The sequence below is a fragment of the Mirounga leonina genome, unplaced genomic scaffold (genome assembly GCF_011800145.1).
Source record: "Mirounga leonina isolate KUSES-001 unplaced genomic scaffold, KU_Mleo_1.0 Mir_200, whole genome shotgun sequence".
In the NCBI taxonomy this organism is placed as follows: Eukaryota; Metazoa; Chordata; class Mammalia; order Carnivora; family Phocidae; genus Mirounga; species Mirounga leonina.
In genome coordinates this window covers 5767581-5838804 of record NW_023270503.1, presented here as the reverse complement: position 1 = coordinate 5838804, position 71224 = coordinate 5767581, and the positions used below count along the sequence as shown (strand labels likewise).

Below are 71224 nucleotides of genomic sequence, written 5' to 3'. Positions count from 1 at the left end.
TCCCATGGCAGGCAGCTTTTCCCTTATACAGGGTCATTAAATCATATATTAAACAGCTGCAGGTAATAAAGGTTTAACTTAAAAAAATTTTTTTCAGGGGCGCCTGAGTGGCTAAGTTGGTTAAGCGACTACTTTTGGCTCAGGTCATGATCCTGGGGTCCTGGGATCGAGCCCTGTTCTGCGGGGAGCCTGCTTCTCCCTCTGCCTGCCACTCCCCCTGCTTGTGTTCCCTCTCTCACTGTCTCTCTCTGTCAAATAAATAAAAATCTTAAAAAAAAAAAATCATTCTGTAGGCATATGAGGGTCACTGGTTTGTGGATTTTATATTAAGAAAGTCATGTAACTGCTGATGAAAGTAATGTCATCTTAATTGGGGTGGGAATTGGTGGGGGCTCTGCTGCTTTAATCAAACCACACCTGAGGTATTGTGTTTAGTTCTGGGTGCCACTTTTATGAAGACCATTACCAACTGGAGTTTCTCCAGAAAAGTGATGAAGGCGAAGTTGGAGAATGGACTTGAAACCATGTAATCTAAGGAATGATTGAAAGGCCTATGGAGTTTATCCTGATGAAAAGATTTAGTTGCTGATGTCATGGCTGTCTTCAATATATGACTATCATGTGAGAGCAGGATTAAGCCTACTCTCTTAGGTCAGAATCAGGACTGAGTGGGTGGAGTGGCAAGGAGGAAGATTTTTGATAATGTCAGCTGCACAAAAATAGAATAAGCCTTATTAGGTATTCATATTTGTGAATATCAGAAATACGGGTCTCAATTTTTCTTACCTTTTTTTTTTTTTAGATTTTTAAGTAATCTGTACACCCAATGTGGGGTTCAGACCTACAGCCCCAAGATCAGCAGTCACATGTTTTACCAACTGAGTCAGCCAGGCACCCCTCTTTTGCTTTTCAAACCATAGCTCATTTGTTAATGTACCAAAAACTTGGACAAGGAAATGTTGAAATCATTTAAGAATGGGAACTTACACATGTGCTTCTATGTTTATTCAATAAATATTTACTGATCACCCGTCATATGCTGGGTGTTCCACTGGCTATTGTCAGAGCACACATTGAGACTTGAAGTGTCACCTCAATGAGTACATGGTGGGGGGGGGGGTTGTATGTATATGGTCTAGCAGTAAGAGTATAAGTGGTTCTTATTTGAACTGCAGTACGTGGGGTATATGTAGTTTAGTTGTTGGGAAGTTTAAGCCAAAAACCTAAAAATACACTGTAAGAGTTAGCCAGACAACTAATCACAAAATAGATAGTAGGGAAACTAAAGTGATACTAATTTATACCTAAGGAAGAGTAGCAAAATTTGAAATCAAGACCAACCCAAGAAAGCAATGGTGATACACTGATAAAGGTTCTTTCTCCAGGAGCACCTGGGTGGCTCAGTTGGTTAAGTGACTGACTTCGGCTCAGGTCATGATCTCAGGGTCCTGGGATTGAGCCCCGCATCGGACTCCCTGCTCGGCAGGAAGCCTGCTTCTCCCTTTCCCACTCCCCGTGCTTGTGTTCCCTGTCTCGCTCGCTCGCTCGCTCTCTGTCAAATAAATAAATAATCTTTAAAAAAAAAAAAAAAAGATTCCCCAAATTGAGGAAATTCTGGCCAAGTTTGCATGCACACATCTACAGTAGGAGCTTGTTGATCATACTTCATGTTAAATGCAGAACAAAAAGTCTCTGTATACTCCGGTAATAACGCCAGTTTTTGTTATGAATGATAAATTTAAGTACTCTTTTTTTTTTTTAAGATTTTATTTATTTGAGAGGGCGCGTGAGCGAGAGAGTACAAGCAGGGGGAGCAGCAGAAGGAGAGGGAGAAGCAGACTTCCCATTGAGCAGGGAGCCCAACGTTGGGGCTTGGTCCCAGGACCGTGAGATCATGACCCACACTGGAGGCAGATGCTTAACCGACTGAACCACCCAGGTGCCCCTAAATTTAAGTACTCTTAACTAAATTAAAAATCTATGAGATTGTTTATTCTCTGTCCTTAAAAACCAAAAGAATCACTTCCATTTTGGGGTTTATGGCCCACCATTAAGACACTTGAGGACCACTATTTGAGGATCACAAATGTGTAATGCATTTTAAAGCACTGGTTGGGAGATTGTACTAAATAACGTTTAAGTCCCTTCTAGTTCTAGGAGTTTTGTGGGTTTTTTTTTTTTTTTTTTTTTTTTTTTTTGGTGACCTGGGCCTCAAAAAATACTCATGTGGGGGCGCCTGGCTGGCTCACTTAGTGGAGCATGTGACTGTTGGTGTCAGGATTGTGAGTTGAAGCCCCACGTTGGGTGTGGAGATAACTTAAAAAATAAAATCTTAAAAAAAAAAATATTCATGTTTAAAGAGACCATTTAATAGTGCTTTCCTTTGAATAATGATACAATGTATTTTATAGTGGTTTGTGGTTTTTGAAAACTACAAACTTACTGGAAGTTACTTTTCTTACAAAGTTAGCCTGTTGCACTTTAAATGTTAGTAATTGGATGAAAACATAAGATAATGCAAAAGTCAGGACTTTAGTAATTGCTAACCCTGATATATCATTACATTATTATCACTTAACCAGTTTTTTTATTGAAGCCTTCTAAACAAGCTCTTGGGTGGGAGATGTTAAAAATCACTTTATCAAAACTTGAAGTTAGTTATATCATTAAAGGGTCTGCACAGCACATTATTTCCCTTCAGAGGGTAGAAATCAGAACTCCTTATTATTCCTTGTCTGCATGGAAACTCAATGGAGTTGAGAGTCCCAAATTAATATGGAGGCAGTCTCAAATTCATTATTGGTTATATGTGACATATATATATATTTTTTCTTTTAGTGAGATCACGTACTATAGGTGAACTTTTAGCTCCAGTAGCTCCTTTTGACAAGAAATGTGGTCGTGAAAATTGGACTGTTGCTTTTGCTCCAGATGGTTCGTACTTTGCTTGGTCACAAGGACATCGTACAGTAAAGCTTGTTCCGTGGTCCCAGTGCCTTAAGAACTTGTAAGATTCTCTTCTTTTTCTGTGTTTTGTATCTCTTTGTAGAATTTACTATTTTCTGTGTGGAGTAATAAAAAGATTTTGATATTTAAGTTTTTCCTTTGTAGGCTGTTGTAAATAAGTATTTTAATCATAAGCTGAATATATTGGAAATTTTGTAGGAAGAATTATTTGGCCTTATACATTATAGAATACTTTCTCAGATGCTTTTGTGTCTTTGTATTAAAAAGCAGATTACTGGTTCCTTGGTAGTGTATATATGGCGTTGTGCCAGGGCAGGTGACCTTTGTTATGTGATGCTTTTTGGATTTCACAACATTTTATTAGATAACAGTGTTATGATGATTGTGTAATTATTTTTTATGTACCTAAAGTTCCTCTGGTGGATTTGTTGAAAGTTTTTATAAAATATATATTAAATCTAATCTCTCCCTCCTTTTTGTGTCTAGTTGACCTTTACATAAATATCTTATCCGGTTTTTTGTTTTGTTTTTTGCTTGTTTATACTTACTTTAGGTTAGCTAAAGAAGTCCTAATTGATATAGTGGTTTTGAGGAAAATTTTGACACAAAGAAATTATACATTGCTTTATTGTTGAACTTAATCTCTTTCTTAGCAACTGAAAATGTCTTTTGATTTGAGTTTATTTGGTCATATGCTCATAGCTAATAGCAACTTTTCGCCTTCCCATCCATAGAATTTGGTTGTTATTCAGTATCACTATGATAATATTGCGGTTATTTTAACAAACATTTATCATTTAGTATCTGTAGGAGTCCAGAGTAAATAGTAACTAGATATGACCTTTTTTCCCTTCAGTCTCTTGCATGGCACCAAAAATATCACCAATTCAAGCAGTTTGAGATTGTCAAGACAAAACAGTGATGGTGGTCAGAAAAATAAGCCTCGTGAACATATTATAGACTGTGGTGACATAGTCTGGAGTCTTGCTTTTGGATCTTCAGTTCCAGAAAAACAGAGTCGCTGTGTCAACATAGAATGGCATCAATTCAGATTTGGACAGGATCAGCTGCTCCTTGCCACAGGGTTAAACAATGGACGTATCAAAATATGGGATGTATATACAGGTATGGGGTTGAAAAGCAAACCTGATTATTTTATGATGCAGGGCATCTCTCCTAGGCACTACGTGATTTAAGGATTTTAACTCACTGAAAAGCAAGAATTGGTTCTATGGATGTGTCTTTATGATTGGCCTGCATAGCATCTTCAGCTCATGGTTTTATTTTAAGAAAATAGAGTTCTCACTGCTTGGTCACTCTTCAGAGAATGTTACAGCAAGAAGGACATGCCTAAGGAATGTTTAGTTAATTATCATTTATAAATTAGTAACTTAGTTTATGGCTCAAATGGCAAGGTGTTGTCTTACATACTTTTTCAGTGATAGCTTGGAGGCTTTCAAGGCAAATCTGGTTTTCAACAATCATTGTCTAACCTTTGGAAGTTTTAGTGACATTGTATCTAAAGTTTAACTAGATAGGTTGAGAAGTTAAATTCTTTGGGCAATTAAAAGTGAACGTGTTATTCACTGACTAAAACAGTTTCTGGCTGATAGTATGTGCCAAAAATGTGAAGGCCTTTTTTTTTTTTAATGAGCATTAAAACTATGTAGAGTAGAATACAGCAGGTGATATTAATATTGAATGAGGATAAAGAGTCAGTAAATTTGATTGGATTCTTAAAAAAAAATTTAAGGAAAGCACATAGATTTTCATAGAAAACAGAACTCTCACAATATTAGATGAATAAAGTATATTTTTTCACTGATTATTTTTGAAAATTTAGGTGGTTGTGAGATAACATGAATTTTTTGGGGGAGTTTGACAGTCTGTTAGTAATCCAAGAAAAAGAAAAGGGAAAATTGGATTTTATATTTAAATTCATACTATACAAAGATTAAAAAGTGATAAGGTAGGTTTTCCTGATGGTAAATTAACTTGTTTACATTTCAGGAATTCTCTTTAAGCTGATCTAATAAATTTAGGCTTTGTTATCCTGGAAATAATACATTTTACAACTGTGTAAATAGAGAATCTTTAAAGGCGATAGTAAAAGCACTATTAAGTCACTTTACACTTGGGAAACTAAGGAGGTGACAAGTATTTCTATATAATGTGTTTTATGGTGAAGAACCCTATTTTAAAGAAAGAAGCTGATAAAAATTAACAACATTGTCTTTTTTCCCCTCTTCCATTGCATTTAGGAAAACTCCTCCTTAACTTGGTAGATCATACTGAAGTGGTCAGAGATTTAACTTTTGCTCCAGATGGGAGCTTGATCCTAGTATCAGCTTCAAGAGACAAAACTCTGAGAGTGTGGGACCTGAAAGATGATGGTATGTCTTTTTTCCAGGCTGTGAAACAGAATGGGTTTCATAACATTACTACTGAGAGATGTCAAGAAGTGTTGATCATTTGGGGCATTTGACTTTAAAAGTGGCCTATGATCAAAGTTTCCTGTTCTCTGCTTAATCGTTTGGTCCCTTTCCTTGTGCAGATCAAACGGAACCATAAATGTGACCCAGAACAGGAACCAGCAGTTACTCTAAACAATCTGATATTATTTAGAAACTAACCACACAGATCTGTATCAACTATATGAGGACAAAATCTGGGTCAATTTTAGCGTTTTATAAATGTGTTAGTTTATTTTCTTCATCTTAGGGAAGGTTATTAACTTCATTTGCTTAGCAAAAATTTAAGTAGATCTCGAAGTAACACAATTTAGTAATCTAATAAAACTTAAATTAAGACATTTATATATCAGGATTTATAGCTCCTAAAAGTTAATAAGTATAATAATAAGTTGGATAGGTTAAGTAAGAAATTATCAAAAGACTTGCTATCCAGTATAATAAAAGGTATGTTAGGGATGCCTGGGTGGCTCAGTCAGTCAGGCCGCTGCCTTTGGCTCAGGTCGTGATCCCAGGGTCCTGGGATCGAGCCCCACATCGGGCTCCCTGCTCAGCGGGGAGCCTGCTTCTCCCTCTGTCCGCTGCTCCCCCTGCTTGTGCACTCTCTCTCTCTGTCTGACAAATAAATAAATAAATAAATAAATAAATAACTTTAATAAAAGAATAAAGGTATGTTAGTGTTAAGTACTCAGGTTTTTCTGAAACTTCGTTAATCGCAGTGCATAGAAAGTTTCGGAAAGTCTACCTCATTTGAGAGGACCAGAGATGAGCATCTCTTTCCGCTTCTTAGCCACTAATAAGAAAGTTTACAGTTTTGGCTAACACCTTACATTTAAATAAGATCTGCTGGTCCTCTAACAGCCTCAGGCTCAAGGTTGAGGGTTTGCTTTGGAAGTATTGTGACTTAAATTGAATGTAGTAGGAAACAAAACTCTGAGGTTTGGAGACTTGTTCCAGCTGATGGGTAATAACAATTGCCTACTAAAATAATACGCTCATCTTACCAAACCACGATGGACCTCTGCATCTTAGCATTCTCTGAATGCTCGGCTTTGAGGGGTGGAGATATCCCAACAATTATAACAGTTTGGTTATTAAATTTTTATTTTCTTTTGCATATCGAAAGCTGCTTGCTTTCTCAACACATTTTCAGTTGTGTGCATATGTTTTAAGAATATAGACTCAAGGGCACCTGGGGCTCATTTGGTTAAGCGTCTCTTGGTTTGAGCTCAGGTCATGATCTCAGGGTCGTGAGATCAAGCCACTCGTCGGGCTCCATCCTGAGCATAGAGCCTGCTTGGGATTCTCTCTCTCCCTCTTCTCCTCCCCACCCCTCAAAACAAAAAAAATGTGGCCTCATTAAAATGTAAGCTCAGGAGAGTTGGGACTTAGTCTTACTCATAGCTGTCTCCTCAGTGCCTGACATACAGTCGACATTCAGTAAGTATTTATAAAATTAAGAGTTAAAATATACAGACATAATCGCTATAATGCACAGGGGCTTTGGAGTGGAATATAGGTGATCAGAAAGGAAAAAGGATGAAAGGCATTTTGAAGGTGTTCTCAGATTTCAGCCTTGAAGTGTTACAGGTCCTTCATTTGTAGAGTAAGTGGATTAGACTAAAAGAATTCTATCTTCTATATGTGAATGGTCAGCAGGTTTTTCCTGAAGGGCCACATGGTAAATATTTTAGGCTCGTGGACCATGCTGTCTCTGCCTTAGTTACCTCTGCCATTGTAACAACAAACAAAGGGGCATGATTGTGTTCCAGTAGAACTTTATGAAATAATCAACTAGTTTATAGCTAACCCTTGTTACAGATAAATCACTGCTGCTCTAGAAGTGTGTGATTCTCTGATCCTGCCATTTTTGAAATGCTGCTCATTGGAAGTGAACTCTAGGGTTAATACAGGTTATTTCTTTTTGTTCAGGAAACATGATGAAAGTACTGAGGGGCCATCAGAACTGGGTGTATAGCTGTGCATTCTCTCCTGACTCTTCTATGCTGTGTTCAGTGGGAGCCAGTAAAGCAGTATGTATCAAAGTTCTTGTACATTCCTTGTGAACTGGATTATAATAATGTGTGCATAATCATTTTAAATCTAAGTAACTTACAAGTCTGTGCTCGGTGTCATGAATATCTTAAATATTTTATTTCACGATGGGGGAGAATTTGCATGAGGGAAATACAGTTATTGATTGTGGAGTGAGAAATTGGATTGCTTTTAGTCAGAGATAATATTCATAAAGTAAGGGGTATGTCAAATTTACTCTTTCTAAGATCTAGGAAAGTTTATGTGCTACAGGAAAGTTTATGTGCTATAGAAGAGATCTAGTCCAAATGTTAAGACATTCCCGCTAATTATTTTCTTCTCTGTTGTTCTATTTTTTTTGTCCAGTTTGCTGTTTAAAAAGTTTTGATTCCCAGCTGGTCCTGGACATTTAACTGAAAAAAAGTAACTTGAAAATCTAATAATAAAAACAGCACTCATGTATGTCTAGAGTGAATTATAGACGAAATTGACATGGTCTGTCTTGCATAGCATACCTGTGGACAGATTAAGTATAAAGTGACTCTTGAGAGGGTTATGCTTATTAATGAACTCTCTTTTAGTTGTCTACCAGCTCTGACTTAGTAGAAAGAGATCTTATTAGCTTCAGATGTTTATGAAAAATGTTGAAGTCCAAATACATGGGATATTCAGAATACACTCTGACTTACTGGGGGTGGGAGGCTGGTTTTAAATGCATTTTATTTAGCCAAGAAGTATGTTAAGATAATAGTTGCAAATGTTAGAAGTTTAGAAAAAAAGTATTCAGTTCTTTAAAAATCATAAGAAGAACAAAGCTAGATATTGACATTGCTATTTTAGGCTGTGTGTTTTCCATATGCTTCTTGCTTTCCCTGTCACAGGTGGTGGCAGCAATATTGGTGTGATTGAGGTTATGCTGGCACCACTCGCACACAGGCGCACAATGGTGTTAGCTGGGCAGAAAGAGTGGCATCTCTGGCTACCGGGCTGGGGGCGACCTTTACCATAGGATGAAGTAACCTTGCATTCCGCTGCAAGGTGTACTGTACGTACACAGGTGCTGGTCGATGTCCACTTTCTGCTTTTCTTTCTTTCTTTTTTTCTTTTTTAAAGTAATTTCAGCCCGCAGTGAAACCCACTGACTCCTCCAAGTAAATTAGTCTTCCAGTCTCATGGAATTGGGAGTCTGACATGTGAAACCAATTTAATGTAATGTAATTGGCTTTCAAATGGTTTCTCTGTGCTCTTTTTTTTGGAATTCTTTGAGATGTTAGAGATACCTTAAGACTTTGATCCAACTTAAAATTTGTATTTATTTTTCTTTGGAAGTAATAATATTGTGTCTGTGCAGAAAAAAAGTAGTAAAAAGGATTGCTTTACTCCAAGAGGAGAGATTGTCTTATTAGGATTGTTGTAAACCTCCAAGCTCGTATTTCCTATAACTAGACTGAAGTAAACATCTGAATCCTATTCAGAACTATTCTGCACAGTCTAAGTACTGATCTTACAGAGTTGAAAACTATGTAAACTTGTACTAAAGTAATTTAAATGTTTTATACTTAAAATGACTAATGATTGTGGTTGGTTTGGGAAGATTAAGATGGGCAAATCTTGATTCACAGACGTTGTTAATTGTAATATTTTCATAAATTAGTCTTTTCGTTTTGTAATGTGGTTTAACGTCCTTGTTGTTTGCCAAAGAAATTTCATTTGGCTGTGAAAATTCTCTTTGCTTGCAGTATCTGTTTCTCTTCCTAGGCTCACGTTGGTGACCCAAGCCTATTGTAAACAAGTGATTATCTCAAAGGGAGATGCCAATGGAGTAACAATTTGTTAACATTACATTTTCTGTCTGTATATTTTTTAAAAATTTGGTAGTTTCTGGAAAAAAAAAAAAGAAGGGGGTTTGTAGTACTTAACCCTATTTATTTTTGTATATATTTTAGTTATTTAGTTTTTGGAATAAATGGATTTCAGTATAACTTTGTGGTTAAATTGCATTGCCTTTTTTATGTTTAGGCTTATTTTTAAATTAACATTTAACAGAAACATTTGAAATAGAATTTGCATGTCTAATTAACTTAAAGACTGATTTTAATCTGACTATGACACTGAGCATACATATTCTTTTAATTATTCATAATTTATAATGTTTAATGTTAATTAAATTTAGCAGTTTTAGATTAAGTTGTGCCATTTTGTCCTCTGTGTGTCTGAATGAAGCTATAACATTTGCCTTTTTATTGCAGGTTTTCCTTTGGAATATGGATAAATATACCATGATACGGAAACTAGAAGGACACCACCATGATGTTGTAGCTTGTGACTTTTCTCCTGATGGAGCATTACTGGCTACTGCATCTTATGATACTCGAGTATATATCTGGGATCCACATACTGGAGACATTCTGATGGAATTTGGGTGGGTACAGCATGAATTAATTGTAGTCTGTGGTTCATCTCTGGCTATTAGTATAGCTTTTAAGAAACTACATGAAAAGAATCACTAACATGTAGGATTAAAATTGTAGTCTATCATTGGCTCTCTTGATAACAGATCATGTTGTTGTCATTCGACAGTATACGACTCTGTAGAAGTGGTTAATTATATTTAGAGTTTCGTGTCAAGGTTTTTGAAGAACGGTTGAAACTAACATTGGAGTTAATCTTAGTGTCTTGAACCACGTTGTAAAAAGGAGATTAGTAATTCTTTTAAGGTTCCTTTCATTTAATTTGGATCAGCTCTACTCCGTCTCCTCAATTGTGGTCATTAAGGCCAGTTTAAACATAATTCAAAGACAGATGTACTTTGTATCTGGGTAGTTTCGCTTCTTGAAGTGACTCTCATTTTCACTGAAAACGTGTATTTGTCCTCAGGCACCTGTTTCCCCCACCTACTCCAATATTTGCTGGAGGAGCAAATGACCGATGGGTACGATCTGTGTCTTTTAGTCATGATGGACTGCATGTTGCAAGCCTTGCTGATGATAAGTAAGTGTGTGAATTATAGTTTGACCTATTATTATCTTTTATTTTTTTATTTTTTATTTTATTTTTTTTTAAAGATTTTATTTATTTATTCATGAGAGACAGAGAGAGAGAGAGAGAGAGGCAGAGGGAGAAGCAGGCTCCCAAGGAGCAGAGAGCCCGATGCAGGACTCGATCCCAGGACCCTGGGATCATGACCTGAGCCGAAGGCAGACGCTTAACCATCTGAGCCACCCAGGCGCCCTATTATTATCTTTTAAAGATTTCCTTTCATCTTTCTACTTGAAACATTTTCTAGGCTTAAAAAAGCCTTTCTGCTGTGTGGGTTTTAATGTCTCTTTCTTTAGACAAGACTTTGGGAGATATGTGTCGTAAAGAATATTGGCCTGAAGAAGAGTATCCATGCAAACTAAAGATAATCTATGCCTTTCCCTGTGTTTCTTGTGTGTTAACTAGTGTAGGCAGACTGGGTAGATTTTTAATTAGCTTTTAGCTCACAGGTTTATTTTTCAGTAATAGCTTGTAAAGATTGAAGCAGAAGGGCATTTTCAAAGTGAAATAAATGGTAAAAGCTGAGTCACTGTGTCCACTGCATTTGCGGCTACAAGATGAAATGTCACACAAGTAAGATACACTGGTACGATTATTGGTACGAAGCAGAACCTAGGTATCGCCATTCCTTTTGCTCATGCTTTTATTATACCATGTGCATGGTATACAGTATTAAGTAGTTTGGTCACATTAATTCAGAAGGTGAGTCACTATCGTTTTTCCAGAACAGAGAAAGTTTTGTTTTTTGTTTTTTTGCCAGCAGTCACTGTTCTCTGTTTGTTCAGATTTTGCATATCCAGTCTCTGCTGTTTCTAGACACATTCTGCCTATGTGAAAAGGCTTTTTAAATGTGTCGGAAAGAGTAAAACCTTTTTGCCTTTTGGGAAAATAAGATGGCAAATCTTGATTCGCAGACATGTTGTTAATTGTAATATTTTCATAAATTAGTCTTTTCATTTTGTAATGTTGTTACATTACATAATGTTAATGTTAACATCCTTGTTGTTTGCCAGAGAAATTTCATTTGGCTGTGAAAATTCTCAGAGCAGATATTAATTGAGCATAAGGAGAAAGATTCTGGTTGTGACCATTATGGATCCATCCGAACACTGGGAAGGGAAGGCAGCCATACATTATAGTCTCTTAAGTGTGAGCTGATCCAAATTACTGATTGGTATAGGCTAGAAAATATTTTATAAAGCAAGTTAGAGTAATTGAGTTAGCGTAATTGCTTGCTGCATTGATATGTGTGTGTATTTATGTGTGGTTGTGACTCAGAACAGAGTGGCGTTTTTTATCTGAAGTATAGACGTTGCTTTTACCTTAAATATTCTGATACTCACTGGATAACTTACTTCCTTTCTAGAATGGTGAGGTTCTGGAGAATTGATGAGGATTATCCAGTTCAAGTTGCACCTTTGAGCAATGGTCTTTGCTGTGCCTTTTCTACTGATGGCAGTGTTTTAGCTGCTGGGTAAATTGATTTTTCTGTTTTCTTTTAGAGGCAATTTAAGGTGGCTTTTATTTATTTATTGACAGAGAGAGAGAGAGAGAGAGGAAGAGCACAAGCAGGGGGAGTGGCAGGCAGAGGGAGGAGAAGCAGCAGGCCGCGGGGAGCCCAATGGGAGACTCAGTCCCAGGACCCTGGGATCGTGACCTGAGCCAAAGGCAGATGCTTAACCGACTGAGCCACCCAGGCACCCTAAGGTGGCTTTTAATCAAAGCAGCCAGTATTTTATTGTCACTAAATCTTCCATAAGGGCTCTTTATAATACTGTTACTTTGTCATAGAGGAGATCATTGGTTAGGCCTCCTTAATTAGGTTTTAATGTGTAGTTTGTGACTCTCATACACAGCCTTGGATGTTAGTTGTTTGAGCGGTAGGATGTTGAAATACATGTAATGTAGGTGACTGAGCTTGTGGGGTTTTTTTGTTGTTGTTTCTGTTTAGGACACACGATGGAAGTGTATATTTCTGGGCCACTCCGAGGCAAGTCCCTAGCCTTCAACATTTGTGTCGCATGTCGATCCGGAGAGTGATGCCCATCCAGGAGGTCCAGGAGCTGCCGATTCCTTCCAAAGTTTTGGAGTTTCTCTCCTATCGTATCTAGAGGGCTCAGTCTTCCCTGGTTCTAGGGTCTGACGGAGCTCACTTGACACAAACCTCAAGCTTGACTGACTTCAAGTATCTGTTTGTCAAGGTTTAGAAAATTTATTTAATTTGATACATTCTTGTAGTGCATTTTGATCATTTGAGCATATTAAAATATTATTTATAGACTACAGGAGAAATATTTCTGGACATATCAAATGTAAATTTTTTAAAAATTTAACTGTGAAACCATATACATACATGTATATATTTAGATATAAGCTGCTATGTGTTGAATGGACCCTTTTGCTTTTTTCACTTTTAGTTCCAACATGTATATATTGCTTCAGTAGAGCTGCGATATCTAGCTTGCTGCAAAGTGGAAGGAATTTATTTCCCCCCTGCCCCAGGCCACTGCGTTAGATGGTAATACTGGCTGAAGAAAGCAGTTGGGGGTGGGGGTCAGGCATCTGACCTGCAAGTGAAACCCAAGGGGAAAGGATTTTGTTTTCTTTAGGAATGGCATCCAAGACATAGAATTAGTGAAATTACTAAATACAAACAGAGCCAGGGTATAACTAGGAAAAGAGTGTGTCTGTCTGTCTGTCTGTCTGTCCTGCGTCATTCCCCGCCGCCCCCCTCCCCCCCCGGCCTCAAGCTTGGAAAGCAGCTTGCTACTTTAACCCAGTGGTATAAAGTATTATCAATTTCAGTCAGTTTGAAAAATCCCATCTACTGTATTATTGCTAAATATTTTGTTTATACTAAGGGACAATTTTAAGACCATGGTTTTGCTTGTTTTTTTTATGTTTTTTTTTTTTTTTACATGTATCATACATTTCTGCAGGGGGTAATACTGGTGATTTGCCAGAGAGAAGCAATACAGTGTATCTGCTTTTGCCTTCTGTTATTTATCTTAGCTGCAGATGTTAAGAATGTATGCATTATGTACAATGCTTGATTATATATTTTTGAGTTTTTTAATTAAAGACTTGTAAAAAACCACTATCACAAATGTTTCTTAAGTATGTTGGGAAGTTGAGTGCTCGTTTTGTGTGCCCAGGGTAAGACGGATGCAGTACCACAGCACATTACGCAAGAAGGATGACGAATAGCACAGGTACTACTACTGTGGAGTTAGTGCTTCATGAAGGCGGCCAATTTTGGTGGTTTGTTCTAGGAGAACTGTTGTAGTAATTGTTACTTACTTTAAAAGCACAGAAAAGCTCTGGAATGGGAAAATAACTATTGAGCAAAAGGAAAATCTTTAAAGGGAACCAACAGGCTTATAGTAAGTCTATCTGGTTAAAGTAACCAAAGGAAGGTCTAGTGATGTGGGCCTTTTGAGGAGGCAGAATAAGCAAAACTTATTCAGTCATGTGTGCTCTTTTTTTAAAAGATTTTATTTATTTATTTGACCGAGAGAGAGACACACAGCGAGAGAGGGAACACAAGCAGGGGGAGCGGGAGAGGAAGCAGGCTTCCCGTGGAGCAGGGAGCCCGATGCGGGGCTCGATCCCGGGAGCCTGGGACCATGACCTGAGCTGAAGGCAGACACTTAACAACTGAGCCACCCAGGTGCCCCCAGTCATGTGTGCTCTTGAAGACTTGGTTGTTGCCACTGAGATTATCTGGAAGTTCTTAACAGTTGGCTCTGTGAACAGTGCAAGTTACAAATTTGAAAACCAATACAAAATGTGCCTAAGTTACTTCTTGAGAATCCTGTTTTACAAAAACCACAAAAGCATCTTATCTTTAAACCTGTTGTGATTTTTTTTTTTTTGCATTTTACTTTGTAATACATCTGCTTTATAATTTGAAAATGATAAGATACCATTACTTATTCTTCACACCATGATATTATTTACTCTCCAACCAACATATGTGATCAGGTAAAAATTGCATTTCTGGAAGATGCATTCTCTGAGAAGGCCAGATTGCTTGCTACATTTTCATGTGAAAATCATAGTGCCAAGGTGAAAGGAAGATTGCAGGATATAGTAAGTAGAAATACGCTTAAATTTCCCATTTGTGGAGAAGATAATAACAGGATGATACTAACATAGAGTTGAGTGACCAAGGGAAGGTAGGAGAGATGTGGTCGGGTCAGATTCTAGCTATAGGATTTTATCAAAATGATACTGCTTTCTCTGATTGCCAAAAGCATGCCATTTGGAGAACTGGCAAGAGATCATTTATGTTCAGACCCGATTTCCTATTTTAGTGCTGCACAGGGCGCCTCACACTCAGCAGTCACGCTGTCCTTCACAATTTCAGTTGATTGAAATAACTTCAAATGACATTAAGACCTGTAATTTGACCTTAGGTTGGCAAACCTTAACTTTATGATCCTTGAAGTCCCCTGCCTACTTGTGACAGAGTAAAGTTGGATTCAGCCGGTTTGTACTGCCCTCAGGGCAAGACCAAAAAAGGCTGGACTGCGCTGTAGCATGCTTGTGGGTTGGGGCAGTGGCTGATGGGTGCAGAGGACTTGGCTATCAGCCAGCCCGCACAGGGAGGAGAAAGTCCCAAGTATGAGAAGCCAGCGTCGTCTCCCAAGCCAGAGACTGGGGCGTGAATCCAACCGTCAGGTGAACCAAGTGAAGGTTTGTGGGTGAAATTTTTATCCAAGTAATTCTGACCGGGTTTGGGCCTAAGAATGCATTTTAACTATAGAATGTATGGATTATAAAACACAAGTAATTCCTACAGTAGAGTTAAATACCAGTTCTTCTATGTCAGTTTCAAAATCTGGCCAAGCATCAATTTGGAGTATACTGGTTTTTTGTTTTTAAATCCCCTTGGAAGTAAGAGCTGTTTAAAAGCAACCTGGAGAAATGGCCATCATAACCTTGGCTTACATTTATGGTAAGATGTTTGGGAGGAGTAAAGATTAGTAGACAATTTCACCCTGCCCTTTTCTTTGTAAAGCTTGCTTTTAGCCAAGGCAAAATACCTGGTTTGAATAAGATGTAAATTGATTTATTTATATTATGGGTGGTTGGGTAGCTTTGTGTGGTGATTTGGCATTTATTATATAGGTTTAACAGTTGAGTCAGGATAAAAGATTGAGGCTGGGATTGGGAAAGGAAGAGCAATTTCATTCAATTTTTATTAACTGGCATTTTCCCTACTGGAGACGACAACTATGATTATCCTTGTGGTTTCTCTTTCAGAGGTGATAGAAATCTAGGAACTTTCTCTACCTGTAATACCGCAGGGAATCACTCTTCTGGTCTGAAAATAAACCCTAGACTTTGTTTAGGAAAATGTATAATACAGTGATGATGGTGATCATTTTTTTGTTTTGCATTAAATGAGGTTGAAGCACTAATAACTCTCCTATTCCAAAAATAAAGTGTGAACCATAGAAATGAACCTCTAGTATAGGTCAGGAAATAGAGTTAAAATGAGTTGGTAGGGGCACTTGGGTGGCTCAGTTGTTGGGTGCCTGCTTTCGGCTCAGGTCATGATCCCGGGGTCCTGGGATCGAGCCCCGCATTGAGTTCCCTGCTCTGCGGGAAGCCTGCTTCTCCCTCTCCCACTCCCCCTGCTTCTGTTCCCTCTCTCGCTGTGTCTGTCTCTGTCAAATAAAAAATCTTTAAAAAAATAAAATGAGTTGGTAATGAAGACAGATGAAGTGGTGACTCCAATAAGTGGTTTTGTGTATGTTTCCCAATTGCTGTTTAATAATTAAATGTTCTTGCAGGAAAAAAAGACGAATATTAAAAGCAAGTTGAGAAAGCTAGTGAGAATGGTAATAAAACAGGCTGGGATGAGGCTGATAGAAAACGGAAACCAGGGCACCTGGAAGGCTCAGTCAGTTAAGCGTCTGCCTTCCGCTCAGCTCATGATCCCAGGGTCCTGGGATCAAGACCCTCATCGGGCTCCTTATTGGGGAGTCTGCTTCTCCCTCTGCTTCTGCCCCTTCCCTCTGCTCATACTCTCTCTCTCGCCAAATAAATGAATAAAATCTTAAAAAAAAAATGGAAACCACAAAGACCCAAGTTTGCACTCAGCCTAATCAGCTCTAAGGCAAAATGGGAAGCTCCCCCAGTAAGTCACATGATTCACTGGGTCTGTCTCATACCATCCTTCGATCCTGAACTGTGGAGGAGAGCACAGTTAAAGCGTCTGTAGGACCAGCAGGGATACCTCCTTAGCCCTTCCATGGGTGGCAACTCTGCTAGAGTGCACAGGTATCCATCTCTGTATTCCCGAACTGTCTCCCCGCCTCTAAGGCCCCTGAGATCATTTGGCAGGAATGGCAGGTTTCAAGCTTGAGCTTAGGAGAGGAGAAGCGAACATTCCTGTGGGCCTGCGGTCCAAGGGGCTGGAGCCCCGGGTCGGGTTGTGTCCGCCATCACTTCCTGCAGCGTAAGCCTGTTTTCACTTCTACTGAATTTCACGGCATTCCAGTTCTTGCAGATACTTGAGTTTATGACCCATGACATAGATGGCCTCTCTTCGGTGGTGGCAGATGTGCTGCCCCAGCCCAAACCACTCTTGCCCCTTTTCCTCGATTCCATCAGTCGTAATTTCTACACCACTTCCTTGGCCTTTTCAAATATGCCCTGTTACTTCTTACTGCTCCTTAGGTATTGGTGCCTCAGTGAGAAGACAAATGTCTTCAGCCCTGAGGGGTCCTGTGGCCTCCTGAGGGCTCTGCTGCCCATGGCTGGCCTTTGGGTCCCAGTGAGAGACAAAGACTAGCCCCGGACCGCAGGCATGGAAGTACCCCGGTGTTGGGGCATTTGGATGAGAGGCCCCGAGCCAACCCACCCAGCTGCTGCTAGGTGGAAAGAGCAGCTCCCACGGGATGTCTGGGTCACGTTGCTCGGCACCTGGCAAAGACGCAGTCTTCTCGGCTTGGCCCCCTCAGTCAGGAGGGTGTTCATACAGCAGGTTGGCCCAGTCCCTCAACCCCAGGGCCTGCTGCCCAGAGGACTTTGCAGAACTGCCGGCTGAGGCTGCCGGCCCAAGGTTGATTGCAGCCTTGGCTGCTTAACAGCGTGTAACTTCGGGAGCTTTGTAATAAGTAATAATGCCTCCCTACACGAGCAGTGTTCAGCTCTTATTTTGTATCTGCACGATGTCAGGTATGTGGTAGGCATTCAACGTCTGTCACTACCATTTGTTGAGCATTGGCCAAGTGTTCGTTACTATTGTGGCCTGGTGCTTTCCAGCAACTCAAGTATCACTATTCCCGTTTTACAGCTATGGAGGGCCAGGGAGACCAACTTACTTGTCAGGGTCCTACAACTGAGAAATGACACCCAGGATTTGAATTCCTGTCTCCAGGGCCCCGTTTCTCTCCATGATGGCCACGGATGGGCACAATGCTTTAGGTAAGGCATTCAGTCAATACAGATCCTAGGCTAGTCCCTGCCTGTGTCTGCCAAACCCCTGGGGTCAGCATGCTGTCAGACGTAACCTTTCCCCCAACACAGCCAGCTTTTCACTGAATCATGGAAAAAATGAGCATAGAAGGAGTGGCTCCAAATTTAATTCGGAGATGGAAACGCACACAGACGAGAAAATGACTGTTGAGCTCTGTCCTTTGCCCACGGCACTGGGTGTGGGTCAGTTTCATCCTCCCACTGTTCCTCTTAGGAACCTATCTCGGGCGCCTGGGTGGCTCGGTCGTTGAGCGTCTGCCTTCGGCTCGGGTCGTGGTCCCAGGGTCCTGGGATCGAGCCCCACATAGGGCTCTCTGCTCAGTGGACAGCCTGCTTCTCCCTCTCCCACTCCCCCTGCTTGTGTTCCTGCTCTCACTGTGTCTCTCTCTCTCTCTGTCAAATAAATAAAATCTTAAAAAAAAAAAAAAAGGAACTTCTCGCAAACAAATCGTTTTTATTACCCACGTGAACAATCAAACACAGGCTGAAACAGGAAGCAGCAGAGCAGTCACTGGAGATGAGAAAGTCAGCTGACCTCAGAGCCCCTGGCTTGAAAGATCAACACCAGGGCTGGTTACAAGCTGCCGAGTCCAGGGGAAACCCGAGCCCCTTGCACCAGCTGCGCCCACAAGGTTAGACTCCCTTGCCTGGAGCTGACCCAACGGGAATGCCAGCCACTACAGTGGCAATGCGCCAGGTGGGAGACTCATGCAGGTCAATGCTACAGATGCCATCAAGGCGCGGGGACAGTTCGTAGCCAGGAAGGGCCCAAGTCAGAAATAAAGGATCAGAACATCCTTAACATGTTCATGGATTAAAAGCTACACTTTTATCCCTATGCATTTGAACAACTCTGAAATTGGGATATATTTTAGAATCGATGGTGTCTTTAAATTTCCTTCTTTCTGTCTTTTTTTTTTTTTTTAAGATTTTATTTATTTGTCAGGGAGACAGAGAGAGCACAAGCAGGGGGAGCAGCAGGCAGAGGGAGAAGCAGGCTTCCCGCTGAGCAGGGAGCCCGATGTGGGACTTGATCCCGGAACCCTGAGATCATGACCCGAGCCGAAGGCAGACACTCAACCGATGGAGTCACCCAGGTGCCCCCCAATTTTTTTCTTTCTTAAGTGGTACACCCTTGTGGTACAGATTATAATCAGTGGCATCTAGGATTTGATGAGCTACAAAGTGGAATTTATACAGAATTAAAAGGTCAATGGGATGTTATAGATAATGTCAAGAGTAGAAGACACCAGGGACAGATCGGGGACAGATGATGCATGAAGGGTGAAGTAAGACGGTGCAAGTGAAAGGGGAGAACGTCTGTGAGCCCTTCCTGAAAACCGGTTTGACAATGAAAATCCAGCCAATGAAAATCTATCAAAATTGAAAAACGGCTAACACAAACACTAGGATGGAGCCCCTGCCCTAAGCGTTTCACCTGTATAATCTCCTCCTCCCAGCAACCCAATGAAGCAGGTATTGTTATCCCCATTTTATAAATGAGGAAACGGAGGCCTAGAGCCTTAACTAACTTGCCAAAAAGCCGATCCCGTCCCCGCCCCCCTTGCTAAAGGGTGGAGTCAGAAGTCAGGATGACAAAACAGTTACTCCATCTGCCGCTGTGCACAGAGTTCAACCTGGAGCTTCCTGGCAGGCAGAGCAAATTGGATCTAAACGTAAATACATGCTCAAGAAATGCAAATCTTCACATGGATGTTTAAAGTACTGTCTTCATGATTATTGTTTTTAAATGTAAATGCTGATGACTTTTTAAAGTCAAGTTACATGGAGAAGTACCAAGAACGGCATACTATTCCTCCTCCCAGAGGCAACATAGGGGATCTCTGGTATCTTCCTCTGCAAATGAGAGGGAGGGAGAGAGAGGAAGAGAATGGGAGAGAGAGATAGAGTGCCTAGCTGGAACTTTTCTGGGGAAAGTGGGTCCCTTTGGCCTGTTTTCTCGGCACTAAATAAATACTGAGAGGCCATCAACACAACCTCAGACAAGGCCAAGACAGAGTCTGGTTATACACTTCTAAGACCATTGGCTTCAGAATCAAGAAACACTTGGTTTAAAATCTCTGCTCTAATTTGTAGCTGCGTGACCTTGAACGAGCCCCTTCACCTCCAGAACCTCCTCTTCCTCACTTGTGAAATTAGACATCAACCTAATACCTGAACTCCAGGGTTATCAGGATGAAAGGAGATCAAGCCCTAGAAGTACTTAGCACTTAGCACTTTGGGCCTAGCCTAAAGTAGGGAGCCGTTATGATGACGCCTACGGGAGCACATCTCCATAGCAACAGGGGCCTTGGGTGTTTATCGTTATCCCCTTCCCCAAACAAATTTGAGTCAAACCAGAGACTTTTTTTTTTAGCATATCAGTCATTGTTTAAAATGTTTTGTTGTTTTGGAAATATATGCCAAAGGCCTGAAAAACAGCCACACCCCACTCTGGGCCTCCCGTGAGCAGGCAGATGATCGTGAGCAGGCAGATGATCGGGGAGTGGTGGACAGGGAGGTAGAGAACCGGATGGAATTGAGCACAGCTTCATTCATTCATTCATTCATTCATTCATTCATTCATTCATTCCTGCCTGCCTTTCTGCATGCATTGTGTTAGCCAGGAGGCCAGGGGAAGTTACTCCAATCAGAGGGCTGAAAGCTGTCAGTAGAAGGGAGGAGGGGAAAAGGACACACCAGGGCAGGACCAGCAGTTTCCATCAAGGACACAACACTCAGCTAGGGGTTGTGTTGGTGTTTCACCTGATAGCCCCTTATGGGAGCCAGTTTCAGGCGGGTTGGAGCTGAGGACCCAAGCAGAGCCGTCCTGAAGTTACCTTAAACTCATCTGAATACGAAGATCACCTCCCATGGGTGGGGTTTGCTGCCATTTTTTGAACATACCATGTATGCACTAGCATGTTGACACACTGGGCATGCGCAATGGAACCACAGAGCCTAAGTAATAGAGTATGTGTAAGTCCCTTAATGTATATGCAAGCTCCCTGCCCCTCCCCCTACTGCGCTGCATCAAAGCTTCCTGCACTCACCCCGCAGGGAGACAGTGCTCTGCGAGCTCCTTCCCTGTCTCCTTCCTTATAGCAGGTAATAAAAGTCTTTGCTTTCAACACTTCCTTGGGTTGTGTTCAGTTGAATGCACCCCATGCAGGGAGCCCCTTGAGTTCAGTTACAGTTCGTCCACTCAGCAGCACACGAGCACTTGCCACATGCTAGACCATACCCAGGGCCGGGGACACTTTGAGGACTCCTGCCCTCAAAGAACCCCAGTCTAGGAAGCAGATGGAAGCAAACCCGCAAACCACTAAAAAGCTAAGGAAAAGCCACCCTCCTGATCACTATAATGGGCTCCGTGCAGGATCTCTCTTCACCCCCGGTTTGCTGGGCTAACACAGGAGCAACCGAAAAAGTGGGTTGATGGCAGCCAAACCGCCAGATGGGCACCCCGGCTCTGTGCGAACTAGCTGTGGGACCTCAGGCAAGTTGGGAGCTTATCTAGGCCTCTGTTTGCCTGGCTGTAAAATGGGGGTAATTATTAGCTACAACCTCACAGGGTTGTTATCGGGATTAAAGGATTTGCTAGACCGGAGTAGGACCTGGCCTACAGCACAATATGAGTGGTTAAGTTGTTTTTCTTTACGAAGCTGCCAGTTCTTGGGATAGCACTGGGGTTCTATACTGACCCCACCAAAGCTCCCAGCGAGTATGCCCCATGGCCCTTGCCAGAGAACAGATAAGTTAAGGCCAGTGAGGACCGTAAGAGTTACTTGTGGAATTTCTGAAAACATACCTGCCAGGCTCTGTCCTTGGAGATTCTGAGTCTGAACACAACCCAGGCCACACACAACAGGTTCGCTGTTGAAAACCACTGATCTGGTTCAAACTCCTTCATGTTCCTGAAGTCAATCAACTGGATCAAGACGAGGTAAAATTCACAGCGGAGCCCAGATTGGGAAACCGAGGTGCTGTTTCCTTTCAGTCATCTTGTTGGTACCAATGCTCCCCAGTCTGCACAGCAATGGGACCTTCAAAGGGAGGGGCCGTAGGGGAGAGCACCGGAAACCAGGGAGAACCCTGGGGGAACTTCCAGTGGCCTCCCTACCTGGCTGTCTGTGCCATTTCAAAGCATCCTTATGCACCCCCCCTCACCTCCCCCACCCCCCACCCCCGCAGCTCATGCCTCCCCAGCTCATTCCTTAGATAACAGTGGTGCCTGCCCTTGTGCAGAGCAAGGCCTCAGAGATCAGGAGCTGCACACTCTTCCGACTGAGCCAGCCAGGCGCCCCTAGTTACCATTTTTTTTTTAAATTTTTTTCCTAGTTACCATTTATAATTGCCACATGACATTTCAGAATGTTTTGTTCAGTGGTAACGATAGCTCATATTTTTATATACGTCTGCTTCACATATTTCACCTTCTTTATACTTACAACAATCCCATGAGATTGGTCCTGCTCTAATCACCATCCTCGTTTTACGGAAGAAGAAACTGAGGCACAGAGAGGTGACAGAACTTTTTAGGCCACACAGCTACTGAGTGGGACTCAAATCAGGCAGGCTGGCTCTTGGAGCTGCACCTCTGACCCCCACACCACACTGCAGCTCTCGGCACCCTGGCTCGTGAGCATTTGCGGACAGCCTGCTCTTGCTGCCCCAGCCTCTGGCAACCCTATGCACAAAAAAAAGGCCCTGGATCCAAGGAGCTTTCCATCTACAAGCTGCCTCCGGTTAGACATTGAAAGTTGCTCCTGGGCCACCTGGGTGGCTCAGTCGTTAAGCGTCTGCCTTTGGCTCAGGTCATGATCCCAGGGTCCTGGGATCGAGGCCCGCATCGGGTTCCCCGCTCAGCAGGACGCCTGCTTCTCCCTCTCCCACTCCCCCTGCTTGTGTTCCCTCTCTTGCTGTGTCTCTCTCTGTCAAATAAATAAATAAAATCTTAAAAAAAAAAAAAAAGAAAGTTGCTCCTTCTTAGGTTCCTCAACAAGTTGAAAATAGAGCTACCCTACAATTCAGCAATTGCACTACTGGGTATTTACCCCAAAGATACAAATGTAGTGATCTGAAGGGGTACATGCACCCCAATGTGTATAGCAGCAATGTCTGCGATAGCCAAATTGTGGAAAGAGCTTAGATGTCCATCAACAGATGAATGGATAAAGAAGACGTGGTATACATATACAATGGAATATTATGCAACCATCAGAAAAGGAAATCTTGGAACCCTCCTACACTGTTGGTGGGAATGTAAGCTGGTGCAACCCCTCTGGAAAACAGTATGGAGGTTCCTCAAAAAGTTGAAAATAGAGCTACCATACAATCCAGCAATTGCACTACTGGGTATTTACCCCAAAGATACAAATGTAGGGATCCGAAGGGGTACATGCACCCCGATGTTTATAGCAGCAATGTCCACAATAGCCGAACTGTGGAAAGAGCCAAGATGTCCTTCGACAGATGAATGGATAAAGAAGATGTGGTATAGGGGCGCCTGGGTGGCTCAGTCGTTAAGCGTCTGCCTTCGGCTCAGGTTATGATCCCGGGGTCCTGGGATCGAACCCCGCATCGGGCTCCCTGCTCTGCGGGAAGCCTGCTTCTCCCTCTTCTACTCCCCCTGCTTGTGTTCCCTCTCTCGCTGTGTCTCTCTCTGTCAAATAAATAAATAAAATCTTAAAAACAAAAAAAAGATGTGGTATATACATATATATATAATGGAATATTATGCAGCCATCAAAAGGAATGAGATCTTGCCATTTGCAATGACGTGGATGGAACTGGAGGGTGTTATGCTGAGCGAAATAAGTCAATCAGAGAAAGACATGTATCATATGACCTCACTGATATGAGGAATTCTTAATCTCACGAAACAAACTGAGGGTTGTTGGAGTGGGGGGTGGAGTGGGAGGGATGGGGTGGCTGGGTGATAGACATTGGGGAGGGTATGTGCTATGGTGAGCGCTGTGAATTGTGCAAGACTGTTGAATCACAGATCTGTACCTCTGAAACAAATAATGCAATATATGTTAAGAAAAAAAAAAAGAAGATAGCAGGAGGGGAAGAATGAAGAGGGGGAAATTGGAGCGGGAGACGAACCATGAGAGACGATGGACTCTGAAAAACAAACTGAGGGTTCTAAAGGGGAGGGGGGTGGGAGGATGGGTTAGCCTGGTGATGGGTATTAAAGAGGGCACGTTCTGCATGGAGCACTGGGTGTTATGCACAAACAATGAATCATGGAACACTACATCTAAAACTAATGATGTAATGTATGGGGATTAACATAACTAAAAATTTTTAAAAAAAGAAAAGGAAATCTTGCCATTTGCAACAACGTGGGAACTAGAGGGTATTGTGCTAAGTGAAATAAGTCAATCAAAGAAAGACAATTATCATATGCTCTCACTGATATGTGGAATTTGAGAAACAAGACAGAGGATCATAGGGGAAGGGAGGGAAAAATGAAACAAGACGAAACCAGAGAGGGAGACAAACCATGAGATTCGTAATCTCAGGAAACAAACTGAGGGTTGCTGGAGTGGAGGGGGTGGGAGGGATGGGGTGGCTGGGTGATAGACATTGGGGAGGGTATGTGCTATGGTGAGCGCTGTGAATTGTGTAAGACTGATGAGTCACACACCTGTACCCCTGAAACATATAATACATTATATATTAATTAAATAAAAATAAAAATATGGGGAAAAAAAGTTGCTCCCTCTTTTCTCCTATTAAAAATAGCTCCCCAGGGGCACCTGGGTGACTCAGTTTGTTAAGCGTCTGTCTTGGGATCAGGTCATGATCTCCAGGTCCTGGGATCGAGCCCCGTGTCAGGCTCCCTGCTCAGAGGGGAGTCTGCTTCTCCCTCTTCCTCTGGCCCCCCACTTGTGCTCTCTCTGTCTCTCAAATAAATATATAAAATCTTAAAGAATAAATAAATAAAAAATAAAAATAGCTCCCCAAAGAAGGAAGCTTTTGTAATGCCAAAGATGGGCTAGTGGGTCAAAGGTCCAGCTTGTATGAGCACCCTGCCTGATGGCTTTCATGACATGCAGTCTGTCTAAACCACAGGCGGCAGCACGGGCGGGTGTAACCATTTCCCCACAGCCTCGCCAGCACCAGGTATTATCTTAACCAAAAGAGGTTCGGCACCCAGCTTGTAAAACAGGCAGCTGCTTCTTCTTTCGGGGTTCACAGCCCCAACCCAGTGCATGAATGAAGGAAAAGCTCATGAAAGGTGGATGAAATATGAGGGTATGGAAAGGACAGAGGACTCATGCAGGCGTGTAAAGCGGGCTGGAGTCGCGGGGTTTTTACATTTACACGGGGACGGTTACTGTCTTTCTGCTGCCCGATATAAAAATGTTTCCTTGAAGGAAAGGAGGTCGGCTGGGCACTCCCAGTGCCTGGCTTGATGCTGAGCATGTAGAGTAGTTCCATGAAACCCTCCTGCTCGACTGGCCCACACCACTCACCCGACATCCCCGGAGTGGACCCCAGACCCCCTATCAAGACAATAAGCAGACCCACTACAAGCAGATCTAGGCCCAGCACTGCGGCAGTGGAGATGGCCTGATTCGCTTTTGGAGACAAACAGTTTCTCTGTCTTTGTCACTGCCTTAAAAGGAGGGGAAAGGGGGTTTGTTACCAAAGATAGCAGGCTGCAAAGGAAAGGCTTTGGGAGTCCATGGCTGAATGGTGGCACCCCTGATGGGGCCGTTGTGGGTGCTGACAGCCCTAGGGTTGTGGAGGTGTTAGATGGCAAATAAGGAGGTTGTGCGGGGCGGTGGGGTCAGGGGTGACAGAAGGACCCCAGGGACTGGTGCACAAAGGCAGAAGCTTTAGACTGAGCTGCTTCCTGGCCAGAGAGGGAGGAAGCAGGTGGTGAGGGAGGGATCCCTGGAGGCTGACATCTGGAACCGCTCGGCTCCATACAGCAACCCTGCACCTGTCAGCCCCTTGCAACCACAAGCTTTTAAAGAGACTAACAGGGGCGCCTGGGTGGCTCAGTCGTTAAGCGTCTGCCTTCGGCTCAGGTCATGATCCCAGGGTCCTGGGATGGAGCCCCGCATCGGGTTCCCTGCTCGGCGGGGAGCCTGCTTCTCCCTCTCCCACTCCCCCTGCTTGTGTTCCCTCTCTCGCTGTGTCTCTCTCTGTCAAAATAAATGAATAAAATCTTTAAAAAAAAAAAAAAAAAGAAAGAAATTGAAAGTTTTGGGCGCCTGGGTGGCTCAGTTGGTTAAGCGACTGCCTTCGGCTCAGGTCATGATCCTGGAGTCCCGGGATCGAGTCCCGCATCGGGCTCCCTGCTCGGCAGGGAGTCTGCTTCTCCCTCTGACCCTCCTCCTTCTCATTCTGTCTCAAATAAATAAATAAAATCTTTAAAAAAAATAAAATAAAATAAAAAAAATAAAGAGACTAACAGACACATGAATTTCCTTTGTCTCACAAGTCCGCTTTTAGAAAGTTTCTCCCCAGAGCTGTTCCCACAGCGCACCAAGTGTATGTACCTGTAAAGATACAACCAAGAAACTACCTGATTGTCCGTCGGAGAGGGCCGGCTTAACCCCAGAGGGGTTTTTAGGAGCCTTTATAAGAAAGAGAAAGCTACAAGAAGAGAACAGTGCAAGTTCTAGACTGCTATGCTCATTAGATTTATTTGTTTGCCTGCTTGTTTGTTTATTATTGGAAAAGCTTGGAAGGATTTATATACCAAGACATTAACAGTGAGATGTGAATTGGCTGCGGGGGGAGAATTAGACTTTCGTTGGGATTCTATTTTTAGACACTTCTGTATTGCTGGGAAATTCTACAGCAAACATTAAAAAAGTAATTTTAAAAAAAGCTAGAGACCAATGGACACCTTCAAACCTATGAACACATCATCAGCAAAGGCACAGTGCACCTGCTGCCTACTTGTTCTGGTCTCTGGATTGGGGAGCTTGGGGCCCGGAGGTAACCCTATCCCACCTCACAGTGTTTCCTGGCAAGTCATTTAGCCTTTCTGAGCCTCAGTGTGTCCACCCACGACGCAGGCAGAGCCATCTCTGATGCTCAGGAGCTGCCGGGAAGCTGGGTTGGGGCTGGAGGGAGCTGATGAGCGGGCACCGTCAGCACAATTCAGCGACCGAGAGACCCAGCCGAAGTGGTGTCCCACCCAATCTCGAGTGGGGGCTGGGGGTTGCAGGAAAGAGGAAGGAAAAAAGAGGAGAGGAACAGCTAGTTTCTTCTGGACTCAGCCCCTCCTCCATTTGACTCTCGCTGACCTCCCTCCTGGCACAGAAGGTCTTTGTGCTAGTCCGGCCCACGGCTTCTTCCTTTCTGGGTCTCCCCAGCCATCTCCAGCGGCAACCACCCCCTCCCCGCCCCGCAGCCTCCCACTGAACAGACCTGGTCTGTATAGGTTGCTTCTAGCTTCACTGAGGTCCAGCAGCTCACATTTTAGGACCAGGTAACCAAAGTGTCCTCTTTATGAGCAAAAAGTGAAAATTTTGGAGTGTTAAAAAAAAAAAAAAGCCACAGGCCCAAAACGGTGTCACTTAGGCTGAGTCCCCAAACAGGCTTAGTACGGAATCTAATTGCAGTTTCAACCTCCCTGAGAAATGCAGTCATAACCAGTCAGCCAGGAATTTTCCTACCAGCCAAGGAGTCTGCCACAGGGGTGCCCGTCCTCTAAAGGAAGTGAGGTCAGCGGCTGGTAAGACCCCCTGCGCTTCCGCCTAAGGGAAAGAGACCTTGCCTGGACAATCTTTTTTTTTTTTTTGGCTGATGACTTTCTTGCTCCACCCTCCTTCTTATAAAAACCTTCCATTCTGTACAACTGCTCAGAGCTCCCCTCTACTTGCTAGATGGGGTGCTGCCCAATTCATGAATCATTTAATAAGGCCAATTGGATTTTCAAATTTACTCAGTTGAATGTTTTTTTTAAGATTTTATTTATTTATTTGAGACAGAGAGAGAGAGAGAGAGGACAAGCAGGGGGAGGGGTAGAGGGCGAAGCCGACTCCTAGCAGAGCAGGGAGCCCCAGTCTGGGCTGGATCCCAGGACCCTGGATCATGACCTCAGCAGAAGGCTTAACTGACTGAGCTCCCAGGCACCCACCCCTGAATTTTGTTTTTTAACAAGAGAAAAGGAAATGCAGTCCTGGGACATCCCAGGGCAGGATCAGAAACAGAGGGAAGACAGGGTGGGCTTGGGTAGGCGTGGGAGGCAGAAGGCCACCTAGGGCTGGAATACAAGCAGAGGCCCCGGGGCCCAAATGAGCAGAAATGGGCGGGGGGGGGGGGGGTTCGGGACACGAGTGAGGACATCCTGTGGAGCCAGTCAGAGAGGTAGCGGGGTAGATCCCAGGGGAATCCAATGCCAGGATGAGCCATTCCAATTTGAGCAGCTGAACTTGCTATGGGACAGGGAGCCCAGGGATCTGGGGACCTGCCCAGGCAAGCCCAGCCTCCAGGGTCCTGAGATGACCCACTGTGAACTCACACGGCCCGGCTTCAGAAGTTCACTAGCAACTGGCCGTCAGCGTGGCTCCTGCCCTGCCTGGCACTTAGTAGGGACTCTTCAGATATCTGTCCCATGAATGAGCCAGGGAGGCAATCGAGATGCCTGCCCACTCACCTCCTGCCAACACAAACCAACACAAACTAGGCCACGGGCCTGACCCAGTTTCGCGGCGCCGCGCCCCCAGCCCCGGGGAGCGGCGGATGCGCCGGGAGCCGCAGAGCAGGGGACTCAGGCGCCGGCCGCCGCCGCCCCGCGCCCGGCATCTGCCAGAAGCTCCGGATCCGAGGCCGTTTCGGACATTTGCCTGGGCAGTGACTCACCTCCCCGCGGAGAAGAAAGGGGCCTTTGCGGGCTCCCCGTGTCCTGGGCAGCACTGCCCCCCGGTGGCCGGGAGCGCGGTGGAGGGCGCAGGAGGCGGCCCTGGGGGCCCGCGCCCGACCCCCGAGTGCAGGCCCCAGGCCTGGGGCGCCAGGCCGTCCGGGGACGCACGGAGAGGACTCACCACCTCCCCGAGGGCCCGTGGGCTTCACCCCGGGGGGAAGCTTCCACAAAGGAGGGAATTGGTTCTCCCGCCCCTGGGAAGGGCGAGCTCAGGCATCCCAGACGCCGGCTCCCCGGAGGCCCGGCCCACATGGGCCCTCCCCGCCGGCGCTGGAAAGAGGGCGTGCCTTCTCTGCCCAAAAGCCTGGGCTTTGTTCCTCCTCAGCGGCTGCTCAACCACGTGCCGGCCGCATTTTAAAAATAGATGCAGACGTCTACCCCTCCCCTTTTGTGAGTTGCCTATTCCTATCTTTTGTCCATTTTCCTATTTTTAATTTTTTGTCCTCTTGTTGATTTTTAGAAGCACTTCAAAATGTCAAGTCTCTCACATGTGTTGCAAGTGTTATCCCAAGCTTAGAAGTTACCTCTTGGTTTTGTTTTTGGTGATTTTGAACACATATGCTTTACATTTTTATGTGGTCCGACCTTTTGATGTTTTCTTGTATTCTTTTTCCCTCTGCTTTTTGCTTGTAGGACTGTTCCCATCTGAGTACCAGACAAAGATTTCCCTAATTTTCTTCCACCCCCGCTTCTTCCTCATCCCCCTCCTCCTCCTTCCTCTACTTCTTCATGTTTTTAATCCCCTTTGGAATTTATTTTGATGTAAGGTATGAGGTAGGGGCTCCTGGGTGGCTCAGTCGGTTAAGCGTCTGCCTTCGGCTCAGGTCATGATCCCAGGGTCCTGGGATCGAGGCCCTGGTTCTGGCTCCTTGCTGGGTGGGGAGTCTGCTGGTCCCTCTGTCCCTCTCACCCACTTGTGCTCTCTCTCTTTTGCTCTGTCTCTCTCTCCCAAATAAATAAATAAAATCTTTAAAAAAAAAAAAAAGGTATGAGATAAAGATCTAAACTTACTTTTTTCCAAAGCGTTAGCCAACTGCCCAAATGCCATTATTCAGCCTTTCTCTTTTATGAGAATATTCCCTCACTGATTTGAAATACCACCTCAGTTACAGACTAAGTGCTTGGGCCTGTTTCTGGCCAGGACCCTGACATTATACACGAAGTCAAAGGGTATAGACTTTTCCTTAAAAAAAAAAAAAATTTAGGGACTTCTGGGTGGCTAAGTTGGTTAGGTGTCTGCCTTCAGCTCAGGTCATGATCCCCGGGTCCTGGGGTGGAGCCCCACATCGAACTCCCTGCTCAGCGTAGAGCCTGCTTCTCTCTCTCCCTTTGCTGCTCCCCCTGCTTGTGTGCTCACTAGCTCTCTCTCTGTGTGTGTCAAATAAATAAATAAATAAATCTTAAAAAGATTAAAAAGACCTGAACAATTTAAACTCTTAGAATACAAAATGGCAAACCTACCTCCAGTATGGCTAGGCTCATTTTTATCCCACCAGTGTATGAGAATGCCCTTTTTACCATTCTCATGCCAAATTGGAGTACTATTTGGGAAAACATGTCCCAGTTTGAAAGACAAAAAAATACCACTTCATTGTTCTCTCTTAGTTTGCGGTTGAGCCTGAGGATCCCTTCGGCAGGACTTCCTGGGCAGGGGAGGTCACTTTCCTGCTTCCTGTGCGGCTCACCTGACACCTTCATTTCCCTTCTCTCTACTTCTTATGGACAATGCGAACATGAGATCATTTTTTAAATTTGAGTGAAATTCACATAACATACAATTAACCATTTAAAGCAAAAAATTCATTGGCACTTAGTATCTTCACAATGTGGTGATACCGTCACCTCTGTCTGGTTTCAAAGCATTTTCATCACCTCCAAAGGAGACCCATACCCACGAGGCAATCACTCTCCATTCCTTTCTCCCCAGAGCCTGGCACCCACGAATCTGCTTTCTGTGATTTAACTGTTCAGGGCATTTCATAGAAATGGAATCATATGTTATGTGGCCTTTTGTGTCTGGCTTCGAAAGGATAGCATAATGTTTTGAGGTTCATCCATGTTGCAGCCTGTATCAATACTTCAATCCTTTTTATGACTGAATAATATTCCACTGTATGGATATAGCACAATGTTTAACCCATCGATCCATTGACGGACATTTGGGTTGCTTCCACCTTCTGGCTCTCGTGAGTGGTGCTGCTATGAACAGTCATGGAGACGATGATTTTTGTGAAGGAATAATTGGGTAGTGATCTGATAAAGCAAGTTTTCTAACCTGTGAATATTTTTAATATAGAAATTTCATGATGTTGCAAAGGCAAATCCCATGTTGACAGACACTTAATGAAATAGATTTTATTGATTTTCAGGAATGTCTGGGTAAACATATATACACACACACCAAAAAAGGTACCTATAGCGAGTAGGGAAGAATGAGCATTTGTTGAGCACCTATATGTTAGGTCTAATTCCAGGTAGGGGGTGCTGCCATGCCTGTGACCCCTGGGCCACCTGGAGTCAACTGCTGAGAGTACCTTATGAAGGTGACTTCTTGCATCTCTGCCTCAGGACATTCCCTGGATGTTAAGCCCACACAGGGGCAACTCAGAAGTGCCAAGGATTTGCCAGGACCCCGGGTGAGACCCTCAACCAGTGAGGAGTGTTCTCACTCCTCTGCTGAATCCTGATGTGTGTCCTCTGGAGCCTGTGAGCCGGTCCCTGCGGGGGGATGAACCCCAGCTGCCCACCGTGCTAACCCTGCTCCCCTCCCTTCCCTGTCTCACTTCTCCCTCCCTCACTGAGTGTTGGATTTCTGACTCCTCTCCTTACTTTTTTTTTGTTTTTTTAAATCTTAGTGAATTACTTAAATCCCGTGCCTTAGAGACCTCGTTTATAACATGCTAATCAAAGTACGTCCGCCACTAGGACAAAATGAGCTAATGCGTGTGCAGTGTTTAGAACAGTGTCTGGCCCACAGCGTGTGCTCAGAAATGTCAGTCATGTCTCATAAATAGAATGAGCATTGGCCGTGGGAAGTAAAACACATCTGGGTCCAGTTTCCTCATCTGTGAAGTACAGATTAAAATGCCCCTTTGAGGGCACCTGGGTGGCTCAGTCGGTTAAACAAGGATCTGACTCTTGGATTCCACTCAGGTCCTGATCTCGGGGTCGTGGGACTGAGCCGCACATCAGGCTCCATGCTCAGTGCACGGTCTGTTTGAGATCCTCTCTCTCCCTCTGCCCTTCCCCCCTCCCCACCGCTCTGAAGCATGCTCTCTCTCCCTAATAAATAAGTAAATCTTAAAAAAAAAAAGAAGAAGAAAAGAAAATGCCCCCTTGAAAGATGATTGTGAGGAGTAAATGGAATGACATAATCTGGGGAAACTACAGAGCATGGGGCCTGCCTGAGGTGAGGGCCACTGCTGGGCATGCCAACTGGGCCATCATCATCCAGCGGCTGTGACCTCCACCAAGCAAGAGGGGCCAGTGCCGGGGTGCAGGTGAGACCACTTCAGAGTCCCAGGCCACCTCCTCCTTTACCTCTGGAAAAGGCCATGTCCCTCGGGCCTCGGTCTCCACATCCCTGGAAAGTGGTTGGGTTTAGGGGATTGCTAAATGCCCTACCGGCTCCAGAGTTGTAGGGAGAGGCCCTGTCCTGGGACAGACACACACCCACATACACACTCACCTATCCTCACTCACATACGTGCATACACACACACACAAAATATACATCCAGACATACACACCCACTGCGGAGTGGAAGTAGCTGCATATCTGCTTGGGCCACTTGAGTCACCTCCTGGAGCCTCGGGCCCCAGGCTCTTTTGGCCTTGAACATCACCCCAGAGAAGAATAATGTGTCTGAAAAACATTTCCAGGCATTTTCATGTGTGAAAGCTGTTTTCTTCTTAGGCTCCTCCTCTCCTTTTGTCACTTCGCAGATATCCATGGCTGTCTTGCCAAGTCTTGGGATCAAGCCACATGGCCCTCTCGAGGGCTGGGTTGGGGGGGGCATGGGGAGCCTTGAAAGACCAGCCTGTACCACCCTTTCTAGCGCCTACAAGAGTCTAACCGACCCAGAGGAAGAAGTAAACAGCCCCATGATGTTTTACAGAGGTCAAAGAATGTGGCTCCACCCTCCAGAGGAAGCCAAGGCTGGATGTAACCGCAGAGCAGCTGGGGCCTAAGGAAGAGGCGGCATGGTGTACGGAGTCTCTGAGGAGAGACCAGGAGGGACGGACAGTGTACGTGCAGCCCCTCCTTTGGATCCAGGCCTTCCATCTACAGGCTGGGATCTTCTCTCCGTGCCCAGACACCCCAGGGAGGCAAGAAATGGAACTTTCTTTGGTTTCTATAACTGCGCCTCATTTTTGACTTCCAGTCCCTTTTCCATCAGGTTGGTGGGAAAAATATATAACCTCTTCTAGGAGTTATGTCGTAGTTCTGAGGTCTTAATGCAATGCTGTGTGGTAGGAACGTGGCATTGTGATCCTCATACAACCATCCCCAAGTCACTTCTGAGGCTGTCCTTGCATGCAGCACAGGGCCCCCAAAGGTCCCATGTTTGCCTGTTTGTCATGGTCACAGTCCCGGCTTAGATGTATCCCCAACCCATTTGCCCCAGGCTTCTGCTGCCTCCCTAAGAGCTGCTCTGGGGCTCACAGATCTCTTGCCCCCTGTCATTCTTCTTCAGACCAGGGGAACCCACTCCTGGTTCTGGAAAAGGGGGTCCTCCTCTCCCTACTGCTTCTGGCCGAGATTCCTTAAACCCTTGCATGAGTCTTCTTTTCTCCCTTTATCACCTCCAGAAACCATCTCAGTTCTTCTGAGGGCTTAGGCTCTTCTTCAAAGAGCTTCATTTACTAAACATTTTTAATTAGGGGCACCTGGGTGGCTCAGTCATTAAGCGTCTGCCTTTAGCTGAGGTCATGATCCCAGGGTCCTGGGATCGAGCCCCGCATTGGGCTCCCTGCTCAGCGGGAAGCCTGCTTCTCCCTCTCCCCCACTTGTGTTCCCTCTCTCGCTGTGTCTCTGTCTCTCTCAAATAAATAAAATCTAAAAACAAAAAAATTTTTTTTAATTAAAAATTTTAATTAAAAATTTAATTAAAAAATTTTTTTGCTATTGATTGGTTGATTGAAGTATAGTTGATACTTAAAAGAGCTTTAGGTGACTTCTGCTTCCTTCCTCTTCCTCGCCCCTCTGCTTTAAGCCTCAAAACTGCCTGAATGGAATGGAACAGACAGAGAGAAAAATGAATGTTGGTGAGTAGACCAAAATAATGCCTAGCCACATGCACTGGCCCATTTAATCTCACCACAATCCCCTGATGTTATCCTCCTTTACAGATGAGGAAACTAAGGCTTAATAATATCACATAACTGGGGCGCCTAGGTGGCTCAGTCTATTTAAGTGTCTGACTCTTCATTTCAGCTGGGGTAATGATCTCAGGGTTGTGAGATGGAGCCCCACGTCGGACTCTGCGCTCAGTGGGGAGTCTGCTTGAGATTCTCTTTCTCCCTTTGCCCCTCCCCCGTTCTCTCTCTCTAAAACAAATAAATAAATCTTAAAAAAAAAATAATAACATCACATAACTAACAAGTGTCATCCCCACATGCAAAACCAAACCACTGTATAAAATGGGTGTGCCCTGGGTGGGTGAACTAGACTCCCCACTTTTTCTTGTTAGTATGAAAGAACGCTGTATTCAGACAGAATCTTCCATGAAAAACCTGGAAGTATGTTTCTGCTCCGGTTGCAGGCGCCCCTGGCCACTTCTGTGAGGTCCCAGGCCCAGGAGCACATTCGAAGGCCCGCGGTCTTCCTGTGGACTTCCAGGCCCGCTCTAAGCCAACCCCCGCCCCGCCCTCCCCCGACCTGGATGTGACACTTCTTGGTGCCCCGACTTGTGGATTGCCTTGGAAGACACTGGCTTCACATCACACACAGCGCGGCTTATCTCGTGAGGATGCAGAGCCCCACTCCTGGATGCCCTGTCACGGCCAGATCCCTGGCTTCCGAGAGGGTTTGGAGGCCAGCCCACCCCCTGCTGCCCAACCCCTCCCCTGCATCCAACGCAATCAGCCTGGCTGCATGGGGCCAATTGCTTTAAATAAATGTTAATCCTGCTCTGAGCTAGATTGGCAGGGCCTTTGGGACGGGCTAGAAGGAACAGGGCTACAATTTTCACACACACAACCCCCCGCCAGAGACATTTTTTTTTTCTCTTGGGCCAATCTTTTCATTGAGACTGCTGCCGTTTCATCCCCTTTTATTCATAAAAGTGATGTTTCAGGAGACATTGCTGGCCCTTGGACTTCTGTGGCTGGTCAGTCCGTCCTTCAGTCACTGGGTAAACGTTAGGTGAGCGCCTACTGAGTGCCAGGCGCTGCATTACACCCATGGACGCGAAGGTGAGGAAGATGCTTCTTCTTCACGAGCCCCAGGCCACCGGTCACGCCTTCGTGCTTCGCTAGCCCCAGGACGTTGTAGTGGACATTTGCTGGCTCTTGGCCACCCAGCACTCATTTCCCCTAACGGCTCTCTGGTTTCCTTTCCCACGACCTGCCCCCCGTCCCGGAGAGAGGCCTGGCTGAGACAAGGAATCAGGCAATTTGCCCTCTGCTCATGGAAGCCATGGGGGAGGTCTGAAGGTTTTCTCGACCACAGTTCTGCCTCTCTGTGATGCAGGGAGACCAGAGCCTGATCCCGCCACCCACGTCCCTCCAGTGAACCCCACCCAGGACCTGAAAACGAGGTCCAGAGAGGCAGCAGAACCTGACTGTGAAAAACTTCTCTTCTGCGTACCCTACTTCTGAGCCTCCCTGTGGGTTCTGGGCTCCTCCTGAGTTTCTTTCTCTTCTCTTCCTTCCTCTTCCCTTCCCTGTCCTTTTGACAGCCAGAGCTGGTCTGTGCCATTTGTAATCAAGGAACCCCGGCCAGGGGCGCCTGGGTGGCTCAGTCAGTTGGGTGTCTGCCTTCAGATCAGGTCATGATCCCAGGGTGCTGGGATCGAGTCCCGCATTGGGCTCCTGGCTCAGCGGGGGGCTTGCTTCTCCCTCTGTGCTCTCTCTGTCTCTCTCTCTCTCTAATGAATAAATAAAATATTAAAAAAAAAAAAAGAATCCCGGCCAACCCGCCAGGTTCCAGGTGTTACTCAGGTGCCTCTAACGTGCTTGAAACGGACGTAGCTGAGCACCTGCTCCAGGCCTGGTACTGTGGACACACTGAGCTGGAAGACGAGACACAAACAAAGTGTAAGTGCTACCATGTGAGAGATGTCATGGAAAAGGAACAAGGGAGGGTCATCCAAACTGAGTTCCAAGCTTTGGCCCTTTAACCCCACGCCCCACCCCACCCCCCCGTCAGCTTTCTCCACACGGCAGCTGGAGGGGCCTTTCACAAATCAGATCAAGCCATTGCCGGGCTCAAACCCACCGATGGTGCCCTGTCTCACTCAAATTGCGAGTCGAAGTCCTACAGGGGCGCAAATGACCTGCTTCCTCAGCAGGGGACTCGGTCTCCCGGACCCTGTGCCACCGGGCCAAGCTCTCCCCGGCGGGACAGGACTGCAGGACTGCAGGTGGTGGGTGCATAGCCCACCTCCCTTGCCAGTGAGGAGATGCCGGACTTGACTTTCTCCACTTTCCCTCCTCACCTCTGACGGGAATGGCTGCAGCCAGAGTAGCCTGGAAGCCACGAGGTGAAGGTGGGTCCTGAATAACGGACCCTGAGGAGCCGAGTGGCCTTTTTTTTTCTTTTTCCTTTTTTTTTTAAATAACAAAATGCACAGCAGTGCCTCCAAGCCAGAAGTGAGGGGCCGCACTTTGCTGCCCTCTTGTATTCCTTCATCTATTTCTGGGGATTTGGGCTTTTCTTTGTCATTTTTAGTCATCAGCATGCTTTTTTCTTGCATCTCCTCTTCTTTTTTTTTTTTAAGATTTTATTTATTTATTTGAGACAGAGAGAATGAGAGAGACAGAGAGCACATGAGAGGGGGGAGGGTTAGAGGGAGAAGCAGACTGCCCGCCGAGCAGGGAGCCCGATGCGGGACTCGATCCAGGGACTCCAGGATCATGACCTGAGCCGAAGGCAGTCGCTTAACCGACTGAGCCACCCAGGCGCCCTGCATCTCCTCTTCTAAGCGGCAGCTTTTACTTCGCTGTCGGCTGGGAAACCAGATAATCGAGTTTCTTAGAACAATGACTAGGGTAAAAGTGAACGGGTGCTGAGGGAGGCCGAGAGGGTCTCCTCTGACGAAGCGTGTGATTTCGTGCAGAGGCTCTGGGGTGTCAAGAGCTTCTCAGAGACTTCTTGTGCCTTCTTCTTGTTTTCTTGTGTTTTCTAGACATTGGAGGTTGCTGGAAAGTAACCTCAGAATGAGTGAGGTGTGACTGCCTTCTCTCTTCTGAGGAAAAAAAAAAATCTCCTTACTCCTTACTACCAGCATTGTGGTCCATGGACAAATACTAATCAAATTCCAGCGTTTTTTTTCTATAGAAATGGACACATTTTCCTTTAGTTTTTGTAAAACAGTAAATAAAGGGTCAAGAATCGTTGGGAGAATAGGAGGGAGGGGTTGTCCTGCCGTGTATAGAGATTTATCATTAACGAAGGTAGACAGAGAGCATGGAACTGAGTGGAAGACCCAGAGAGGGATCACATGCTGATGGGAACTTGGGCTGTGACAGAGGTGGTGTTACTTCAGATCAGTGGGGAAAGAAGAGACCACTGGATCATGCTAGCAGAACAAGTAGAAAACATATGCAAAATATAACATCAGATCTCTTCCTCAGACTCTACTCAGATATTTTTTATTTTTATTTTTTTTTAAGATTTTATTTATTTGATGGAGAGAGAGCACAAGCAGGGGGAGTAGCAGAGGGAGACGGAGAAGCAGGCTCCCTACTGAGCAGGGAGCCTGATGCAGGACTCGATCCCAGGACTCTGGGATCATGACCTGAACAAAGGCAGACACTCAACCTACTAGGCCATCCAGTAGCCCCAGTAAATAAAATCTTAAAAAAAAATCAGCCCTCGGGGTGCCTGGGTGGCTCAGTCATTAAGCATCTGCCTTCCGCTCAGGTCATGATCCCAGGGTCCTGGGATCGATCCCCGCATTGAGCTCCCTGCTCAGCGGGGAGTCTGCTTCTCCCTCTCCTACTCCCACTGCTTGTGTTCCCTCTCCCGCTGTGTTTCTGTCAAATAAATAAATAAAATCTTAAAAAAAAAAAAAGTCTCAAATACACAACCTAACCTACATCTAAAGGAGCTAGAAAAGGAGTAACAAATACAGCCTAAAGCCAGCAGAAGAAAGGAAATAATAAAGATTAGAGCAGAAACAAACGATATAGAAACAAACAAGCAAAAAAAAAAAAAAAAAAGCCAGTAGAACAGATCAACAAAACTAAGAGCTGATTCTTTGAAAGAATTAATAAAATTGATAAAGTGCTAGCCAGACTTATCAAAAAGAAAAGAGAAAGGACCCAATAAATAAAATCATGAATGAAAGAGGAAAGATCACAACCAACATCACAGACATAAGATTAGAAGAGAATATTATGAAAAATTATATGCCAACAAACTGGGCAATCTGGAAGAAATGGACAAATTCCTAGAAACATACAAACTACCAAATGGTCATAAACAAACCAAAAAATGCTCAACCTCACGAGTAATCATGGGGAATTCAAATACCAATAATGAGACCTCATTTCGGTCTGATCAGATTGGCCAAAATTAAAAAAAGCCTGATCACACCATGTTGATGAAGACAGGGGAAAAGGAGAATGCATAAATTTCTGGTGGGAATATAAATTGGTGCAAGCCTATAGTTCCTTATCTGCAACTCCCAAATTCAAAAAACTCTGAAAACTGCAAGTTTTTTTCACCCCTAGGTTTGCTTGCCTTAAATGCACCTCAGGACAAAACCTGATCCAGAATTGGAAGCAGGGTCTCGAAGAGATATTTGTACCCCCATGTACATGACAGCATTATTCACAGGAGCTAAAACACAGAGGGGTGCCTGGGTGGCTCAGTCGGTTAAGCGGCTGCCTTCGGCTCAGGTCATGATCCCGGAGTCCTGGGATTGAGCCCCGCATCGGGCTCCCTGCTCAGCGGAGAGCCTGCTTCTCCCTCTCCCTCTGCCTGCCTCTCTGCCTACTTGTACTCTCTCTCTGTCAAATAAATAAAATCTTTAAAAAAATAAAATAAAATAAAAATAAAACATGGAAACAACCCAAGTGTCCACAGATGAATGAATAAGCAATGGATTTCACCTGAGCTGAAATCAAGAGTCAGATGCTCAAGGGGTGCCTGGGTGGCTCAGTCGGTTAAGCATCTGCTTTCAGCTCAGGTCATGATCCGGGGGTCCTGGGATCCAGTCCCGCATTGGGAGCCCACTTCTCCCTCTGCCTCTCTCTCTCTCTGTCTGTCTCTCATGAATAAATAAATAAAATCTTAAAAAAAAAGTCAGATGCTCAATTGACTGAGCCACCCAGGCGCCCCAAGTTATTTATAGTCTTAATTAGTCCCATTTAATGTGATTGTTCATATAGTTTACTTTAGAAATATTATTGTTTGATTATGGGTGCCCCACTGGGAGTCTTAGGTACTATGTGGCACATCCACAATATAACATTTAAACATTTTTATATTTTAAACATTTTAAAATTTAAAATGGATTTCTCTTTCCTTTTTGTATAGTTCTAAGAATTTTAACACATGTATAGATCTGTGTAACTACTACCACAATCAAGATACAGAACAACCCCAAACAATCTCTATTTCTCCCCTTTATAATCACACTCTCCCTTCAACCACGCCTATGCCTGGCAGCCATTGATCTGTTTTCCATCCACTAAACTTTTGTCTTTTCGAGAAGAAATAGAATCATTTAGCATATTACCTTTTTTTTTTAATTTTTTTATTCTTATGTTAATCCCCATACATTACATCATTAGTTTTAGATGTAGTGTTCCATGATTCATTGTTTGTGCATAACACCCAGTGCTCCATGCAGAACGTGCCCTCCTCAATACCCATCACCAGGCTAACCCATCCTCCCACCCCCCTCCCCTCTAGAACCCTCAGTTTGTTTTTCAGAGTCCATCGTCTCTCATGGTTCGTCTCCCCCTCCGATTTCCCCCGCTTCATTCTTCCTCTCCTGCTACCTTCTTCATCTTCTTTTTTTTTTTTTCCTTAACATATATTGCATTATTTGTTTCAGAGGTACAGATCTGTGATTCATCAGTCTTACACAATTCACGGCGCTCACCATAGCACATACCCTCCCCAATGTCTATCACCCAGTCACCCCATCCCTCCCACCCCACCCCCCACTCCAGCAACCCTCAGTTTGTTTCCTGCAATTAAGAATTCCTCATATCAGTGAGGTCATATGATACATAGCATATTACATTTTTAAGATCAGAACCATTCTAAAACTGGAAACAATATGGTCCCAAGTGTTTCAGAGGAACTTTTGAGAGCTGACAATATGCAACTATTTGCCTAGAAACCTCCCCTCAGGTTTGTATGAGGGACTTATTCGAGAATCTTCATGGCAGTGCTATACATAACAAAAAGGGAAACAGCAAACAGTCTATCAGTAACAGAATGGATAAATAAACTGAGATTTATTCATACAATTGAAAACTATACAAATAGCATTTTAAAAGAATGGATCAGAATGTATCAACATGGATGAATCTCAGAAACATGAGTGAAAAAGCAAGTTTCAAAGGAATTTATTTACACAGTATCTTACTATTTATAAACACATATTGCTAATATAGGTATTATACATATACATATGTGTATTTATGTATGCATATATTATTAATATAATATTGTACATTTTGATATATAGCCATGTAGTAAAATCATATATGGGTAGACAAGAAGGATCTACAGTAACTTGAGAGTAGTGGTTATCTAAACAGGGGAAGAGGAGAAGAGCTTTCGATTTATCAGAGTTTTTTCCTGTTTGTCTTTTTTTAAAAGAAATACAGAAACTGCAAAAAAAAAAAAAAGAAATTGGAGCAAATATGGCATGATGTTAATATTCGTTAAATCTTTGTAGGCAAGTACATGGGTGTCTGTCATAGTATTTTTTTGTACCTTTTTATTGAAAATATTTCATCATTAACTTTGATTCAAACTGATTAAAGAGAGCACCTGAGTGACCACTCACCCTTTCTTTGACTCTCATCTCCCATCCACTCATGGGCCAAACCTTTATTGAGGGCTCACCCTACTTGATTATGTGCAGAGGGCACAGAATGACAGAACTGAGTGGTTTTCCACCCTCAAGGAGTCCACTGTCCATTAGAGCAATAAATGTGTGAATTAAAAGAAACAAACAAATGCCCAAACCTCCACAGTATGGCAAATGTTTTCCTGGAGGTATGAGGTACAGCGGGAGCAAATATAAGGAAGCCTGATCTACGCTAGAGGAGGAGAGGGAACAGGCAGTCAGAAGCTGCTGTGGAGACTTTTTTTAAATTTTAATTTAAAGATTTTATTTATTTATTTGAGAGAGAGAGAGTGCACATGAGCAGGGGGGAGGAGCAGAGGGAGAAGCAGACTCCCTGTTGAGAAGGGAGCCCGATGCAGGACTCGATCCCAGAACCCTGGGATCATGACCCGAGCCAAAGGCAGAGGCTTAACTGTCTGAGCCACCCAGGCACCCCCTTTTAAAAATATTTTAATTGTGGTAAAATACACAACCTAAACTCTATCATCTCAAACATTTTTAACTGTACAGTTCGGGCGTTAAGTACATCCACACTGTTTTGCAGCTATCACCCCCATCCCTCCGTAGAACTCTTCATCTTGAAAAACTGAAACTCCATACCCATTGAGTAATAACTCCCACGCCCCCCCTTCCCTGCTCCAACCCTGGCAACTCTTCTGTCTCTATGAGTTTACTACTCTAGGTACCTCATGTCAGTGGAAATGTATCGTATTTGTCCTTTGGTGACTGATTTATTTCACTTAGCACAATGTTTTCAAGGTTCATCCATGTAGTAGCCCATGTCAGAATTTCCTTCCTTTTTAAGGCTGAATAATATTCCAGTGTATGGTTATCCATTCATCTGTTGATGGACACTGGGGACACTTGTTTCCACATTTTGGCTACTGCGGAAAATGGTGCTATGAACATGGGCATACAAGCATCTCTTTGAGTTTCTGCTTTCCATTCTTTCTGGTCTATTGCTGGATCATATGGTAATTCTATTTTTAATTTTTTGAGGAACTGCCAAGCCATTTTACACTCCCAGCAATGGTGCACAAGTGTTCCAATTTCTCCACATCCTTATTGACACTTGTTATTTCCATTCTTTTTAATGTTTACTTATCTAAGCAATCTCTACACCCAGTGTGAGGCTGAGATCAAGAGTTGCCTGCTCTTCCGACAGAGCCAGCCAGGCATCCCTGGCTTTTGTTTTCATTTTTTTGACAGTAGCCATCCAAATGGGTGAGGTGGTATCTCATTGTGGTTTTGATTTGTATTCCCTTAATGAGTAGTGATAGTGAGCATATTTTTAAGTGCTTATTGGCCATTCATAGATCTTCTTTGGAGAAATGCCTATTCAAGTTCTTTGCTCATTTTTAAATCGTGTTGTGTGTGGGGTTTTTTTGCTGAGTTGTAGGAGTTCTTTACATATTCTGGATATTAACCCCTTATCAGATATATGATTTCAAAATATCTACTCCTTTTGTGTGGGTTGCTTTTTCTGTTGATTGTGCCCTTTGATGCACACCATGGAGATTTTAAAGGGTGGTGGAAGTCAGCCTGTTAGGGCAGCAGTGGAGTGAGGGGAAGGTGTTCCAGGCACAGGAAACAGCCTGTGCAAACACACAGGGGAAAGAAAATGTAAGCAAAATGCAAGTAGTCGAGTCTTGCTAGTACACGTGTGGAGGGGGTAGGAAGCTGGGAGAGGTGAGGCTGGAGCATGCCCAATCACAGTAGGCCAGCTAAGCAGCTAGGACTGTGTTCTACCGTACTGCTAGGTTCAAGGAGTGCTTCCAGGACCCCTGCCTCAGCAGCACCCAGGGGGAGCTTGTTAAATACGCACATTCATGCTGCCCCAGCTCTGACCTACCTCTGGAGTGGGGCCCCGGGACGTGGGTTTTAACAAGCCCCTGGGATTTTCTGACATCCAGTCAAGTTTGAGCACTGTCCAGAAGGCCATGGGGAGCCCCCGAGGAGTCGGGCTAGGGCGCTGGAAAGGCCGCCCAGAGTGTTCTTCAGGTTGGGGCGCCCCGCCCCGTCCTCCCGCCAGGCCCCGCCCCGCCCCGCCCCGTCTGCGCCTGCGCCGGCCGGCTGCTCTCCCCACCCTACCCCCCGCCCCTCCGCGGAGCCGGGGTCGCCGAGGGGTAGCGTTGCAGCAGCCAGTCCCGCATTCCTCTCACTTCCCGCCATTGTCCCTGGTTCCTGTGGCCGCGTCTCCGCACTCGACCCGGCCGCCCCTTGGCCCCGAGGAGTGGTGAGTCATATCCGTTCTCCGCGGTGACATAAACCTCCGCGCAGCGTGGCCCGCCTCCCCGGCCGGCTCGGGGCGCAGGCGCCGCGCGGCCCTTCTCGGCCTGCAGGGGGCGCCAGAGCCCGCAGCTCCTTCCCCCGGCGCCCGCGCGCGTAGCCAGCACCCTGCCCGCTGGGAGGGAGGGGGCCCGGGAAAGGCCTCTGACCCTGCTCTTCCCCACCACCTCTCCGGCTCGCGGGAGCCAGACACTGACGGTCACGGATGGGGAAACGGAGACCTAGGGCAGGGGTGTGCCTTGAGCAAGGCGGCGCACCCGGCACTGTCCGCCCCCCAGGCTCCTGGGTTTCCCACAGACCCGCAGGTGTTACTTTTATTCTCCTCGCCACCCCCACGCCATGTACTGGTGTTTCCAGTACAAAGTTGGCAGACAGTATGCCCTAGATTCTGATTATTTGTGGGCCCTGAAACATGGTCGCCCCTGTAACCAGCAAGAGCCGAGGGCAGCTTGGGTTCCTCCTGGGAAGCAAGTGGAGTCTGCTGTTTTGGGCAGAGCTCCTATTCCCTGCGCTGAGTGACCTTGTCACCAGGTGCCCCTCACCCCGACCTGCGCTCCCCATCTCCTCTGCACGCGGTGCTGGCAGCCTGGACCCATACGCTCCCCTCTGCTTTCCCTCCAGGTTCCAGAGAGGCAGGGAAACTCACTCCAGTCCAGGTATTTCAGGTTATTTCACAAGACCAGGGCCATCCAAGGGCGCCTTCCTTTAGGAAACACAGAAGGAGTCATGCGAAGGCCACACAGTGAGCTGGGACTCACACCACACCCGTCCTACCTCACACCTCTTCACTTCCTTCCATGCTGAATGCGACCTGCAGGGCCCAGCATCTGAAATGGTGAAAGGACTCAGTAAGTGGTGGTTATTGCTATTACTCAGCAAGTTACCTACCTCTTGGTGCCTCAGTTTCCTGGAATTAGATGAGCTCATACATGGAACGGGCTTGTAGCAGTGCGTGGAGGCTGATAAGCACCTACAGCCTTCCAGAATGTGGGCTCCAGGAAGGCAGGGACTCCTCCATTGTCTTTCTTTGTGCACTGCTGTATCTCTAGCACCTAGAGCACTATCTGGTACAAAGTAGGAGCCCAGTAAACACTTGTCGAATGAATGAATGTTAGCTATTATTATTGCCTAGGCTGATTTTACTTTAGGATTTAGACCTGTCAGGGCAGGTCTGGAGGAACCGAGAGGAAGATTCTTGAGGGTCTATTTGCACAAGGGATAGAGGGCTCCCTGGGAAGAAGTCATCCTAAGGAAAGAGAGTTGAAGAGGATAAAAGAGGTTTGCGGACAGGGTGAGAAGAGGGTGATTCAGAGGAGAAGATCCTTGGTGCTCACACTTGAGTCCCAGGAGCACTGCTTAAAAGAGTGGACAGTTTCATGAGTATGCCAGAAGGAACATCAGCACTGTCTGTCAATGGTGGCTTCTTGAAAGTTTGGCTTCATACCTCCTACAGACACTGAGGATTTGGTTTTTTAAAAAGTCAGCATTTTTAATGTGGGTGGTTTAGTTCTGGGAAGCATACCTCCCAAGGCAGAGCACCTGGGAGACACCTGCAGGGCATTCCCAGGAACATCTGCAGGAACGGTTGGGGACAGAGCCAGAAAAAGCCAATTCCTGTTACATGTGGCCATATTTCTGTCAATAGACTGATGGGGGTTTGGAGGGCTTGGGCCAACACAGCTCGGAAGGGTAGCCCTGTCAGGGTTCTCTTAGTGGGGAGTGGGCTTGCTGTCTGTGGAAGTGCTCATGCAGGGGTTGAACTACCTCTCTGGGGGATAATATAATGGGCGTCCACCATCGGATGAGAGCTTGGGCTAAGTGGACCTCAAGGTTGCTACTCTGAAGCAGAAATAGTGAAGCAGAGGGGTGCCTGGGTGGCTCAGCATGCGACTCTTGATCTCAGGGTTGTGAGTTCAAGCCCCATGTTGGGCGTGAAGCCCCATGTTGGGCGTCGAGCGTACTTAAAAAAAAGAGGAAGGAAGGAAGGAAGAAAGGAAAGAAAGAAAGAAAAGAAAAGAAAAGAAAAAAGAAAAGAAAGAAGTAGAGGGCATTTCTGAGACCACCCAGTACTGGTTCTGCCACCATGATGCCTTGGGAATTGACGCTCATGGGGAATGGAGTTTGCCATGAATTATTCCTGGCTGATTTACTCTTCTTCCTGAGGGGCAGGATAGCTCTGACCTAACCTTGCCCTTCCACCTCGTGACCTGGCTGCCCTTGATGAGACAGTGAAGTGTAGTGGAGGGAGCCTCCAAGAGTCTGGAGTCGCCAGATCTGGGTTCATATCCCACCTCCACCACTTCCTCAGCAAATCCTCTTACTTCTCTGAAACTCAATTTCTTCAGCTATAAACTGAGAATGAAAATATTTACTACTCAGAGTTGCTGCAAGATGATGTGTTCACAATGTCTAGCACATAGTAAGAGCTTAAAGAACCTCCATTCTCTCTGTCTTGCTTCAGCCCAGGGGCCAGGCTTTGCCCTCTTGGAGAGAGATGAGATCATTCTTGAAAAGAATATTGAATGTTGAAAGGGTCAAGTGGCAACTCCCTTAACTTCTCCACTCCCAGTCGATTCCCTTTTAAAATGGGGAAAGTGGGAAGGGGTTTCTTCAACTACAGCTGGCAAGTCCTGTAGCCTTTCCTAGATGTGGAAGAACATTGCAAACCGGGAACGCTGAAGGTCACAACTTAGCTTTCGCTCTCCAAACCAGTTGAGTGTTTCCACCCCTGAGCCCCACCTCTATTTCTAGCACGCCAGCAGTGGTGGGAGGTGGTGGGCTCTGACATCTCCCCAAACTCAGAACCCCTGCTCCCTCTCCCATTGGCTTGTTTTGTGACATTGAGAAGTCTCTGAGTCACAGTTTTCTAACCTTGGGACGAGGACAATGACAGTGGCTTTGCAGGGTTGCTGGGAGAGTTAAATAGTGAGCGCTATGTAAATGTTTACTAAATCACTAGAAATGTGGATGGATTAAAACAGACCTATGTAAATAGATAGATGCATAAATAGATACGGAGACTGCAGCTAGATCAAGCCTTCCCTTCCTAAACCTCCTGCTTCTTCTGAAAACTTCTCTGCCAGACTCCGCCCCTCCCAGTTCTGGCCCCCACTTCCTCTGACCACACCAGTGAATTCAAGGCTTGGGGACTATGAAGGATGGTTCTCCTTCACAAAGAAGTGGAAGATATTGAAAACCACCCATCCAACTGTCATCACTGCAGACCCCTCCTTTGTGGTAGCATCTTTTAAGACATTTACATGCAAAAACTCCTATTTGTGTTCTTTTAACAGCCCGGAAGGGGTGATAGGAATAAATATTAGTCACTTAAATTCATGAAAGGGAGCCAGAGAGACATGGAAAGCACTGGGGTTTCCCCTTTCAAGCCCCAATCAGCCAGCCTGGAGCCACGAGGTCCCATCATAATAATCACCACTACTTAATGGGTGGCCCCTAGTGCCAAGGATTCACACAGCTTATCCAGTGTCAGGGGTCCCCTTAGGTCAGTGTGAAACCACCATGTGACAGCTGAGGAAATGGAAGTCAGCCAGTGAAGTGACTCAAGGACACAGAGCCAGAACTGCTGAACGGGGATTCCAGACCCAGGTCTAAGGATGCCAAAGCCATTGCCAGTGGATTCTGGTGTCCTGACACTCTCCACTGGGGGAGCGAGGCCTGATGCTTCTCCTAGGCAGAGTTCAGGCCAGACACCATGACCAGATTGGGAGCAAGGGCCACCTGGACCCGCGTGCTCATCTTCACCAAACCTGATTGTGCCTGGGCTCTGCCTCTGCACCCTCCGAGGCTCTCAGACTTGTATCAAAGGAGCAGAACCACTCTCTATAAAGGGATTTGCAAGGGACACCTGGGGGGCTCAGTCGGTTAAGCATCTACCTTCAGCTCAGGTCATGATTCCAGGGTCCTGGGATTGAGCCCTGCATTGGGCTCCTTGCTCAGCAGGAGCCTGCTTTTTTCTCTGCCTTCTTTGTGGAGATGCTGAGCACACAGCCTCCCCAGGAGTCTGAGAAGCTGCAGGAGGATCCCAAGAAGTCAGAACAGTGGCAGGCTGGGCAGCTGTCCTCCCCCCACCCCCAATCAGGGTCAGTCAGCAAATAAGAGATAATATGTAAGCTACAGAAGGACCTGCCCTTCCTTTCTGGGCATTAAAAAAAAAAAGTTTGTATTAGTTATCTATTGCTGTGTAACAAATTACTCCTAAACCTAGCAGGTTAAAACAACATAAATTTATTATGTCACACTGTTTCTGTGGGTCAGGAATGTGGCAGTGAGTCCGCTGGGTGATGCTGTCTCCGTCTCTCATGAGGTTACAGTCAGGGTGTCAGCCGGGCCTGCAGTCAGCCGAAGGCTTGGCCGGGGCTGGAAGACCGACTTCCGCGGTGGGCCGCTCTCATGGCGGTCCCCTGGAGCCCTCCGCTCCTTGCCCCGTGGACCTCTCCATTGGGCTGCTTGAGTGACCTCATGACATGTCAGCGTACGGCTCCCAGGGCAGGCGACCCAAGAGAAAGCGAGGCAGAAGCCTTGGTCATCAGGAACCACCATGTCTGCAATCTCTTACTTGTCGCTCAGCTCTGTCCTCTGTGAGAGAGGCCCTTGTAAGAGCGTGAATATCAGGAAGTGGGGGGCATTGGGGGTCTCTTGGAAGCTGGCTACTACGAGGGACGCCAGGGTGCTACTGAAATCAAGAGGTCCCAGGAGCTTTACCAGGGTGCCCTGCTTTCCCAACCAGTTGGAGACCTCTTCAAGTTCACAGACAGCCTCCCACCTGCTGACTCTTCCCCAGAATCCCAGCCACACGCTGCCTAAGCATCCCCACTTGGAAACCCAAGCGGCATCCCCAACTACTACGCTGGGCAACGCTGAACTTCTGAATTTCCCCAGACCTTCTCCTTGCATCCTTTTTCCCATCTCAGAAGTGGTAACTCTGTCCTTCTGGTAACTCAGTCCCGAACTCGGATATCATCACTCCTCTTCCCTTTGTCTCATTTGCCATGGCCCATCCACCACCAAATCCTGCTCGCTCTGCTTGCAAACAGATGTGGGGTCCACCTGCGTCTCACCACCTCTGCTGCTGCCCCCTGGGCTGCACCCCATTCTCTCCCGCCCAGGTCACTGTCATTGCCTCCCGACCGGTGACCCCGCCCCTGCCCCGTAGTGTCTCCCTACGCGGCAGCCAGAGCGATCCTGTTCAAAGTGGGTAAAGGTCATGTCATTCCTTTTCTCAGACTCCTGCAATGGCCCCCACAGCCTCAGAGTAAGAGCCAATCTCCGCAGTGGCCTGCAGGGCCCTGCACCACCTGACCCCCAGCTCTCCTGCCTTCATGCCCTCGTGAACCTCACCTGTCCCCTCTGCCCCTCACCCCTCTGCTCCAGCCACACTGGCCTCTGCCACACATCAGACCCTCTCCCCTTTAGCGCCTCTGCTGTTCCCTTCATCCGAGACCCTTCCCTCAGAAGCAGCCAGGGCTCAGTTCCTCAGGTGTCACCTTCTCAGTGGGGTCTGGCCTCATCCCTCCCATTTAACCCAGCAACCCTCACACCTCCTACACACCCCACCTATCTTCCCTGATTTATGTTCTTCCACTGTACTCCACATTTCCCCATCTATTGCCTGACTTAGTTGTTTATCTGTTCACTGTCTGTTTCCCCCTTTGGAATGTCAGCTGGATGAGGGCTGAGACTGCTGTCTGTTTTGTTCACTGTTGTGTCCACAGAGCCTACAGCAGTGGCTGGCAGGTGCTCAGGAAGTACCCAAATAAATAGCAGATCCTCAAAGATACGGTTGTGTTAGACCCTTCTCCAGTTGCTTAGGGTTCCGGCTACAGTGGTGCTGACAATTGCCTTGGGCAAGTCACTTCTCTGCCCCTTGGTTTTCCCCTCTGTGAAAGAGGGATAATAAAAACAAATATCCCAAGATACCGTTATGTGAATGCAATGAGCTTAGGGACCAGCCCACTACTTGGCACATAGCAGGTCTTCCCGGAGAAGAAGGTGCCTTGTCCTGCATACTCTAAAAGTCTTCCTGTCCTGGTCATGGGACATCTGGGCCTCCAGGGCTCTTGGCCTTTGGGATTTTCCAGAACCGGATCAAGATCTCTTATGATTGCCAGTATTTTTCCACTGTAAAAAACCAATCTCTCTGAATTCTGCCCCTGAGAGTCACGGAAAGTTATGAAAAGGCTCACGGGGCAGCCCTGTCCACTGAGAGATCCTCTCAGGAGAGAAAGGAACTCAGAGGACACTTCACCTCATGGGACCGCAGATCTTGAGCAATACCCTCATCACCCACACACTAAATTACAGAAATCACTCATTATATCTGGAGACACCTTGGAGGAAAGTTTGTCCAGAGTCTGCAGACTGGCAGCCAAGTGCTAGAGGGGACTCAGGGACCAGATTGTTCTGTCAGGCCTGCACCACATTTTGAACACAACAAAATCTGAATACCTGTGGGCAGGTCAGGAGAGTCAATGTCTACAGACCCCGCCGCTCCCTACTGCCTCACACCTAGCCAGATTTGCATATTTGCTTTGTTTGCCTGGACCCCCAAGCAGGCCACCTGTGTACTTCACAGGCAAGACTGTAAGACACTGACTCCTTGGAAAATCATCTCAGCCTCTTGCTAATAGGATCGTTTCGGATTCCTATTTAGCCAGCAGTTAAGAGCACAGTCATCCGTATCATCCAAAACCATGGAGTCATTTCCAGGCCCCTCCTTTTTGATTCTTGACTGCCCCCCCTCCCCACCATTTTTCATACTCACCTCCTGATCCTATCTACTTAGCTCTAATAGGAGGGGAGCCAGGCTGGCTGTGCTCTTGTCCAGGATACCCTTCCTCTGCCCCATTGGCACTTGCTGAAGGTCCCTGGTCCTGCATCACCTCCATTGAGAGTTCCCTGTCCTGATCCCCAACCAGCCTAATCTGGCCACGCTGTCTGGATGGACACCTATCAGGGCATCTTTCCCTCTGGGTTGCACTGATTTCTTTTAGGATCTGCTTCCCCCACCGGACCATGAACTCCTTGAGGTCAGGGATTGTAAATTACTTAGCTTTGTGTACTTAGGGCTCAGCTGATGTGGGTACTCCATAAATGGGTCCTGAAACTGTAATAGAAGAAAGAATGAATAAATGAAGGAAGGCAGGAAGGCAGGAGAGAAAGTAGGAAGGAAGAGACTGATTCATTTAATTTGCTCTTCGCCTTCCACACATTTGCTCAGCAGGGTTCTGCCGCTGGAAACGCCCAGCCCTATCCGCTTGGATGTGTCCACCACACTTAAGAGGAATCCTGGGGTCATCTGACTGGCTCACTTGGTAGAGCACGCGACTCCTGATTTCAGCCTGGTGAGTTCAAGCCCCACATTGGGCATAGAGCTTACTTTGGGGAAAAAAAAAAATTTTTTTTTTAAAAACCTAACAACTAAAAAAGAGGAACCCTGGGCCTGGGCCGGCTGTACATGACAGTCACCCCACCCTACCCCTGGCCACCATGTCACACCCAGTTTCAGCTCCTGGGATTTTTGTTGTAAATTTTATGATCTAACATATATGCCAAAAAAGACAAATAGTGTACATTTGGGTGAATTTTCAAAGTGAACATATCCATGTAAGCAGCACCCAGATCAAGAAAGTGTAAATAACCCTGTTGCCAGTCACTACTCTCCCCGGGGCTGGCCATTATTCTGGCTCTTGCCACCATGAGTTTTCCTGCCTTTTAATTTCTATAAATATGATAATATAATATATGCTCTTTTGAGTCTGACTTCTTTTACTTAATGCTGGGTTTATGAGATTTATTGAGGTTGTGGGTTTTTTTTTTTTTTTTAAGATTTTATTTATTTATTAGAGAGCAAGCGAGAGAGAAACAGCATGAGAGGGGAGAGGGTCAGAGGGAGAAGCAGGCTCCCCGCTGAGCCGGGAGCCCAATGTGGGACTCAGTCCCAGGACTCCAGGATCATGACCTGAGCCGAAGACAGTCGCTTAACCAACTGAACCACCCAGGCGCCCGAGGTTGTGGTTTATTCATCCTCATTGCTATATAAAATTTCATGATATAATACTCCACGATTTATTTATTCATTCTGCTGCTGGTGGACATTTGGGTTGTTTCCAGGTTTGGGTTATTCGGACTAGTGCTTTTTTTTTTTTTTTAATGGAGGGGTGGGGGGCAAGGAGGGGCAGAAGGGGAGAGAAAGTCTTTTTTTTATTTTAAGATTTTATTTACTTGTTTGAGAGAGAGAGTGAGTGAGAGAGAAAGAGCACAAGCAGGGGGGAGGGGCAGAGGGAAAGGGAGAAGCAGACTCTCCGCCGAGTAGGGAGCCCGATGTGGGACTCAATCCCAGGACCCTGGGATCATGACCTGAGCCGAAGGCAGATGCTTAACCAAATGAGCCATCCAGGTGCCCTGAAGAGAGAGAACCTTAAGCAGGCCTCACTCCCAGAATGGAGCCCAACACGGGACTTGACCTCACAACCCTGAGATCATGACCTGGGCCAAATACCAAAAGTAGGCCGTTTAACTGACTGAGCCACCCAGGCGCCCCCAGACTGGTGTTTTCATGAGCATTCTTGTACACATCTTGGGGAACATGTGCACACCTCATCTATCTGGGTGGGAATAGCTAAGTTGTAGGCGAGGCGTATACTCTCTTTTTGTAGAGACTTGCCACTTTTTTTTTTTAAGATTTTATTTATTTATTTGAGAGAGAGAGATCACGAGCAGAGGGGAGGGGTAGAGGGAGAAGCAGACTCCCCGCTGAGCAGGGAGCCCGAGGCGGGACTCAATCCCAGGACCCTGGGATCATGACCCGAGCCGAAGGCAGACACCCAACCGACTGAGCCACCCAGGCGCCCCGAGACTTGCCATTTTCCAAAGTAGCTGTGACCATTTCACTCCCAGCAGCAGTGTGTGAGAGTTCTAGTTGCTCCATATTCTCACGGCTGCTTGGCATTATCTGTCTGTCTGTGTCCAAATATTCTGGTGGGTGGATTCTTTTGTTTTGACCACACATTCCATCTCACCGGCAGTGCGCTCTGGCTCCCTGAGTTTGGGGTGGGTTCTGGAGAACCAGCTCCTCTGGTCCTCGGCTCTTTCCCTGCAGTTTGGATCTATAGCTTGTGTCCACTCCTTCAGGTCTGTAACAGGCCTCTCAACTGTGTCAGAGGACCCCCTTCCATGCAGAGCACTCCACCCTCAGATGACAGTACCCCGCAGTGTGGACCACCAGGAATGAGGATGGGAAGGGGGAAGAAAGGCATAAGGAAGCTCTTCTTCGAAGCCCATACAGGCCCTTCTCAAGACTACAGCTCACTTAGCTGGCCACCTGTGGGCCCTTTTCAGGTGTCATACTCAAAACAATGAGTAGGCATAACAAATAATTGAATAGGGGCACTCGGCTGGCTCTGTGGGAAGAGCACATGACTCTTGATCTCAGGGTCAGGAGTTCAAGCCCCACATTGTGCATAAAGCTTACTCTAAAAAAAATTAAATATAAGAAGTAAAATTATAAAACTCGTAGAAGAAAACATAGGGTAAATGTGTATGACCTTGGGTTTGTCATTGGTTAGATGTGACTACAAAAGCACAATCAAAGGAAATGGGATAAACTGGATGTCATCACAATCAAAAACTTGTTTTTCAAAAGACAATATCAAAAGAATAAAGACAACACAGAGAATGGGAGAAGATATTTGCAAATCATTTATCTGATAACAGGCTTGTATCTAGAATATTTAAAGAATGCTTAGGGGCACCTGGGTGGCTCAGTCGGTTAGGCATCTGCCCTCAATGAAGGTCATGGTCTCAGGTTCCTGGGATTGAGCCCCGCATTGGGCTCCCTGCTCAGCGGGGAGTCTGCTTCTCCCTCTCCCTCTGCCCATCCCCCCACTCCTGCGTGCGTGTGCGCGCGCGCTCTCTCTCTCTCTCAAATAAATAAATAAAATCTTAAAAAAAAATAAAAATAAAAAAATAAATTAAAAAAAACTTGGGGGATGGGAAGAATGTTCTAAAATTGTGGTGATGGCTGCACAACTCTGAATATACTAAAATCCATTGAATTGTAGACTTTAACGTGTTGAAGTATATGGTATGTGAATTAGATCTCAATAAAGCTGTTATAAAAAATAATTAAGGGGGCACCTGGGTGGCTCAGATGGTTAGGCGTCTGCCTTCGGCTCAGGTCATGATCCCAGGATCCTGGGATCGAGCCCCGCATTGGGCTCCCTGCTTGGCAGGAAGCCTGCTTCTCCCTCTCCCATTCCCCCTGCTTGTGCTCCTGCTCTCACTGTCTCTCTCTCTGTCAAATAAATAAATAAAATCTTAAAAAAAAAAAAATAATTAAAAAGTCGTTGAAATCCTCACTGCTGTTCCTTGGGAAAATGCTGAAAGGGAAGGTATGGGTTAAATGGATAGTTGGCCCCCCCAACCACCAAGATATGTCTGCATTCTAAGCCCCAGAACCTGTGAATGTGACTTGATTTGGAAAAAGGGTCTTTGCGGATGTAATTAAGCATCTAAAGAGGAGATCATTCTGGATTATCCAGGTGGACCCTAAAACCAACAGCAAGTGTCCTTATAAGAGAGTCACAGAGGAGAGATCTGCAGGGAGAAGGCAGGGCTGTGTGGAGACAGTGACTGGGGTGATGCAGCCACCAGCCAAGGGATCACTGGAGAGCCCAGAGGCTGGGAGAGGCAAGCATTCTCCCCTGGAGCCTTCAGAGCACCCCGCCGGCACCTTGATTTCAGACTTCTGGCCTCCACAACTGTGAGAGAATGAATTTTGGTCTTTTTAAGCCATCAAATTTGTGGCAATCTACCTGGTAGAGCCACCCTAGGAATCAAGCACAGGGAATTACTCGAATCATGCCCCAACGCTTTTAAAGGCCCACTTCCTCAAGTGTCTCTGTCCTTCTGTCTTTCTGTCTTTCTGTTCTTGCATGAGGGGCGCCTGCTGCCTGTCTCCCTCTTGCCTCCCTCCCAACTCCAGTGCCTTCCATGGCAACCCAGCTGGGGCCTCAGCACTTCTCCTGTTCCACCCGGAAAGCCCAGGAGCTGGAGCTCTCCTTAGCGGTGGCAGGAAGAGGAGAACGTGAATGCCCTTCCTGCCTTTCCCTGTCCAGATCTTTCCAGGGAATAGCCACATAGTTCTCCCAACTGCCCTTTGATTTCTCCCCAGCCCTCTTCGCCAACGTCCTCCCCATCACTATTTGGCCTTTGAAACAACCCGGGAACCAGCCCACTTCTCTCCATCCCTTTGTCTCTCCTTTGGGTTCAGGCCCCCAACTTCTCCCCTTGGACCACATGTCAGGTGTCCTGCCCCCTCAACCCATCTGTCTCAAGTCCACTCGGGCCACTCTAACAAAATACTACGGTCCTGGTTCATGGAGGACCGTACCCTCACTGCATACTTTCACTCTCAGTGGTGAAAGGGGCGAAGGCATGAATCCCAGAGCCCTCAGGACCTCGTCACCCCGCTAAGGCCCTACCTCCTGATACCATCACCTTGGGGGTTAGGATTCCATCATATGAATTAGGGGGAGAGACACAAACACGGGGTCTATAGCCCCACCCTTCACACTTCAGCCCCAGAAAGTGTTCCAGCAGCGCAAGTCGGAGCATGCTATGCCCCAGCTTAGACCCCCCTCAGTGTCTCCCTCTGCTCTAAGCCTGTATCCAAAGTCATCAGCCTGGCTTGGGAGGGCCTCATCCTCCTCTTTCTCCAGCCTCCTCAGTGCCCTACTGACAAGCACACTCCTCTCAATCTCCTTGCTCTTGCACGGGTTGTTTGCTCCTCCTTGAGCGCTCTGCCACCCCCACCCCCCAGTCCCCACACTGGCTCCTCCTCAGCCTTTGGCCCCAGCCAACACTTCCTCAGAGGAGCCTTGTCTAATCCTCTAAGTTAGGCTGAGTGGCTCCTGCTCTGTGTCCCCCCAGCACTGATATTCATCTCCAAGCTCACCTACCATACACTATAGCTGCTGGGACTTCATGGTGCAGCTCTCTGGGCCATTCTTGCTCATCACTGGACCTCCACTGCCCAGCCCCGGAACGTACTAGGCAGTTCGTATCAAGAGATACTGCTAACTTCATTATTTAATGAATTGGGGGAGCTGGGCAGGGGATTGTTGACTCACTATCCAAATTTAGAAGAAGGGCAATATGGAACAAGGAAAGATAAGACTGGGGTGCCTGCCCTCCTCCTGTGCCACAGCCAAGTGGCTGCCCTTGCTTCCTCCAGGACGGACCTAAGCCCTTCTGCTGGGAGCCTGCAGCTGGAGCACAGGAGAGATCTGGAGCACAAAAGGAGAGATTTCACCTCTTGTGGGAACAAGAAGCTCTACTTTGGCACCCATGCCTTAGTGTGTTTACTCGAAGAAAATGGGTTCCCAACCCAGCAAGCGGGAATCACTGCCTCTGCATTGGTCAAGATCATGGACACCAACATGGGTATTGTCTACAAGGATATGGTCACCAAGATGCAGCAAGAGATCGCTGTTCAGCAAATAATGCCTCAGATTGCTAATGTGAAAAAAGGTATTATTTTGGAGAAGAGTGAATTTTCAGCCCTCAGAGCAGAAAATGAGAAAATAAACCTTAAATTACATCAGTTAAGACAAGTAATGGATGAAGTAACCAAAGTCCAAACAGATACCAAATTAGACTTCAATCTAGAAAAGAGCACAGTGCAAGAATTGTATTCATTGAATGAAAGGAAGCTGCTGGAAATGAGGACAGAAATGGTGTCATTGCATGCCCAGCAAGATCGGGCTGTCACCCAAACAAACAGGAAGATAGACACTGAGGTCACTGGCCTCAAAACCATGCTGGAGTCTCACAAGCTCGATAACATTAAATATTTAGCAGGGTCTGTATTTACGTGCCTAACAGTAGCTCTGGGATTTTATCACCTGTGGATATAATAAAGTGCCTATTTAAAGAGAGAGAAAAAAAAAAGAGTGGGGCGCCTGGGTGGTTCAGTCGGTTAAGCGTCTGCCTTTGGCTCGGGTCATGATCCCAGGGTGCTGGGATCGAGCCCCATGTCAGGCTCCCTGCTCAGCGGGAAGCCTGCTTCTCCCTCTCCTCCCAGCTTGTGCTCTCTCTCGCTGTCTCTGTAACTATCTGTCTCTGTCTCTCAAATAAATAAATAAAATTTAAAAACAAAAGTCTTTAAAAATTAAAAAAAGGTAAGATTGCCTTTGCTGAGATCATAATATAAACTAACATTTATTAAGAATCTTATAAACTTTAGGAGCCTTTAAACACATTTAGTCATTCCACAAACATCTGAGCACCCACTGTGGGTCACATACTAAGAACATGCATGTGGATAAAACAGTGCTGGTCCTGGGGCACCTGGGTGACTCGGTCGGTTGGCAGAGCCAGAGAGGCCAACCACACATGTTGAGCAACCTCAGGAGAGGTAGGCCTAAGGCACCCAGAGGTGAAGTGACACCCGAGGCCACACTGTTACTACCTGACAGAGCTGAGGCTTGAATCCTGGCGTGCCTGGTTTCAAGTAGCTCTTTTTTACAAAGCCATCCTGCCCCAGGGATCGCCTTAGACAAGGAGCCTGGAGTCCCTACGCAGGGGCCTTTCTTTTCAATCATAAGGCGGTGAGGCTGTTCTATCCACAGATGGGGCTTTGGTTGGCAGCTCTGTAAATGAAAACACTGCCCTTTGCCCCGGGAGACTTCCTCTAGCTCTTTTAAGAAAAATTCCTCTGCCTTCCAGTCCTTCCAGCCCTTGCCAAGGACCCTTCAGCCCTAGACTGAATTACTGCTTGATAGACAAGGTCAATTTGGCAGCAGCTGGGTCCCAGAGTCTCGCAGAGCTGTGCAGTGACCATGGTCAGTGGCCGGGCTAGGTCCGGAAGCTGCTGGCCCCTCTCCTGGGCTCCCTCCTCTGCCTGCCTGCTGTCCCTCCTGCTGGCTGGAGGGCAGACGGAACAGACAGGAAGAGCGCAAGACAGTCTGGTGGCCAAGCCACACACCGGCTCCTGTCTGGGCCTCTGTCCCTGTGTGTCAGGCAGCCAGGTCTTCATGGGGCCCTGCCACCTCCCCATCACACCCTGAGGATGCTCCTTCCCATGCAGAGTGTCTGCTCAGTGTCCACCTGCTGAATTATTGTCTAGCACATTCGGTAGGGGGGTTTCTTTTAGAGTTCTTTGACCGGATTTTAACACGTGTCTGGGAGTGAGGTCCCCATACACAGCACCAAGCATTTTGGACACTGTGTACCCGGAAATGACATCAGATCCCACAGATCGAGGGCTCAGTCTGACACAACTGCTTCCCCCACCTCTTCAGACACCAGTCACAAGCCCCAGGCTGTTAACGTGCGCTGCAGACTCATTTGCTAGAGTGGCTCACAGAACCCAGGGAAACACCTAGTTTCATTTATCAGTTCACTAACGGATATGATAAAGGATACTAGACATAGAGATACCTGGGGCAAAGTCCTGAACAAAGGAGCTTCTGTCCTTGTGGAGCTCGGGGCCCTGCTCAGTGGCACAGGACAATGGCCTGGTTCCCCAAGCTTTCTGAAACGAAGGAAAAGGACCCACAAGCTGTCCTTTTGGGTTTTTATGGAGGCTTCATGACGTAGTCATGATTGACTAAGTCATTGGCCTTTGATTGATTCAACCTCCCCAGAGGTCAGGTGGAGGGTGGGGCTGAAGGTTCTGACCATTTAGTCACAGGGTCAGTCCTCCTGCTCACCAGCTCCCACCCTCGGGCGGATCCAAAAGTCACCTTCATTAATAACAAGTCACCCATATCACCTTCACAGTTCTGGAGGATTTTCAGGACTCGTGAAGACCAAATATATCCGAGAAATATATGAGTCAGCTGAATGACCAAATATGTATTTCTTATAAATCATTAGATCTCAGGGATGTTGTGGGTTGAATTGTGTCTCCCCAAAAGACATGTCCGAGTCCTGACCCCTGGTACCTGTGAATGTGACTTCACTTGGAAATCAGATTTGTGCTGATACATTGGATAAGTTTGGACCCTCCATCCAGCAACTGGCCCCCTTACAAGAAGAGGGAAATTTGGCCACAGAGACATGCACAAAGGGAAGACACACAGGGGGAGGGCCATGTGAAAATGGGGGCAGAGATTGGAGAGATGCAGCCATAAGCCAAGGATTGCCAACAATCACCAGAAGCTGGGAAGAGGCAAGGTGGGATCCTCCCCCAGGACTTGCAGAGAGGTCTGGGCCCTGCTGACACCTTGATTTTGGATGTCTAGCCTCTGAAACAGTGAGAGAATAAATTTCTGTTGTTTTAAGCCACAAAGTGTGTGATAATTTGTTACGGCAGCCCTAGGAAATGAATAGGGGAGGAGAGAGAGAGCTGACAAAAGTGTGCTGGTAGCATGGAACCACAGAAAGACCTAGACAACCAGAGGTTCGCTTCTTAGCTGTGTAAATACATGCAGGTTACCTCCCCACTCCGAGCCTGGATTTGTATGTAGAAGCAGTCAGCAATTTTAGGAGTTAGCTAGAGTCCTTGGCCCGAAGAGAAGATGGGGCTGGTGGTGGAGAGAGGATGAAGCTGAACACTGTCTTTTATTTATGTATGTATGTATGTATGTATGAGAGAATGAGAGACAGAGAGCATGAGAGGGAGGAGGGTCAGAGGGAGAAACAGACTCCCTGCCGAGCAGGGAGCCCGATGCGGGACTTGATCCCGGGACTCCAGGATCATGACCTGAGCCGAGGGCAGTCGCTTAACCAAATGAGCCACCCAGGTGCCCGTCTTTTTTTTTTTTTTTAAGATGTTATTTATTTATTCGAGAGAGAGAGAACGCATACACAAGCTGGGGGAGGGGCAGAGGGAGAAACAGACTCCCTGCTGAGCAGGGAACCCTGACTCAGGGCTCGATCCCAGGACCCTGGGACAGGGCCAGGATTTAACCCTGAGCTGCTGGACCACAAAGCCCCTTTTCTTAACTGATGTGGGAAACAAAGGCAGAAGGAAATGTAGATAAAATGAAATATCCTTATAGGGGCGCCTGGGTGGCTCAGTCGTTAAGCGTCTGCCTTCGGCTCAGGTCATGATCCCAGGGTCCTGGGATCGAGCCCTGCATCAGGCTCCCTGCTCAGCAGGAAGCCTGCTTCTCCCTCTCCCACTCCCCCTGCTTGTGTTCCTTCTCTTGCTGTGTCTCTCTCTGTCAAATAAATAAATAAAATCTTAAAAAAAAGAAATGTCCTTACAACCTGCAAATTGATTATTTGTTCCCCATTGTCAGTGTCTACCTGGGGCACCGGTGGGGAAATCTGAAGCGGGTGGTGTTACGTCCGGGGGTTGTCCTTGACCTTGAGGGTAGAAGGAGCCATGGCGCCCTAGGCATTGAGGATGCCATAAGAACAGGTATACGGGCTGCAGCCAAGGTGGTGCAGAAACAGGAGGAGAGGGAGGGGAACACAGAAGAGGTGAGGTGCTCCAGGAAGGCTGGAGGCGGATAAAAGCCAAGAGGGCAGAGAAAGAGGTCCCCCAGTCCTACAGCCTGTCAGCTAGGACAAATGAGCAGATGCAGGTTTTTTCCACCAAGAAGTAGAATTAGGCAGTCCATGTCAGGCTAGAGAAGACAGGGAATTTCCCCCAAACAAAGGGAATTTCAGCGGCTGCTTGGGACTATTCCTTAAAGTCCCCGTCCCAAAGTAGAATAATCGCAGTTGGCTCCAATTATAGCCATTAACCCGGGAAATGAGGGAGAAGCCCCCACATATGTTAGAAGGAACAGTAAGAGAGGCAGTGTCCCCTTCGTCAAGGAGGGCCTGTGTTTCCTCCAGCAACCTGGGTTTATTCTGAGGAGGCCTATTTAGATAATTATCATCCAATATATCAGAAGGGAGATTACTGGTCTGGTTACAGACCAAACACATTGTGCAAGAGGCCCTTAGGTCCAGGTCCTGATTTAGAGCCCTGGAGCCCTGGATGGTCCTAGGGTACCTCCGTCTGTTTGCCCTGTTTCCGGGAAAAGAGATCTAATTGATAGATCCGACTGAGGTTGTGCAGGGCCTTTCTTAAATTTTGCAATCTGAATTGTTTCCAGGGGTAAAAGGCATCCCAAGGGAGAATCCTTGGGGACTCCCATGGTCCTTGGGAACTGAAGACAAGGTCCATTTCCAAAAATCCCCCCTGACTCCCAGGTGACATCCCACGGAAGTTATGTCAGAGGTTCTGGGTGTTAAAAGCGATCAGAGCGTGCCTCATATGAAAATTGCTATTAGGGGTGCCTGGGTGGCTCAGTGGGTCAAGCATCTGTTTGAAACAGAGAGGGCATCAAGTTTCTGGGTCTTATTACCATCCCAGCCATGGTATGAACTTAGAGGATTGCAGCCTGAGCAGTCGGCATGAAAATGTTCCAATAAGACCATACTCTTTGATCTGAGCCAAAGGCAGACGCTTAACTGACTGAGCCACCCAGGCACCCTGATAATTGCCACTTTCATGGAGTTCAAAATTTTAAAAATTTCTCCCAACGCTTCTTCTTTGACTTACGTGTTATTTAGAAGTGTGTTTCCTCTCCAAATACTTTGGAGTTTTCCAGCTATCTTTTTGTTACTGGTTTCTACTTTAATTCCATTGAAGTCTGTGAGCATAACTCTAGAGGAACAGAGTTATATATCCTGGACATTGCGCCTGTTATGTTATGAGGACTCTGGGTTCTGTGATATTCTCAAAATGTGTTGAAATTTTGTTTTATTGGGCAATTAACTTCAAACTCTGCTCTTGGATGGCAGCCCAAATCTCAGTTTAGTTTTGGGTTTGGTTTTTTTGTTTGTTTAAATTTTTCCTCAGCTGAAGTTGCTTCCGTGCATACGTGGTTCAGAGATTGAACCACGCCTATCCACAGGATCTGGGGTTGGGGCTCTCCCTCTTTGTGTCTCTCCTGTCTGGGGTTGCTCCTTCTACTTCCCAGTAGCTGTGGTTCATCTGAATTTGTCCTCTGGTTCCTTAGGTCATAAAGACTGCAGGTTTTCTATCTGTGCTATGATAACTGTAACCTGCTCTCAAGATCAGAAATAAAAAATGGGTAACTTCCTCCTTGTCATTCCCTAATGCTCCAGAGTCTACTTGCTTTTATTCATTTCCCGGGGCCTTGAGGGTGTGTGTGTGTGTGGGGGGGTGTTGTCAAGAGTTGTTATCTGTGGGAGGGTTGTTCAGTAAGATCTTAACTGATTATCCCGGAAGAGAAACTCCCCAAACCAACTCATGGAGAGGTAACATGGTCACCCAGCCAGCAAATTGAAGAACTGACATTCAAACCCAGGCCTAACCAGCTCCAGCCCCTGCATGTACTTTGTATTATTCGGATCTGTCTTCTATTCCCCCAACTGAGAATCCCAGAACTTCTGATTGTTCAGGTGACAATAATGGGGCCTTCCAGAGTCTCTGACTTTCCCTTTGCACAAAATCTATCAAAAGTAAGAAGGGGATTTTACTCATGGTCTTTTTGTTTGCTTGTTTGCACAATATCTGTCCTGAGAAAGGGTGATGACCCAAATACATCAGCTTTGAAGTTAGAGGATCTGTGTTCTAATCCTGCCCCTAATGCCTGGGTGACCGTGGGCAGGTCGCTCCAATTTCCTCATCTGTAAAATGGGGGAAACAATGGTATTGACCTCAAAAGCTTGTGGTGAAGATTAAATGTGCTACTTCACATCAAGTTCCAAGTACAATGCCTGACATGTCGTAAGCACTCACTAGATGAGACTGTCGGTCAGGGGTTCTTCCTAACCGGGGCCAATTGGGCTGCTCTGTGAGGTATTTTCTGGAGAGAGGAGGCAACAGGTCCCTGAGCTCAGGACCCCACAGAGAAGACACTGCTGACATCCCTGACATCTCAGCCTGAGTGGCACAGGGCCTGGAGATGGGAGGCGGGGACATGTTTGTGGGGAAAGGCCCAGGAAGAGTGAGCTCCCACCTAAGATGCGCAGCAGGGCTGGGAGGTCAGGCCAGCTCTCTGAGCTCTGCTTTCTGAAACACTGGTATTTTCACTCCGGTGAAAAGCCCAGTTCTCATCACAGGCTGAGCCTTGTGAGCAGGGGGGTGGGGACAGGCGTCCAGGGGCCCCAGAGGAGGGGGCTGTGAGCATGGCCACCACAGAAGGGCGATGAGGAGGAGCTTTCTGTTCTATTCTTCTCCAGTGGGCTGGAACGGTGTCTGGAAGGAACACAAAGAGAGGCAGGGAAGGCAGTGAAGGAGGAAGGGAAGGGGCGGAGGGTGGGAGTGGGGGCTGGTGCGTGGGACTGGGAAGGCACAGAGAGAAGGCTGTTGTGGGGATGACGGGGATGGGGGCGGCACTTGGTTCCGCTCTGGGCCTGGAAGCAGGCCAGCAGGCAGCCGCCCCCTCACCACGGCCAGCCCCTCCTGGGGAGCCGGCACTGCACTGCGGCAGGAAGAGAAAGCAGGGCAGGGTGCAGGGGTGAGAGGGTGTGTCTCTGCCCACCCACCCCTGCCTCGCTAAGGAAATGCCTAGGCAGCGAGCACTGACTCTGTTACGCCCTTCGACCCATCTAACTTATTTAACTGGAAAAAAACCTCCCTGCCCAGACAGACTTGGGGATCATGAAGCTCAGAGAGGGCAAATGAGCCAAGGTCACCCAGCTTGTAGGTAGCAGAGCTGGGAAGCTCCTTGCCCTACACCAGCTGCCTCTACCATCCCCAGCTGGGGCTTGGCCAGGGGTGCGGAGGAGCAGGGACAACAGCCCAAGGGCCTCTCAGTCTTTTTCCGCTGCCTAAATCTGGCGGGCTCTTCCTGAAAGCTATCCTCCCTCATCATTCATTCATTCATTCATTCATGAGCGTCCGAGGCAGTGTGCTGGACCCTGGGGAGACCACACCGAACAAGCTACATACGGTCCTTTCCTCCCAAAGCTCACAGGCTAAGTGGGGTTCCTAAGGAGACTCAGAGTGATTTGGAGTAAATTTTAAATCCAGTACCCCCTCCCCCAACTTCCACACACACACACATCAACACACACCTGCCCCTTCCACCACCACCACACATGCCTGCTTTTGTACACACACAGTCTCTCAGCTGGAAACATGTTCTCCTGGGAGCCTCCAGGGTTCCTCACGCAGCCACTTGCTGCCCTGTCCACCCCTTGTCCCCAAGGCCTGAGTTTCTGTGGTTGCTCAGGCTCAGGCTGGAAGCGATGCTGCCCTTGACTAACAGACCAGCTCCGAGTCAGGCAATGTAGGTGGGGAGCCCCCAGTCAGCTGGACCCGAAGCCACAGCTCTCTTCCTCAGGTTGATCCCCCTTCTTAAGGGCAAACCTTGGGAAAAGCATGAAAAGCAGTGGATTCCGATTTTTCCAAGCTGGGGGCGAGCCGGGGTTCAGCATTAGGAGAGAGGTAGAAGGAAGAGAGACATAGTGATTGCATGCCAGGCACTGTGCTTCAGGAGCTCCTCAAACCCTTCCTCAGCCCTGATGGGGACTCTGGGGGGGCATTCTCTTTGTATTTTACAGGGTAAGGAACGGAGACTCAGAGAGGTTAAGTAACTTGTCCAAGGACACATAGCTAGGAAGTAGCAGATCTGGGACTCCTGGCCCTTCACTACAATGCGGTGGCTCCTGGTCCTGTGGCCACCTCCTTGTGCTGCAGGCAGCACAGTGTCCTCCTCCTCTCCCTCACCCCTCCCACCTCTCAACCCCCCCCCCCCCGCCGCCCTCCCAGCTACTGGACTTTGCTTCTCACCTCCTCCTCCACCTCACAGCAAGCGGTCAGGGCCACCTTCCTCCATAGTGCTGGGGAAGTTTTGAAAGAGAAGCATAGCCCCTTGAGACCACAAACAGACCAGGACCCCATGGCCCAGGTGACTCTCAAACAGAGTCAGTTACTGGGATACATGAAATGTCCTCTCATCGAGCCATGTCATCCAAGCTACAGAGATGCTGGACCAGAGCCAGTGGGGGGAGAAAGAAAGCTAAAGAGAGGGTTTGAAATGAAATGTTCTGATGGGGGCCAGGGCCTCTGGGGCTGCCCACTTGATGGGAGGCCAGACTCCTCACTGCCCATTCAGCCCCACCATGGCCGCTCTAAGCCTGGGTTATAAATAGCTGGAAATATAAATGTTGAGCAGGGAGAGCAGAGTCTGGCTTGTTCCTGGGCTGAGAAACAGGGACTGGGGGTGAGGGGACAGTGGCTGGTCTGGAAACAAGACTTAAGGTTTGCTGGAAAGATCTGTCTCTTCCAACAGCAGCTGTGAGAGATCTGGGTCTTGAGCTGCCCCAGGGTGGAGACCACACACACCCTGCTTTGGGTATCTGGGGGTGCCTACGTCCTTCCTAGATGACCATGGACCCTTCACCAGGGCCAGGATGCTCTGAGGTCTCTGCCAATGGGGAGGAAACTCACATGCATTGAGCATCTACTAGGTGGCGGGCACTGGGCACATCATGATGTCATCACTGAGATAAATGCATGAATAGCAACCACTTCTTTTTTTTTTTTTTTAAGATTTTATTTATTTATCTGACAGAGAAAGACACAGCGAGAGAGGGAACACAAACGGGGAGTGGGAGAGGGAGAAGCAGACTCCCCGCCGAGCAGGGAGCCCGATGCGGGACTCGATCCCGGGACTCCAGGATCATGACCTGAGCTGAAGGCAGTCGCTTAACCAACTGAGCCACCCAGGCGCCCCACATAGCAACCACTTCTTAAGTAGCTGCTACCTCAGCAAGCCCATTGCACACTTTACATACAATGATATTGTTGTGCTATGATTGTTCATGTCAATAACACAATAATGCAATAACAGTAACACAAAAACACAATGACACACAGTAACTACAATAACAGTAACTACAATTTCTTTTTTTTTCTTCAAGATTTATTTATTTCAGAGAGAGAGAGCATGAGCAGAAAGGGCAGAGGGTGAGAGAGAGAGAATCTCAAGCAGACTCCATGCTGAGTGTGGAGCCCAATCCTACAATCATGATATTACAACCTGAGCCAAAACCAAGATTTGGATGCTTAACTGACTGAGCCACCCAGGCACCCCAGTAACTACAATTTCTTGAGCACATTTCATGCTTCAGGCTTTGGTTTAGGCTTTACAGATCATCATCATCATCATCATCATCATCATCATCATCATCATCAGGCTGCTATTTGTTGTCAAACTCATGGCTGCCTTGTTCAGCATTTACTAAAGATTTGTTAATTTAATTAATTTATTTGAGAGACAGAGAGAACACAAGCAGGGGGAGGGGCAGAGGGAGAGGAAGGAGCAGACTCTCCCCTGAGCCAGGAGCCCGACGTGGGGCTCGATCCCAGGACCCTGAGATCATGACCTGAGCCGAAGGCAGATGCTGAACCATCTGAGCCACCCAGGCGCCCATATTAAAGATTCTTATTTGTCTCGAGTAACCTAATCCTTATATCTGCCTTGTGAGGTAATTACTCCTTTTTTTTTTTTTCTTTAATGTCCAGTGCATGTATTAACTCCCTCGTTTTGAACTTGAAGAGATACATGTGAAGATGGTACTTGGCTGGTCATGAGATGGGAAAATAGCAAGATTCCTTGAGGTAGGTATTGTTACCCCCATTTTGCAGATGAGGAAACTGAAACACACAGAGATTAAATGACTTGCTCAAAGTCACCTGGCTAGCAAGTGGCAGATGGAGATTTGAATTCAGGTCTCTCACTCCAAAGCTTAGCTCTTCCCACAGCACATCTCTGTCCAAGGCAGCAGATGTGGAGAAATGCTTGTTGGGTGAATGAATGAATGAATGAATTAACATGTGTCTGCTGGAGGTGATGGGTGGAATTTCCAAGCCCTGAGAGGTGAAGCAGATTGCTCAAGGTCACAGAGCCAGATGGTAGCAAAATAGGTGAGGAGTCCTGGCTCTGGTCTTACAGTGCGGGCTTCCCTCCCAAACCTTCTTGCTTCTTGGAGTAGAAACAGCCTCTTTTTGGCAACCGTTTTGCCCTTACTCATGTCTGAGATAACAGTAGATTCCAATTTCCAGGCCAATTCATTTCCCACCCTTTAGGGAGCCTGGCAGAGGCCCAGGGCTGGGCGCTGCCCCTCCCCACACAAGCAATCAAGGGTAACTGGCCAGTCAGTCACTGGAGAGTCATTTTCTTATCTCCCCCTTTCCTCCAGGTTCTTCCAGCTGGAGGGCCCAGAGTTCCTGCTGGGTGCGGAGGTGTCCCCTTGGTCCTCAAGACTGTCTGGGCACCACCTCCCCACCCAAACTTCCCCATGTCTGCCACTGGGGGTCTGTGCAGGGTTGTGCGGACAGCTCTGCAGCCTTGGGCAAGCCAGAGGCCCTTCTCTGGGTCCAGTTTTACTCCTCCGCCAAGACGGGGATCGACTGAGTTGCCTTCCAGGTCTCACCCCACTTCCTGGGCTCTCTGGTGATGAGCCAGCGGGGCACCTCCTGCAGCTCACTCTTGCCTGGGAGGAGGGGGCAGGGAAGGAGCCCGGGCCGCCTGCCAGGCTCCCTGAAGGGTGGGAAATGAGTCGGCAAGGAAACTAGAATTTGCTGTTAATCCAAGCACGAGTAAGGGCAAGACGGTTGCCAAAAAGAGGCTGTTTCTACTCCGAGCAGCAAGAAGGTTTGGGAGGGAAGCCCGCACCAAGAGACCAGAGCCAGGACTCCTCACCCTTCCTGCGGCCACCTCCTGCTCCATCTCCCACTTCCTCGTCCTCCCTTCTCTCGGACACACTTTTCCAAAGAGCGTCTACACGCCCTGCTGTCATCTCATTTACCCTTTCACTCTTGCAGGGGAGTTCCCGCCCCTGCTCTCCTGTCCCTGATCTCAGCCTGCATCCCCCACGACCATGACCGTGACCATGACCGTGACTGTTCTGCTCTGTAGCAGCTGACCTATCTGACCACTATCCAACACACCCTCTGTCTTCCTCTGATCTCCAGCCCTTCCCACTCACTCTTCAACATGGGGGTTCTCCCAGACGTGCTTCAACTCTCCATCCTTCCCACCCGCCCCTAGCCTCTCCTTCCCTCCCAGGGCTTCACCAGACTCCCAAGACTGCATTCAGCAAACGCCACTCTTCCGAGCCCCTGGATCCCTAAGAGCCCTGACCTCCCACCACTTCCTCAGGGGGGCCGCAGCCCCTCAGATGCAAGATGCCACAGCCCGTCATCTCATCCTCTTTCTCCCCTAACCCGATCGCCTTCTGCAGGCACCGCCCTTCGCCTGGTTGCTAGGGCAGAAGTATCCGATGCATTCAGATGTCCCCCATGGCTGCCCAGCCCCTCTCCCACACCCTCCTACTCCTCCTCCAGAGCCTCTCCTACCGCCTAAATGGTTCTCAGCTGCAGCAGCCCCACAATTCTCAGTTCCGGCCCTCATTTCCTCTCACCAGACCCTTTCTCCACAGAGTGGCCCGGGAGACTGCTTTAAACACAAATCAGATCATGACACCATCTGCTCGAAGCTCTGCATGGCTCCCCATGGCTCTTGGGAACAGTGCACACCCCTTAGCCTTGTAGACCCACGACTGAGCCCTTCTCTGCCCCTCCATCTCCCTCCCCTTCCAACTCTCACCTATATAATTTGTCTTCAATGATTTGTTTTATTTATTTATTTATTTATAGAGAGGGAGAGGGGGGTGGGGCAAAGAGAGAGAGAGAGACTCCTATGCAGGCTCCACGCCCAGAACGGGGAGCCGTAGGAGGGGCTCAGTTTCACAACCCTGAGACCATGACCTGAGCCGAAATCAAGAGTCGGACGCTTAACAGGCTGAACCACCCAGGTGCCCCTGTCTTCAAGATTTGACAAATGGTTTTATTAAAGTGTACTTTATATGTAATAAAAGTCACTCATTCTAGGTGTAGAGCTTGAATGTGGGTGATTGAGTACAGTTATATGCACGTTGCTGTTACCCTGAAGGTCCCCTTGGGTCCCTTTGCAGCCCCTCTCCCAGCCCCAGGCAGCCATGGATTTGCATCATGTCATTATCGCTTTGTCTTCTCCAGAATTTTACATAAACGAAATGATGCCATTTGTAATCAATCTGTGTTTGACTTCCTACATTCAGCCTGATGTTGTGGGATCTGTATATACTACTGCATGTGTTAACATGTCATTCTTTTGGGCGCCTGGGTGGCTCAGTTGGTTAAGCAACTGCCTTCGGCTCAGGTCATGATCCTGGAGTCCCTGGATCGAGTCCCGCATCGGGCTCCCTGCTCGGCAGGGAGTCTGCTTCTCCCTCTGACCCTCCCCCCTGTCATGTGCTCTCTCTCATTCTCTCTCTCTCAAATAAATAAATAAAATCTTTAAAAAAAAACAAAACAAAACATGTCATTCTTTTTATGGTTGAGCAGGATCCCTTCGTATGAATATACTACAACTGGTTTATCTGTTCATCTGTCAGGGGACATTTGCTCTATCATTTTTGGCTAATATGAATAATGATGCTGTGAACATCGCTGTACTAGTCTTTGTAGAGACCTGTTTTAATTTCTCTTGGTAAATACCTAGGAGTGAGATGGCTGGGGCGCATGGCGAGGGTGTGTTTAATTTTATAGGGCCCTTTCATACCGCTCTCCGAAGTGGCCAGAGTATTTTACATTCCCACCAACAGCATATGAATGCTCCAGTCCCCCCCATATCCAATGGTCAGTTCTGTCTCACATTAGCCATTCTAAAGGGCATGCAGTGGCACATCATCTCCTGATGACCACTCACGCTCACGGACTTCTCGTGTGTGTTCTGGCTGTTCTTACGTCTTCTTTGGGGTGCGCCTGTTAAAATCTTTTGCCCATTTCTTAAAAAGATTTTATTTTTAAGTAATCTCTACATCCAACACGGGGCTCGAACCTACAACCCCACGATCACGTTGCATATTCTACCGACTGAGCCAGCCAGGCGCCCCTTGCCTGTTTTTTATTGGGCTCTTGCTCTTGCATGTTTTTCTTTTCCTCTTCCTTTTTTTGGTTTCCTTTCTTTGAGTCTTAACAGATCTTATTTTTTAAAATATTTTATTTATTTATTTATTTATTTGACAGTGAGAGAGTGAGCACGCGCAAGGGGAGGGGCAGAGGGGGAGAGAGAGAGAGAATCTCAGGCAGACTCCACACTGAGCACAGAGCCTGATGCGGGGCTCCATCTCACGATGCTGAGAGCATGACCTAAGCTGAAATCAAGAGTCAGACGCTTAACTGACTGAGCCACCCAGGCACCCTCCTAACAGATCTCTATATGTGTTTTATATATGCAGCTCTCTGTCAGATATGTTTTGTAAATATTTCTTCCGGCTCTGTCACCTTAGTGGCTTTTCAACTGCAGATTATGGGGCGCCTGGGTGGTTCAGTCGTTGGGCGTCTGCCTTCGGCTCGGGTCATGATCCCAGGGTCCTGGGATCGAGCCCTACATCGGGCTCCCTGCTCTGTGGGAAGCCTGCTTCTCCTTCCCCCACTCCCCCTGCTTGTGTTCCCTCTCTTGCTGTCTCTTTCTCTGTCAAACAAATAAATAAAATCTTTAAAAAAATAAAATAAAAAATAAAAATAAACTGCAGATTATGATGCATTAATGAGTTAGGAAATCATTTTAGTGGGTCAGGACTAGCCTATATTTTTTGAATAAAGTAGAATAGAATAGTCACTTACAGAAGGCGCTGCATACAGTAAGGCTAAGTATTGCTTCACACACTTTCAGTTGTATGCGTGTGTGTAAAACCGGGTCATAAAGTAAAATGAATTCCTTCCCATGGTCATAAATACTTGCAAGCCTCTGCTCTAGCCCCATAAGTACTCAGACTGTGTATATTTAATGACCAAAGAAGCAAATGAAGGGACTGGCCATAGCCTCGGAAGGTCTCCCAATCTGCTGGATTTCTCAAATCATGGCATTTTCAGTGCCTCCAGCGGCAGCTGCAGAAAGGGGCTAAAACACTTTTCATAGCCAACTTCCTTTTAGTTGAGACATTCCTCTCCCCCGCACCCCGCCCCCGTTGACAGCTTCTCTTCAGTCAGTCACTGTTTCCCCAAGTGTACACCTGACGCAAAAATCCCAGGGACTGGGTGCCTGGGTGGCTCAGTCGTTAAGCGGCTGCCTTCGGCTCAGGTCATGATCCAGGAGTACTGGGATCGAGTCCCACATCGGGCTCCCTGCTCAGCGGGAAGCCTGCTTCTCCCTCTCCCACTCCCCCTGCTTGTGTTTCTGCTCTCACTGTCTCTGTCCCTGTCAAATAAATAAATAAAATCTTTTAAAAAAAAAATCCCTGGGATTTCTCTGTGTGGAGAAGTAGGGGATGACTGGGAAGCAGTAGGTCAAGTAAAGGTAAACGATTGCCTTTATTACAGGACTTCTCAGAGCCTTTAACTTGCTAAGGGACATTGTGGATCTCCAAGAGGGAGACAAAGCTGGCATCATTCCCCAGGTTTATTTGAATACAAAATCTTTCCTCAGTCAAATGTGGAAATAACTCAAATGTCCATCAACTAATGAATACATAATCAAAATGTGGCACATCCACACAATGGAATATTTTTCAGCCAGAAAAAGGAATGAAGCACTAACACATTCTACCACATGGCTGAACTTTGCAAACAGTATCCTCTGAAGAAGCCAGACACAAAAATAGCACAAATTGTATGATTCCGTGTTTATGAAATGCCCAGAATAGGCCAATCTATAGGGACGGAAAGTAGATCAGTGGTTGCCTAGGGCTGAGGGAAGTGAGGAATTCGAGGGCGATAGCTGAAGGGCAGAATTTCTTCTAGAAATGATGAAAATGTTCTAGAATCAATTGTGGTGATGGCTACAC

At 46.7% G+C, this 71224-nt stretch overlaps 2 protein-coding genes across 3 annotated transcripts in view; both read left to right on the top strand.

Moving 5' to 3' along the window:
* The window catches only part of WSB1 (WD repeat and SOCS box containing 1), a 15995-nt gene extending 2398 nt beyond the window's left edge, over window positions 1–13597 (top strand). The window contains exons 1-9 of one of the 2 annotated variants that reach the window (XM_035027761.1): window positions 1918–1939; window positions 2839–3007; window positions 3824–4092; window positions 5229–5360; window positions 7371–7471; window positions 9722–9894; window positions 10350–10463; window positions 11878–11985; window positions 12463–13597. In XM_035027761.1, the coding sequence (XP_034883652.1) occupies window positions 7376–7471; window positions 9722–9894; window positions 10350–10463; window positions 11878–11985; window positions 12463–12622 (651 nt within the window). In that variant the 5' untranslated portion in view covers window positions 1918–1939; window positions 2839–3007; window positions 3824–4092; window positions 5229–5360; window positions 7371–7375 and the 3' untranslated portion in view covers window positions 12623–13597. Of the gene's footprint in view, window positions 1–1917; window positions 1940–2838; window positions 3008–3823; window positions 4093–5228; window positions 5361–7370; window positions 7472–9721; window positions 9895–10349; window positions 10464–11877; window positions 11986–12462 lie in introns of those variants that run through there. The other variant, XM_035027760.1, reaches the window with a different exon arrangement.
* A 21709-nt stretch (window positions 13598–35306) lies between these two features.
* On the top strand, window positions 35307–56404 carry LOC118025122 (mitochondrial calcium uniporter regulator 1-like). The gene is made up of 2 exons (XM_035027454.1): window positions 35307–35318; window positions 55441–56404. Exons 1-2 carry the CDS (start codon window positions 35307–35309, stop codon window positions 56383–56385), a joined length of 957 nt encoding a protein of 318 aa, XP_034883345.1. The 3' UTR covers window positions 56386–56404.
* The last annotated feature ends 14820 nt before the right edge of the window (window positions 56405–71224 follow it).